Source organism: Solea senegalensis, linkage group LG11 (genome assembly GCF_019176455.1).
Source record: "Solea senegalensis isolate Sse05_10M linkage group LG11, IFAPA_SoseM_1, whole genome shotgun sequence".
In the NCBI taxonomy this organism is placed as follows: domain Eukaryota; kingdom Metazoa; phylum Chordata; class Actinopteri; order Pleuronectiformes; family Soleidae; genus Solea; species Solea senegalensis.
In genome coordinates this window covers 16,190,476-16,262,564 of record NC_058031.1, presented here as the reverse complement: position 1 = coordinate 16,262,564, position 72,089 = coordinate 16,190,476, and the positions used below count along the sequence as shown (strand labels likewise).

At 40.9% G+C, this 72,089-nt stretch overlaps 1 protein-coding gene across 2 annotated transcripts; it reads right to left on the bottom strand.

Annotated features, from left to right (window-relative positions):
• Nucleotides 1–17,652: 17,652 nt before the first annotated feature.
• Nucleotides 17,653–63,201, bottom strand: ajap1 (adherens junctions associated protein 1). Of its 2 annotated transcripts, none has more exons than XM_044039316.1 (6): nt 62,656–63,201; nt 39,645–40,408; nt 25,135–25,222; nt 24,749–24,991; nt 23,700–23,833; nt 17,653–22,856 (listed from the first exon to the last, which is right to left on the bottom strand). In XM_044039316.1, the coding sequence occupies exons 1-5, from the start codon at nt 62,682–62,684 to the stop codon at nt 23,761–23,763; spliced, it is 1,197 nt and encodes a 398-aa protein (XP_043895251.1). In that variant the 5' UTR covers nt 62,685–63,201; the 3' UTR covers nt 17,653–22,856; nt 23,700–23,760. The 2 variants fall into 2 exon arrangements, with proteins under 2 accessions (XP_043895251.1, XP_043895252.1); XM_044039317.1 differs by lacking the exon at nt 17,653–22,856 and adding an exon at nt 22,960–22,980.
• Between the last annotated feature and the right edge of the window lie 8,888 nt (nt 63,202–72,089).

The window sequence follows — 72,089 nt, the reverse complement described above, 5'->3', positions numbered from 1 at the left end:
GTGGGTCAAATTAGGATGCAAATTAAGACCAAACATAACTCAATAAATTGAGTTTTCTAACAACAGCACATTGGGCTACACGCTATAGGTCTGAATGACATGTGTGTTTATCACCTCTCTGGACATTCAATGAAACTGTCTCCCCCTGGGACATTTTATGGACATTATTTACATGCTTTTACATTTTCGAGCGCCAATACACGTCTTTGTCGAAAGGAGCCTGATGCTGACAAAGTGGTTCGTCAAACGAACACTGATTGTTTTTGCATTGGTTTCCCTTTTCTTTGACTTCCTGATGCTGCACGGCCAAAAGTGTGTGGACACCTCAGCATTGCACACATGAAAGCTGCAAATCACTCAAGTTGATTGTTGAGTAATATAATGTAATATAATATAATGTAAAATTCATAACAATGGCCTATTAAATTAATAATAATCAAAACAATCACCTAAAAACTATATACATTATCTTAATAGAGCCATGTAAAATACCTGAAGGAATGTGGGAATGCTTCAACAGCATTGCTTTTCTCTTTTTTATTCAAAGTTGAGTTTGTAGCAGTGATCGTTGTGAAGTTTGACATTTTTACTAAAAATTGAGATGGATTACCTCACAGTGATCGTTACTGTGCTATTTGGAGCTGCTTTTGATGATGAGAGAGTAAATTTGGCTGTGATTACGTGCCTATTAGTTTCCTCTGTAATGGCTGCCCTGGGGATTAGCGGACAGCGTGTCAGGCTGTGTTTAACTGTAATAACCCTTCATTTTGGCTCTGCGGCTGAGACTTCTGCTTCCTACAATCTGCATTTAGTCTTTATCAATTCCATTATAATGAAAAAGAGACAGCTAGAGGGCACAACTGTTGAAAGCAGATAAGGGCATCAAAAATGAACTGTCAAGGATTTGATTTGTAGTCTACGTCTATCCGTCTGTCTTATCATCTAGCTGTACCTACTGGTCTACCTGTCCGTCTCGCTGCCTTAATATATGATACTACGTTGGGAGTGTATGTTGTGTTCACTCCCTTTAATGCAAAGATTGTGCATAAACTGTCACATTTGCTCACAGTCAACGGACTACTTTATGTTAATGTACACATAGGGACAATGCGGGGTTACGGGCATCACAGCACTCTGCCTAGGACACGCTGGCATGTGAGTTGTATGTTTTGTCTGAAGACTTGCACACTATGGGACTTTGGGAATAAGATGCCATATTACGTAAACTTCCCCTGATATCATGAAATTGTGTTAAGAAATCAGATCACCAAAATCCAAAATACAAATGTATTCCATTTAGTTAGATTGTGAGGCGTTGGTTGGCAGAGTTGTATTATTTGGCTTGAGCATGTAAGAGAAAATGCGTAGGATAAGGACTAACTTGTTTCTGGCAGACTTAACTTTAGTATACTTGTGGTGACGTTCTTCTGAACTATTTTGTATCCAACGGAAAATAGTGATTATTTTCAGTTTAGATTATTTAGTTTTTTTGTTTGTTTGTTTGTTTGGGGAAAACACACTCACACATGCTTTTATTTGCCCCCGGAGCTAAGAAAGTTGGTGAGAGTTTGTGAGAGCAATAGGGTCAAATCAGGGTCAGTGTGTGGATGTCAGAGGTCATAACGAAGAATTAACTGTTGTGCATGAATAACGGATTAACATGTTTACACTGCTCAGAGATTAAAGTTGTATGAAATGACACAAACTCTGCTGCGAGATGTGAACTATCCTGACCATGACATAACAGACAGAGATCGCTGCAAAGGACATGTTATTCTAAGATTTGATATTGTTTTTTTTCTTGCAAGAGGTGTGTGTGTGTGCAGGGTTTTTCCTCTCACAGTCTGAAAGCATGATTAGGTGAATTGGTCACTCTCAATTGACCCGTAGGTGTGATTGTGAGAGTGGATGGTTGTTTGTTTCTATATGTGTCCCTGTGATGGACTAGTGACCTGTCCAGGGTGTGACCCCACCTATCGCCCCATGTCAGCTGATATTAGCACCCACAGGAGAAAATGGACGGATGGATGGAGTCTTGTGTGTCAGATCCAAGAGTTTCCCAACCATTCCTTTAAATAGTACGCTATATATCATCAGACGAGGTTTACACTCAGCATTATGCCACACTAACCCATGGACTATTTCCGGACACTGTTAATAACTTCATTAAAGGTGTTTGCATCAAGGTTGACCTAAATAATCCAGATGATTAATAGGTGGACACATAGGCACAGTGTAATCACACCACACAGCGCCTGTGTTCAAATGGCTGCCCCCCCGTGAAAATATGTCCACTAACACATCCACCCCCAACCTTCACCTCTGCCTTCGTTGTAGACTTATTTCATCCACCCCTTCTCATCCTTCCCACTCGCTCCTAAAGTGCTATTCTAGGAGCAAGGTAACAATCAACATGGCCAAGATCGTTAGCCTCAGCTTTCCCCGTGGGCCAGACACAGAAAATAACTTTCCCTTTCCCTGGCATCTGCAGATACTGGGGTAAATGAAGACATACAGCCCCCAGGTCCACCGGCCCGCTCAAGGTAACCTCTGCTGTCAGCACACATTTTCTAATGCCGCCTGTCGAGCAGAGGGTGGGAGCACGGAGAGAACAGAAAATAATATGCCACTGAGGTAATATGCCTCGTTTGATATATTAATAAATATCTCGGCGCAATCCCATTTCATTTTCATGAGTAAATTCACAAAGGAGAAATCCACTATACTATCACATATTTCTCCTGCAGCGGAAATCCCAGCTCCTCCTCCACAAACAGATCTCACGCTGTTCAGCCTTATTTTATCTTGTCACACCGTTCGTTGAATTTACAAGTTTTGCAACATCTGAAAGCGAAATGTCTGGATTAGAGACATTCTAATATATGAAAAAGTTAGTAGTATGTACAATACTAAAAGAATATAAGCTTAACTGCTGTTGCTGCAGTTCCCTGTATGTTTACTGTGTATTTGTCTATGATTATTTCCCCTGTGAGCACCTGGGGTCGTATGAAACATCTCATTCTGAGGTGTAAACAGAAGAATGGCAATGCAGGTTGAATTGAGTTGAATTGTTTTCAATTATGACCTTTTGTTATGCTGGGTTTTCTCTTCACCTTGGTTAGAAGCGACCATCTAAATCGTTTGTAGTCCATGTCCATGTAACAGTGATTGAGTGTAGTGATAGAAAACTGAGGCACAGATGTGTTGACATTTTGTGGCTGCTATCTGATGTCCTTATTTTGAAATATCAAACTACCATGCATCTTGTGGCAGGAATTTAATTTTAAAGGTTTTCAGAATGTTTTTTTTTGTATATATTAAGTTTTCCAAAGCAATCCAAATAACCTAGTCACCTAGATGACTTGTGGACAAAACAAATATGTCGTCTGTATTTTGATAGTAACCTTTGTCTAATTCTTCAAACGGCAACATTTGAAAACTATAAAGCAATGACAATTCTGTTCTGATGTAGGACCAGAGAGACACTCGGCGTCCTCTGGTGTATTCTGTAGTACAAACTGGGAAAAGATGCCACAACAAGATGAATGTCGACATATCAAAGCAGGACTTCACACAGGGCCGGCTTTATCTATGTCTCTTGCTGACATTTGTCCAAAAAGTACAAATGTACAGTGTCCAACAGGACTTCAAGGCTCCAGCTAAAACAAGTGAGCAGGAGACATAAGTCTGCTTTTTTATGTTTTCTCTATTCTCTTATCTCAGGAAAAATGAATCCCTGTCATGAGATGTTTTTTTTCTTCTTTAATGGGCCACATCAAACGATCCAATAGGCCACATACAGTCCAAAGGCCAGACTTTTCCCAACCGTGAGCTAAATTAAGTTTGAATTTCCACTGTGGAAAAAGCTTATTGAAGCCAGAAGACAAGTGAAATAAATGATATCAATCAATTCACAAACCTTTTATTTCCCTTTTCTGTTTAAAGTGGTCTCATGTTATCTTGTAGTAATGTTAATCTGTTGACAAAGTGAGTGTGTCCTTGGGGAGGCTGAGTAGGTCAGCCACAGCGAGAGCGGAGAACATTATGTATTGTACTCCTAGGCAGAAGGCTGGACTCTCTGGCTGAAGGGGATATTTTCAACGTGCACTCAGTGTGATAATTGACTTCACCTAAAACCTGTGGTGACCCGAACTGGGTCTTTATCAAAGCCACTAAAAGAAAAAGGAAAGAACAGAGAGTAGAGGAGAACAGAGCAACCTATATAATTACTTACTTTACTGAAAGTCTCTGGACAAACATCTTCTCAACACCCAAAACATGAAGAAAAAAAACAGGTTTGTCACACGCAGTCCAATACAACCAGGAATGAATATATTCATACAGTACAGGAAATGTAGCTCGTATAGACAGATGCTAGTTTGCTTCAGCACCATGGACAGCTGCTTTGGAGAGACTTGTAACCAGTGTTTTTTTAAAGATCAATAATCCCAGTCTGGATATATTAACTGCAGCTTTTGGGCTTGGTCAGCAAAAATGTGTCTCTCTACAGTGAGTAAAACCAAACACTTCAAATATAATTTACAGATGATTTCCTTATGCAACAGCTCCTCACATCCATGGCCTCCATATAAACCCTCTCACAGTGGGAATGTGCTTTAATACGGCCCTCTGAGACCCAATTTAAACAGGACGGATGCACAGGATATCCCCTGATTTGCGATAACAAGAGGAGCTTTGTGATTTTAATCCTGCAATGTGTTCCAAAATCTGGGAACAAAAAGTACACTGTTTTCTAGAAGGAAAAGGCTGATTATGAGAGGATACAATAGACATTTGATAATGTTCTGTGTGTCATTCTTATCTCCTCTGTCATTAAAACAGAGGCAGTAATTAAATATAAAACGTGGAGTTAGTCCAGCGATGAGTGATATGAGTGCATTGTAAAATGTATCAGCATTACCAATAAGCTCTTTCAAAGGCTCTCTTTGTTGAGGAGTGTGGAGTCTCCCAGTGGCCTCAATACCATGAGCAGAAATCCACATTTTTGACCCGGATACTCCAGTAACCTGGTTCCTGGAAGAAGCGTGCAATAATAAATTAACCCGAGTAAATTCATCGCCGTTCAAGGGAAACATGGTTTACCCTATTTTGGAGTTGCAACTGTTGCAGAAGAGCAGTGTTTAACTGTGCTGTGTATTTTATTGCCTGTCTTACACACTCCCAGAATTTTACGAGTGTCACGTCAAAAGAAGGAAAACAATATATGGGGCTTGAATAACATAAGAGACTGGCTGTCAACTCACCCGAATGTGAATAATAAGCAGTTTACACTGAAGTCAAGCCAAATGAGGGAACATGACTGTGGGGAAAAAAAAAACAGCTGATGTCAGGGGATTGTCGCCAAGTTTAATTTAAAAGATTTAAAGCCCTTCAACACAGTGGAGTTCATGGTTTCGACCAAAGTCCCTGTCCTCTGGTGGTGAGATTAGAAGAATCTTCTTTTTCACAGCTCTCCACCACACATCTGCCTTCAAGCATCCAATGCACCAAATTACACACGATTATCCTTTGGTCTATCAATAAATATTGATAAACAGTACTCACTATTCACTATTGTCATAGTCTGTACTATAGCTACAGCCTCTTGACTGAGATCCTGAGTTAGTTATGGATTGATGGATTTTTCTGAGATTACATATTTCACAAGGTCATAATGAATGTAGAATTATCACAAAAGCAGTTGAATGCCTCCACTGATCAATGTCATTTCTGTCTACACATTTAATAGCACTTTAATTTGTTGAAAAAAAGAAGAAGGTTTATTTAAGTAAGTGCAAAAGCACCATAGAATTTGATAACACCATTCTCTCTGAAGCTTTTTAGTATTTAGCCTCTGGATAGGTCAGGTTTATTATAATCAACATTCATTGGTGGGACTATTTTTATGCTATACGCGTGTCATTTCGTACATCACACCAGCCCATCACTGTCATGATGATGTGATGAAGTGCTTTCTCTTTATATAACCCATGTTATAACCCTGTGTACTTTGAAGAGAGAGTCTCTATGCATTTTTAAGACTCCCGCATCAGAGATGGAGGCACTGTACCTGTTTTTCAAAGCCGGTGTGGCAGTCAAGATGGCAGAGTGAGGCTAAATGGAAGATTACACACAAGTCATATATTTCCCCTTCTTTATATCCCTTTGGTTTTTTTTTCTGCGCATCACTGTCTTTCTCTCGTCTGTCTATCTGTCTTTCTTCCCATCCTTTCCCCTACATTGTCTCCCCTCTTCTATCTTGCTCATTCTCACCCTCCTCTCTCCGTGTCTGACAGCAGTTGGGCTCCTTTGGGAGGTAATTAGGAAAAACTCAACAGGAACACACACACCAGCCACTGAAAACAAGGCGTCAGAACTTTCTACTCTACCATCTTGCATTACAAGAGCTGGGAGTCAGAGGAGGATGAAGGAGGGACTGCTAGGACAGCTTTAGGGAATATGGTTAGCAGAATAGCACTTTGGTAGAGCCAAACCTTTATGTGCTGAGGTACCTGATGCAAGTTTTACATTTTTCTTCACCTGTTCCTCTTCGTCTCCTAGTGAATACAACATGTAGAATAAATGCACTTGATGGTTGATTTCTGCTTCTTTTCACTCACTGTAGTGAGTGTGCCCAGAGTGGCAATTACCTAAAGAAATTTCAATTGTGCTGATGACAACTTCACCGTTTCATACGTCATACGGAGCTGAATGGTGTGAAACAACGTTTATTGAGAACTTCATTTTATGTATCTAAAATCCTTCAATCAGATTGTATTTGTATAATCCACTCTCACAAATTACAATTCGCCTCATAAGGCTTAAAATCGTATAGCCTCGAATTTCTGATGGTTTTATTACATTTCTTTTCTTGACAGTCTAATACAGTATATTGTCACACTCAATTTTTTTCATTTTGGGAGAGACAATCCTTTTGAATACTCAAATATGAAAAAGCATGATATCAATATGACTTATATTGTTGCGTTTGTAATATTGTCTTGGTGCCTACAGTATTTTTAGTAGTTTTCCCCGCTAAGAATGTGTGTCTAAACTTTTCATTACTTCTCAACCTCATGACTGTCATATTAAAATCATCTCAAGGAAGCCGCAGTGTCACAAGCAGAACATGAAATTGTGAATTCATCACATCGTATGCACAAATTAAAAGTCTCACATAAAAGAACAGCCGTGCTAGTGCCCGTGTGAGACTCTACAAAGCAGTCAAATGTGTGAAAAGTCAGTGAATCACCAAAGAGACTATGAGTTTCATGCTTGGTGGACAATAAATGCACTGCATCTGTCCATGTTCCTCTCTTTGTGACTCCATGACAACTGTTTGAGAAGGGAAATGAGTTGGTAATATCTCTTTAACAAAAAAGACCTTATATATTCTGTGTATCATAACAGACAACACAGCAGCAGCATGAGATAGTAAATATAGACTACATGACTGCATTCACATGTTACCTGATGTGTGGAAGAGAATCGAAAAAGGTATCTATGATATACAAAGAGACTGGAAACATTGGATGACAGTTTTTTTGTTTGTTTTTTTTCAAACAAACTTAGAGTCTACATCATCTAGGCTGAATCCATCATAGGTGTATGTTTCACTGGCTGCTGAAGACAGATCGATGCTTATGCTGAAGCACCACAAGGATGAATGGATTGCTTTTTCTATGGTGTGGAGAAAAGGGATAGATGGTTAGACGGTGCCACAGCATCAAGGGAAGGGCTGAGGATGGATGACTCACCTTCTCTGTCTTTTGTGGACATTAGGAAAGAAAAGAAAAACAAAAAACACATTTGGTTAGTTTCCAAAAGAGTGACTCAAAGACAAGTGATGACAGCTACTGTATTTGCGACGCAGGCTTTGTACCAAAAAAATGGCCTCGGGCCCCACACTCTGTTGCCAGTTAAGTCTTTGAAAATGACTCCCTGTTCTTAGCTTGCTTTCTGATTAGTGCTGGATGGAACATCCTTAAAAGACTACTGCGATTAAAGAAGTGCATCAGAGAGAGATCAAGAAAGGGATACAATGCAACATGACAGGCAGCCCTGCAACAGTCATGTATAACTTAAACATTCTGAGAGCATTTGCTTCATTTGATTATGAATAGTTTGTTACATGTCTGGATGTTTCAGTTGCTCGCTTAAATCTATTTTTTATCCAGATCTAGTATCAGAGCAAGAAGTCGTCGCGCCCTGACCTCCTTATGTGCAGCTGTTTCATCATCATCAATTTTCAGCATGTACAATCTCAGATTTGACTCCTTCAGAGGCCTCTTCATTTGGAGATTTTCTGAGCATTTCCAACTGGTCGCAGACCCCACAGTGGACCTATTCACTCGGGGGGGGATTATGCTCTGTATCCCACCTGGACTGGGAATATCACAGTATATGCCAGGGGAAGCTGTGGAGCAGGACATCAGGAGTTACCCTTCTTATCATACTGCTACTGCAACAGAGGAAAAAGGATGATTTGATTGACATGTAAATATCAGTATCTAATTTAAAGGATAAATAACTTTGTATGGCCAAGGCTATGAAGTAATATTTGTAATATTTTAGGAAATATATTTTTGCAATATTTTTATAGAAGTACTATCAGGGCAAAATAACTTGGCTTTTGATAAAAATAGGAAACGTTAGTCTAGTTTTGACCAAACGAAACATGAATAGCTGCTGAAATATGAAAAGGCATGAGGATGGTCCTTTAGTATGTGTGCACATTCAGCATTCCCTTTCAATTCAGGGTGAGATCAGAGAGATGTTTTGAATGATTTATGGTGAGATCTTACATTTGCATTGAGTTGCTGTTAGTTGAGATGCAGACAGTCAGGGTTGCAGACATGCTGTATACAGCTCTCTTTTGCATGATAAAAGCTGCCTCCGGCCACAATGTGGATGGGAGTGACATCTCTCCAGTGGCACCAGTGCACTACAGATGCCTCTTAGATGTATTAAATAATACAAAACTTAATGTTTTCCACTTAAATTCTTGGAAAAAGCAGTTGGTTGCATAAAACAGCAGTCGCCACTTCCGCTTGACGCAGGTTTCGGTGACACAGCACCTTCTGTGGGTGAAGCAGTGGGTGTTTATGTTCTCTGTGGTACTTACATGGCCTCTGTGGTTCATAGCAATGAAATTACAATGTGTTTGATATGAGTACAGGAGCGTGAAGCTGATACACCTCCGCTGGTAGTCATTTGTATATTATGCACTGGAGGCCGCTTCAGTGGATCCAAGCTGCTGGTGGGAAAGCTCCAAATCATTAAGTTATTTAATAGTTCATTGAGTCTCTACAGTTGGGTGGTGATTAAACAATATTCGATCAATGTGAGGAGAAAGGGAGGCAGTGGATGACATTAAGTCGATGAGATGTTTCTTAATCCCGGCAAACTGCTGAGATCAACTGATTGGAAATTAGTGTGAAAACTTGCTGAAATGATTTTGAAAAGCTCAAAGTTTGCACCAAGACTGGAGCTGGACCAACTAAGGATGGTCCTGATCTGTATGGGTTCAAATCAGGTCTGTAGTACATGTAGTTTATACAAACACTGTGTCCACATTGGCACAGTGATGTAAGAGATGTCCACTGAAAATATACAATAGATTTACCATATGGTGGGTATGTAATATTCATATTATTTTTACACTGTTTTCCTCCTTTTAATGAATGAATCTAGATAGACACACAGTAATTCCTGTCACCTAAAGTGCCCTTTTAGCCACTGAACTAATTGTAGTTATGTTCAAGTGTACTAAACATTCACAATTTTGTGCAACCATTAGATGTGTTTTACTATTGGCATTTGTTAGATGGCAAAACATCACGAATAAGGTTTGATGATATCACATTTACCCACAATAAGTGGACCATGAAGGTTTGACATCTGCACATCATTGGTGAGACTACAAACTGCCTGCAGAGCAAAGGTCAAGCACCCATGTCCAATAGATGAGTGAAAAGGCATTTATTGAATTATGGCTATGTTGTAGATCAAAAAAAAACACTCATTGTAGTTGTTCCTCAGTCAATAAGGCCGTCCAGATAGTAAGTTAAAAAAACAAAAACAAAAACAGAGCCGCATCTGAAGCCGCACAGCACAGTGAGATCCTGCCTCACTGGTGCTTTAGGAGACTGTGACAAAGGAGTTTGAGAAAAGGGTCTGATTCTCTGCGGGGCAGGCGGCTGCTGTATTGATCATAAACAGGGCAGTGCCATGAAAACGGTTAAAAGGTCAAGCCGGCGGCACATTGTCTGCAAAATATGAAAATCACTAACTTATCTGTGATTATAATCACACTGTGCCACCTTGTCTGTTGCCTGCTGGCAAATAGCATCTGGTTGGGGATATGTCAGATGCAACAAATTAATCTCACAATGAAACAGGATACATGTTGAAATAATAATGATCGGGGACATGCTGTGGAGACTTGTGTTGTTTGACACTTTCATGTAGTCATATTTTACAACAAAGCTCTATAAAACATGAGCGTCATTGATTATAAAGATGCCTCGTAACTGAGCAACATGACACAAAGAACAGCATCGAAAGTCCTAACATCTCTACACTCTCACAGAGTTTTAAAAATGTCTTGCATCAAAGTGATGATGTTTTGACCCTCTCAAATTTTATCTGGGGTCAATTGGAAAAACTGACACTGAGCATGATGATGATGATGATGATGGAGAAAAAAAAGAACAGATACAATAGGTACAGTGGATGCCCGGGCCCTTAAATGGACCTGCCAAGTTTGTTAGCGAGGAACAAGGTTGTGTTGATTTTAAAAGTTGATCCAACAGAATCAGACGGCAGGCATTGTCTTCTGCTTGAATACAATTAACTAATCACACACAAAAACTCCTTTAATTGAAATCCAAACATGAGTTTCGCTTTTCTGCCTCTTTGATCTTCTACTTTCTGGTTGAAGAAGAACTCAGCCAGGGAGAAAGAAGTCATCTATCAGCTGAAAACAAAACAAGTTGCAGATGGTGGGCAGTGATTCTACGATAGATGGAGCTCTCTCTCTCTCTCTCTCTCTCTCTCTCTCTCTCTCTCTCTCTCTCTCTCTCTCTCTCTCTCTCTCTCTCTCTCTCTCCCTCTCTCTCTGTCGGACCCATTCCCCCCCCTACTCCCTGTATTGTTAGACTCTTGACCTGCTGGTCTTCTATTCAGAGTCACTGGGCTGAGAGAAGGTAATCAAAGTCCTGTGTGTGGAAAAGGGACATCAGGCAATGGGCAAAGTGAGCCATACCCTGGAGATAGATGAGAAAAGATGGATCCTGGCTATCCTGAACTCAATCTGTGTTCGTTCAAAGGGAGAGAATGAAGTGGTGGGGAGGACTAGAGAGAAGCAGTGGGGAGGCGTACTCGGAGAGAGAATAGGATTTCACCTCAGGGCACCCCGCCTCTCCAGATGCTGCTGCTGAACTCTTTTAATAAACATTTAACATCCGTCGAGGAGAAAAATCAATACCCACAGGAGGTGAATTCTCCGTATTCTCACAAGTTGCTGCTAACTGCTGATAGGTTGTGTGAGCAAACTTTTGGTGTTTTATGGCAGTTGGCATCCATAAGGTTAAATTACTGCCCCCTCCATGCACAGGTCAGTACGGTGTATATATAAGTACAGATATCCATAGTGATGTGCCTTATGCAATCAGAAGAGCGACGGCACTTTTGAGTTTCCATGTTTATGCATCATCAAAGGTGACTCAACTCTTCTGGCAGCCAAATTGGACACCTGACAACAGTTATTGCCTCAGGCACTGACTGCTGATTGAATTGTTCAACTGGCATTTAGAAACAGAAGTCAAACAAATAACATAATTAAGTGTGTCAGAAATAAATGACAGGCTCAAGCTTTAAATACTGGTTACACATTTATAGATAACTTCATCTTTTTCAGGCATCCTTCCAAACCAAAAAGTAAAAATGATTGTGTGCAACATATTTATTAGATGAATAGCACTCAAGACATTTGGCTCAATACTGTTTGAATTTTTTTTTTTTCTGTTCATACTTAGAAACATTCAACTGGATTGTCTGCCTTTGATCTGAACTGTGGGAGGAGTTAAAGACCACAGGGGGAGGGGGGGGGTCTCTGATGTAATCTCCTTTGAAATAACTTCACTCATGCACTTCAGCAAAATGGCAGTAATGCAACGCAACTGCTGTACACGCAAGCTGTGTTCAGCACGCATTATCAATGATCGTTAAAAAGAAAACAGAATGACGACGGCAACATATGTTAAGACTCTGGATGCTCGTATTCGGTACTACGTCAGAGACTGGGAGACAGAAGTCAGGCAGAAGCTAAGAGCTGCCAAAGTGGAGCTTTTCACAATGTCTGATGAACCGTATGAAAGAAACGAGGTGAAGACTAAAATTGAGACACTGAGCGCAGTCCTTGATCTGCTCCAGGGAAAAAGAAAATATGAAGCCCCTACAATTACAGAGCAGAGGGAGGAAATAGCTCAACTCACCATAAGGCTGCAAGATGCCCAAGACAGAATTGATGAGGTTGTCAGCAGCCTGTTTGCACACAAAAAGATCATCAAGGACCTCAAGGGGCAGCTTCATGGAGATAATGCAAAGCTAATCAACACTGAAAGACATGCAGAGAGTATGACGCAGGAGCTCTACCATCAGCTGCAAGAGGCCCATGTCATCAACATGGATCTCATGTCAAAGCTGAAGAATGCCCAGGAACCACTGCAACAGTTGAACACACAAGACATCCAGACTGCAAACAAATACATGGATGCATGTACAGACACAGAGGACATGGTAATTGATGACGACCAGGGGCTTGAACTTTCCAGCACAGAGGCCGAATCCCCCTGCCAGTGGTTCTCCACTCCAGAGTTTCCAAAGGAGAGGTCACAGAAGGAAGAGGAGGAGGAAGAGGAAGAGGAGGAGGAGGAGGAAGTTTTTTGCCTCAAGATTAGTGAGTTACATGGAATCTTTGTTAGTGAGATCAAAGAAGACATCAAGGCTATGCTGAAGAGCCAGGAAGCACACAATGCCAAACTCCAGGCTGCTTTGAATGTGGTTGATAAGCAGCTGATGGCCCAAAATCTCGACTCCAACAAAGTCCAAGAGTGTGCAGTGGCAACTGAGGGGTAGAATAGCAATCACAATACATGAATGAGAAGAGCTGGCATGGTGGGAAGTGGAGTACAAGTGAAAATGGTGGAGGGGCAAACACCCAGCTCAAAATTGCTTCCATGTAAAAGGACCTGCCACAGTCGCTCCCTTTCTGGCGGAGATCCTCGCGCTCCTCAGACCAGGAAATTATGTTTGTATTCAATATGTAATCAAGATCATGTGTCCTTATGTACAACGGGGCGCACAAACTAATAAAACACTACTTCCTGCATTTACTGTAAGATGCTTGCTTTACAACCGGTAGCATTTTCATTGTCACACCGTCTTTTATTCATTTGTTTGAAAATGCCAGATAGATAGAATACGCCAGCTCGACAACACAAAGAGTATGTGATGAAGCTATCCTATCAGCCGGAGTGTCGGCGGTTATTGCATCCGTTCCGCATCCGTGAGCTCTCTTCTTAAAGCCGGCCTGGATGCTCTTGGAAAAGCCCATTTACAAGGAATTGAATCACTCTCTGGAACAGTCCGGCCCAACGAGGATAAAAAGAAAATACCTGAACTTGTTTCATTTCAGCTGGGCATATACTGGTCCATTGTGTCATAGGCAGGTGATGTTTAAAAGGCCACAGCAGAGACAAGGAAAGTGAGCTTGTGACTGTTTCAGCAACATTTTCGATGTGTAGTCAAAACAAGCATTTATATTCCTGGACTTGATATCCAGTGTGGACGTGCAGAGGCTGATCTAAGTTTAGCCATGCAAATGTGGGGATTAAAACTCCAGGCTAGGCTGGAGAGCGGGGAAGTGATTGCTCCTAAATTAGTCTTTCCGAGGGAAATGCTTTCACAGGCATATGTGTGCCCGCACACCCGTCAGTGTGCTCAAACTTAGACCCAATTTCCCACTGCTGACAACATGTAATGTAAAATCACTGCAACCAAGTGTTTGATGTGAAGAATAAACTGTGCATCTACAGACTTGCCATGTTTCCATGACAAGTCACCCAGCATGCTGAGTGATGTGCCTGTGGAGCTGACAAAACATCGTCATTCTGGAGAAGTCGCTCATCCACTTCAGCATCAATCAGCCAGAGGCACAAAAATCCCCCCCCCCAAAAAAAAGAGCCATTTTGGGTCTGTTCATTGATGTCTCTCCCTCAAAGGTGAATCATTTGTTCCAAACCCAGACACTCTCTAATTGGATTGTAAATCTTTGGTGACGATTAATCATGCAATGTGCTTCAGAGGTGCTAATGAGGAGCTATTTTAGCTCCATGACATCACCACAAATCACCCCTGGCAACTCCACGCTTCAGGTTGAAGTCTTTCTTCCAGTTGCGAGAGGATCTAAATAGTCATTCCTTTATGATTTCCTGCAGACACTGTTAAACAAAAAAGTGAAAGTCCTGAAAGATTCAAGCTGTGCTATCTCTCGATTTCTCACACTCTCTCCCTCTCTCTCTGGTTTGTCTCACCCTTTGGTTTCTTGCAGCTCCTCCAAGTGACAGACATAAAGTTTGACTGTCACCCATTTTCAGACTCAACAATTTTTGTAAGGCTTATATTTCTGCGAGTGATAAAGCACCAGTTAGAACCCAGCATTATTGCATCCAGTAACGACTCCACTTTATTATGTATTGCCATTCAATATATTGTGACACTCAGGGACTAAACACATGCATTACCTGCACAAGGGCTCAGCTCCTTTTTCATGATGCACAAACATTTTTTATACTCTGATAAAGAAGGGCTTTTGCCAGGATGTGATGTGAGACTTCTACGATGGCAGATGTCATCCTCCTGTTATTGCTTTCCATGAAAGTACAACTGAGACTCCTGGCCTGCCACTCTCAGGTAATGCTATGATTATGCTTTGTCATTTAATTATCTCTTTCCAATTTGGTCCGAAAGAAACTGGGGAACAACTTCCGCTCTCCACAACTCTGAGACCTGGATAGACACAATCAATCAACTGTATCAGAATCACAACTTTGGGAAGGATAGCTTGTAAGTCTTAGCGCTTCCATTTCTTGTCTTAGCTGATCCACTCCACACAGGACAACCAAAGAGCTAATCATGTTTGACTGCACTATCAGTGTTGGTGGAGGCACAATCTTTGAAAGGTGCAGGTCTGCAGCAAGAATTAATCTCACCGTACTAAAGTATCTCCCTGGCAGCGTGTACCGTCCAGCTCATTGATCAGAGCAGTCTGAGCAGGGCTGGATAATTTTGTTTAATGTATGAGGAGTGAAGGGGGCTACAGGCTTGTCACAGTCAGTGTGGACCGATCCAACTGTCCTCGTGTTAATGCAGCCTGGCAGGCCTCTCCGCCGGTGGATGGAGTCGAGCTTGATGGAGCACAGGGGGAGGATTCTTTCTGCTCATGCCGACTCCTCAAAAAGGAGAACAGAACTTCCCAAAGATACCAAAAACAAGAGACTGCCTGAGAGAGAACGCAAAACCGAGAAAGACCGAAAGGCTTGCTGGCTTGTCGGCAGAGGTGGAAAGAAGAAGGCTAAAGGAGGGGAATGGTGATGCTGGCCACAGCGTTGCCAGGTTCTCCCATCCTGACAAGTCTAGCGTGGCTGTGAAACATCGGGAGACGAACATGACCCCAAACTCTAGCTTTCCTGATTTAAACATCAAACTACACGTTTGTGTTTGTTCTACAAGTTCTTACATTAAAGTCCACAGGGCCTTGCATTTTTCAACACATTCCCTTCATGGTCTCTCCACTTCCCTTCATGGACCTGGAACACTGTTGTGAAGAGACTGCTAAACTATGTGGGGTTTTGCTCTCAAAGCTTTAATCAATGCTATTATTAATGGTTGACTGCTCTGGATGGGAAGAAAAGCTGGCTGAGAAGACATTTCACACCTTAATCAGCTAGAAAAATGGTTATTGCACTGGCGCTCTCTACAAAGATGTCACTGCTCGTTTTGGAGCTTTTTACTCAGACAGACTATGGCGCCAGATTTGTTTTTGTCAGTTATTACAGGCAACAGTGACAGAAACACGCATTATTTCAAGTGCTTCACATTTTTCTAAATGGCAGATGTTCGAATGTCAGTAGCCCCCCAATTTATTATGATGTGACACAATTACAAATACAAATTGGAAGAATCTGAGCAATACTTATGTTGTGCTTTATCTTACTGAGCCACATGTATAGAGAAAAAGAACATGGCAGTTTCCCATAATTACATTTATTGAATAACTATATGGAGATTAATTACCTTGGGAAATCAATTCACATATGGTTTATTTTCATGTGTGTTTTTTTGCACACATACAGTTGATCTTTTATACAACTGTGCCCTACCTTTCATGATGTGGCCTTTTCCCCGTATTCATTTTTTGATTAATATAATGCTATTTCCGAATATGGTCGACAAATCTAACAGATTATTGACATGCTTATGATAAACTGGTCTAAGGATTTCTTTTTTCATTAATCTGAACAGGAATTTTTAAAGATAGTTACTTTTTTTTAATTAGTCAGCTCATTCTGTAAAAATATTCAGAGGCTGAAATAGAAGAGGCATACCATTTCATCGTTCAAATTATTTTTCCAATACTGATATTAGGTTTTCGTAAAAAAAAAGTCCTCTTGTAGTTACGGTTCACATTGTTGGTGTAGAACAGCACCTTGAACCCATTATCACATCAGTAAATGTTGACAGATGATGGTGCTCCTTTTAGAACAGGAGTTATACGTTAGCAGCAAAGTATTCATAAATAAAACTAAACACGATCATTATTATAGCAGCTATTATAACTTTAGGGTGAATTAAAACAAACAGGTGCAGAGCTTATAGCATATTCAAATCTTTTATTTTGTGCTGTTTGCCCTGATCAGTCGCTGCACATTTCCCCAGCATCACTCCAACAAACTCCCTGTAGCACAAGCCCATGTTGTTTTACATTTTATTAATAGCAACATCAGAGTACTAAATGTACAGAGGACGAATCCAATGAGAATCGCATTTACAGTGCTTGCAAATACAGAGCTTAGTAGTACAAGAGTAACCAAATCAAAGTCACCTGGAAATCGAAACGTTTACCAATAACTACAAAAGGAAGAAATGTGGTTCATAGGACACAAAATAAAAGTTATACAACATTTAGCCGTCACAGAGACAGACTGGAGTCCTTTTTGTGGTGTGTGTCTGTGTGTGTGTGTGTGTGTGTCTGTGTGTATTTGTATATACTATAGTCATAGGTCTTACAAAAGATAACAGAGGTACTCATTGATATATTTAACACAAATATAAAAAGTTTAAGAGTCACAAAGTACAAACTCTTCATTTTTATGGCGACAACGCAACTCAAATCAGGTTCCTTCATTGTTGGTACGAATTGTGATTGTAAGTCAGCTTCAACTAACAACAGTGTTCACATGTGAAATAACACTTCCCCACCCCCTTAAAATTAAAAATGTGTGCATGATATTGTCTCTAGTCAAACAAAACCCACTGATAAATATTTTCTGTTACACCAAATGTATGTGTCACTCATTTGTCTTTGTACCCTTTTTGCAAATCAAACGTCACTGCAGAAGATTGGTGTCAGGCGGCTAGTGTCCATCTCGCAGAGGGGATCATGGGGGAATGCTGCAAACCACGTTTTGTTTTTCCATTGTTCAAGTCTTTTGACTGTGTCGGTAAGCACTGACAGTGACAGCACCTTAACTCTTGTGAATAGAAAAGTAAAAACATGACCCAAGAGGAGAGTCGGAGCCCTCCACTTTAGATACATTAAGCGCACAGTATGTGATGACGTGGAGGAGCTACAGTTTTTGAATCCAAATAGATTCAAAATATAAGATACAACTCAGTCTGTGAAGATAAACGTTGTCCTCTCCTCTGAGTTGAACTTTTCTTGGTCACACTGTATCATTTTTCTTCCTGCTGAGTCTCTCCTTGCTATTTAAGCAACCTGATATAGACTTTTAATATAATAACACCACCATAAGTGCCCACCGTGTTACCATATACGTACCAGCTGTAAAACGTGTTTTCCTGGTTAATCAGGCACCCAAAGGCCATGATTAAACTAGGTCAAAACACCGATTCCTCTCCCCTGGCATGTGAATGCTTGCAATGAGATGGAAAAAAAACAAACCTTGGCCTTGGAGATGTTCAGCAAGCGTCTAATTCAAACAACACATGTGTCGATAAGTTCCACTCTGTATGTCTGACATGTAAACAGGAATCACAGTCCCTGCAAATGAGTGCACGGCGCATCATCCTTCATCTTGACAGGAAAAGCCTTGCTGATTGATAGCTTGTTTGTGCTGAAGGGAGCGAAGGTTTCATAGGCTGCAGAAGAGACAGAAACAGCAGACGCAAAAAAAAAAGATTCATTCTTTGTGAAAAAGGCATATCAAGTCTTTGGTGTCTTTTGAAGACTTTCCGACAAGATTCTCCCGGTCTCTCCTGCCCTCTCCTGTGCTGCTCTCAAATAATAATTCCTGAACCAAATCTGACCAGCAAAGTGGAATCATTTTCCCCCCCTCTGAGCCATGATACACCCCACTTGCCAGCTATCCTGAAATATAAACTGAAAAGGCAAGAAAGCAGTAAGGCATTCCCTTACGTCAGTTTGATTTTAGACAGAGGTAAAAGTAAAAAGGCTGATATGCGCCGATGCCTCCAAATATTTCTCATAGCCGCAAGTTACGATGTTCTTTAGTCTAAATGTCCATCAGGAACGAAAGGTGAATTGGCAGCTGCCAGCCAAAGGCATGTCCGCCTTAATGAGAAACGTTTAACAATGCAAATAAGGCTGAATGACGTAAAATCCTTGCAATCTTTTTCACCCACAAAATATTAAATTCAACGTTTCCTTTAGTTCAGTCCCTCACAATGATAACCAGTTTGATACAAAACCCCAGGTGGTTCATGTTATATTTTACAGTTATTGTTGCCCAGTGTTACTCAACATGACAGTCACAAGTACCTTATTTGAATAAACACTACAGAAAGTATGTGAGTGCAATAGAGAACTGAAGTGGGAACAGATCTCCCACAGGCTACACTATTAAAGCTCAAGGATAAGTCTGGTTTAGTGCAACTTGGGTCTTGTTTTAACACTATAACACAATACTTCTCCTTTCATTAGTTATTAATGTGCACTACACAAGTTAATTGCCGAAAGCTTGGAACTGGGCAACATCACTACAAGGAAGTCTGACAAGGCAAGAATAATGAGCTGAGAAAATGAGGGTAAACAGTAAAATCATTACACTTAGTCTCTGTTATACACATCCATCCATCCAGTTTACACACTGGAAGGATCAAGTTAGACTCACCACACGTGTGTGTTTGTGCACAGCTGTGCGCTTGTGTTTCACCCTGTCAGACTTCATTTTAGCCACGAGCCTCTGACTCCACCGTGTCTGTGCTGCGTGCGCGTGCAATTCCAATACACTGATGTCCTGATTACCGTGTTTGTCGCCTCAGTTTAGCGTGTAAGCATGACAGGCACGGGCTCAGCTCATGCAATTACAGCCACAAAGAAACAGATAGTTCAGCATCTGGCCTACTGCTGATAGCATGTCTAAAAATAACGCCAAGTTGAAATAAACCAAAATGATCCGTTAAAGGCCTACGATGAAAATAAGTCAATGGCTTCCCACGTCACTGTGTTTTGAAAATAGGTCAATTCAGCAGTCGCTTTACGATGGGAAATGTAAATAAAAGGGGAACTTCACACACGCTCTCCTTTCATGTGTCTGTCTGTAGACGTCTTGTCCTGGTTATATTAGATGCTTATAAATGGTAACATTAGTCTTCACAGTCATTACAGTAAAGTATGTCAAATGTCATACATTGTCTGGGGCGGTTGTATCAAATATGAGAAATATGACAAATGAACACAGCGCGGTGTGGATCAAGTTTTGTCATTTTTCTTGGCAGCTGCTGGATTCCCACTTTGTAATATTCACGTGATATTATATTAGAGTTGATGTAGAAATGATGTTCAAGAACAGCGAGTCATTGGTTTCCCAGGCAACCACAGATACAGCAGAGCCCGCGGTTTGCTCAAGACACCATTTTGAACCATTCGCCGCTGTTCCTCTCACACAGACCACCTGAAAAATCACAATCCAGTCTCTATTGCAGTGTCTACTGTAGTATTATACTGGTTAGCTAAATATATAATACAAGAACTGCTTGAAAGTGCAGGTAGGAAGCTTGGCACAAGGTTAGTTTTGTGTTTTGAAAGAAATACCGTAGTTGCACATGTAAACAAAGACATTGTCCCCGACCTAGCTTAGAACCTTCCCAAAAATGGGACAGGTCTCGAAAAATAGAACACGCCTGTACACAAATAGAAGCAAATATATATATAAAATACATTTACACGTGTATAATATACAGTAAGTTTTTTTTGTAACCCTCTGACTAGTGAGATAACACTCCATTCAAAAAAATATAAGTTATGTCAAAGAAGCAACTCTGTCGCCTGACACGCGCGTGAGGCTGAACTGGTATGGGTCATTCATGGGAGCGGTTTTCATGTTGAGAATGGGCAAAAGCCGGAGTTTTGCACCACAGTGTTTATCGCGGGCCATCGTGGCACCTCCTGAATGGCTCACATTTACTGTGTGGATGGTGATCTCACATGTTCTTCTCAGGAAGCGAGAGACAAGCCCATAAGACCTAACTAATCTATTTCCTGGAGATCCGCGTCGACACGTAATAAAACCCACCTTTTTCAAATCTGTACATATTGCTGTCTGCAGCCAAAAACATTTGCAATTACAGTATTGTATTTGTGCTTTGTACAAACCCACAGCACAAGAAATGGTAGATTGAGCAGTGGCTTCCTCAAAAGCTTCATAGCACATGGGTAATCCCTCTTTTAGAGATTGAAGTTGATAAAATTAGTGGTGCTAGAAAACTCTCAGCAGAGCTTAACTGTCCTTCTTGACCACAGAGTCCACTCACCTTGACTTAAGAGATAGTTTAAACCAATTTGGCAGCAGCTGACTGGCGCATCTTAATCCCCTTGCTTCCACAATGTACCGATGGAGTGTTTTCAGTTTTCCGAAAGAACTAAATTAAACTTTCTCACAGGTATGCTTTGTACCTCTGCTCCGCTTCTTTCGGCACAAATAATTTATTTGTGCACTGGCTGTGATAGCTGAAAGTCTGATATGCTTCTGATATTCTGGTATTGTTGTCAAGTATCGCGTGGATCTGACTCTGAAGAGAGTCAACTCACCGTTCACCACACACTCAGGGAGGGAATTCGCTCCTGCTTACATCCTGTATTTCAAACACACAACGTGGATGTGGATCATTTTAAATCCTGATGGGCTGTCCTTCCTGCAGCACCTTCTGCAGAAGCTTCCCTTTTTGATATCAGTTGAAAAGCTCGGAGATCATTTTACGTACCGTCTTTGATAAATTGGGTCATGTCCTTCTTGACTTTGTAACTATAAATCCGACTTTAATGTTTCAAAAATAATTTGTCAAAACTGAACCAATGTGGGAGTCGGGAAGGGATATTAATGTACTGTCTGCGGAGGGATTAGTTTTTTCAATCTCTTTCCTATTCATGCAAATTATCACATGAATGTGAAGCGCAAATTGAATCTATTCCACTCTTTTAGTCTTGCAGCTCAGATATGAATCATAAAAAGTCATTAGGATTCATCCCAAACAGCTGCTGTGGCTATAACCAATAGATTTGGGTGCAAAGGAGCTAGACAGACCTGAGGCAGTGTGAATGTCCTGCCCAGCTCCATGCAGTCTGTTGTGCAGTCAGTACATGGATTTGCTGTATCGGGATTCAGTGAAGCTGTGAGCCTGCATCACAGAAACCTTTTGTATGTCTTTCTATGAACTGTGGTCAGGTTCTAACCGTACACAATGAGCAGTGGAAGCAGGCATTGGATTGGCACAGGTGTTTTCAGATGGATTTCTTTGTTATAATCTGGGCGTGGGGGGTGGAAAGAGAATTTATTAACTGTGTTGAGTTCCAAGTGCTCTGGACCTCGACTGTTTGGGCTGCGGCAGACTATACTGTGTAAAAAAATAGACGTAGCAATTTGTTCCTAAAATGAGACCTGTAGAAACGATTATTTAAAATCAACTGTTCAGTAAAGCATATACCGTTGCTTTTCTTTTCTTTTTTCCTCCTCCTTCTCATTTACCCTCTTCTTTCCAACAATATCTTTATAAATACCTTTAAGACTCTTTTGCAACACATTTCTTAAACTATTTGAAAACATGTTCAAATACATTTTGTAGCATTTTTTTGTTAACTTTAAACTTTCTTTAAAAAAAACAAAAAAAAAATGCAACTGGAATCAATACAGGGTTAATATACGCTCTTTGTTAAGTCCATCAATTGTTGTTGAAATGTCTTTCTATCCAGGTTGTGGCACATAGTGGCATTATTGGCACATTGTTCATGAATACAGTTCATCTTCCACCCACAGCAGTTCCCTAGGTTCCTTTTCCAAATGTCCCGTGTTTTTATTTTTTTTCCTCGAGACATCTGTGATAACCACAGTCTTGCCCCACACATCCTGTAAATATTCCTACATGTAACCTATATCTAAGTGACTGTATGTTCCTGGAAATATGGATTGGCAGCGGTGTGGCTGCTCTGCTCGTCAGCTTTAGAAAAATAAATATCTTCACCTGTGTCCAAAGAGAGATTACACTACTTAACAAAAGAAGCTGTTTCTTGTGTGTCTCTTGTTTCCAGTTGGATCCTGTGGAGATGCAGAGAACAAAAATCATAATTATCCCTCAATGTCGGCTCAAAAGGAAACAAAACCCACAACCCAGACAGGATTTTCAAAGCTAACCTACTTTGTACTGGTATCCACATTTGGCCTGAAAAACATGCAACACAGTGTCTTTCTTGAATTGGAGGAAAGGACTTAAAAAATGGATGGAAACGTGGACTTTTAAGATCTGTTTTATCTGTCTGTTGAGATAATGAGGGATCTTGTGACTTTAAAGACAACAGCAATGGGAGCATGGCGTGGACGACTGTGCTGACTACGACTAATGTGTGTCCAGAGAATGGAGAGACACTGTCCTCACTGTACACAACCTGCAGGCAATTTACTCCTTTTACAATCTGGGTCAATAGCAGACGTTACACTTCCCCCCAGGCTTCTAGTGACAATGTGGGGATGGAGCATGTGCTAAACTTCCATGCTTTGAATTTCAAATGCCTGCCATTCCAGCATATATTAACTGTGCATGAAAATGTGCCACAAGTGAAGTGACCCCTTTACTCCTAGAAAATCAATATTCTCTTGGTAAGAGAGTGGAATATCGTAACTAGTAATGAAAATATCTCAGATATGAGGAGTGGAATCATTTATACTGATAATACTGCACATCAATAGTCTCTTATCTTAACAATAGCCCCCTGATCTTTTTTTTTTTTTTTCGTCACTGCACAGAAAATGAAAAGGTGCATAATTGAGTTGCAAATAAGCATATGCCAAGTTCCCTTCTATTCCCAAAGTATCACCAAGGGATTAAGGGAGGCTAGAGTTCAGATAGTGATTTGCAAGAGGACAAAGTGGCACAGTACCCACCAGAGCATGATTCCAGAGAGTCTCTCTCCACCCACACCAAGTGAACAAGGCCTTCAGCACGTCAACAGGAGATCTCAAACCATTTCTCGGACACAAAGGCCACAGGAATCAGCTGTCGCTCAGTGGGGGAGGGTCTGGAATGTCAACACGCAAAAAAGTTAGAAACGTGAGTCTGTGATTATGGTGATATTGTGATATGATCACGGTTGTATCATTGGTCACAACGATACAGAGAGAGAGAGCGATGAAGGTAATCAGCTCCACTTCTTTAAGATAAAAATGAACTTTGACAAATACCAGTTCTCGGGATGAGACATGTTTGAAAACAGCAGGCAAATTTCCGGAGGAGAGTTTTTCCTGCTGTGTTCTCACATGAGCTCACTTGGACATTAACTGCAGATTATGTATACATGATACCCTGTGACTTCTGTAGACATTTGTGCTCAGTGCAGGCCTGAAAGCAGCTTATGTGTGATAATGCTAGCTGCTGGCCCCACAGCTTAGATCACTGTTACTGTTTTCCACTCGGACAGTAAACATCCTACTAATCTTATAAATATAAAATGACACCTTAAACGGCTCGATTAGTGTGTTGTGCACCGAGAGCGACATGATCACATCCTCAGTGTGTGTAATTAAAACTGTAGTGCGTAACTTATAAGAGCACAGGTCTGTTACATTCACACAAGGCTGATTAAGTCTTTCAGCTCAGCGTGCACACAGGAAGTCATTTGTTTTATGTACAGACAGACGGCGGCTACAGCACCACTGCTCTAATAAACAGGTTGGGGTGTGAATGGAAACACCAGCGAGTGTCAATGAAAAGTTCCAGAAGGGAATCCTGCTGCTCTAAGTTACCTGATCTGTCAGCAGTTTGACAAGGTAAACACGTATTGACTCCACCCTGCTGTGCTGCCACTATATGCACGCAAACTCTCCTCTGAAGGCCGAGCTGCTGTTAGACTACCAACTTGACAATGACATTTTATAGATGGATGTTGACACGATCAAGGGATGGATCAGTATGGATTAATCCTGAGCCAACACACCTGTTTCCATTGTAAGCTGTCTTGTAGACGGGCGTCTGCTGAATCATCTCATCAGTGTAGATGGGCACAGCAGTCCGGACGCACTCATGTGAGCACTGCAGGCTGTCATTGTAGGCAGTGAATATGTCCACCTTGCTGGGCACCCGGGCCGGGGTGAAGTCTGTCAGATTTTGGCAGCTCTCTTCCTGCTGGTGGATCTTGCGCTGATGGCTATTGTGGCGACCATTTCCAGACTGTGCACAGCTACAAAAACACGCACCAAAGACAAGAAGCAAACATAAAATCATACCGTGTATCTTCGGTCGTCCATGGGGATTCATACCACGGAGTTAGTACTGTACAGTTAATATGTCGTTATGGGTAAAATGTAAGGGAATCTTTCCTACCAGTTCTTAAGGACGAGTGTTGTGATCAAGGCTGCGATGACCATAATAAGAGACACAGTGATTGTGATAATCTGGTGAACTGCCAAACCTGCAGGAATAAACACAGAGTAGTGTTAGAGTCATGTGTGAAATACTTTTTTTACTAGTTAGAAGTTCAATTGCAACTTAATGCTTAGTTATGACCAAAGATGACTGCGGTCAGTCTTGGCTGCCTGAGATATGATAGCAGACTAGTCTTTGAATGTGCTCATATTCCTAAACCAGGTGTCTTGCTGACATATCATGCTTCTGCATTTATTTGTTGTCATTTTTGATTTTGTAATTGAAAAAGAAAGGCTTTTTCAGAGTTACATCAGCTTGGACTATACGTGGGCATTTGTAAGACACAGACAGAGCCACACAAAGGATTACAACCATTCTTTGCAAACCCACCTCACGCCACATAAGGGTCAAGGGCGACTCACTTAAAAAAGTATTAGACAGTATTGATGACATTATCATCTGCTGGCATTCATAATGTAAGACTAATATGAATTATTCCATTATAGTACAGCCAAGTGTAATGGACGACTAAGTTTGTGCCCATGTTTCTCTAAGTGCTTGTAAAACTTATTATTCTTATGTCATTACAAAAAAGACAAAAGCCTAAATTCCCAAAGTATGATTGATTGAGTTTTAATCAAATTATTTCTTTTCATAAAAAGTCCAAACTCTTAAAACAGCAAGTGCCATTTCACCTATCACAATCCTTTCTTAAGCTGAATGAATCTGCAGTCCCCCGTATACTCATAGCCTTTTATAACCTTTACTCAGCCTAACTGTCTCTATATTGTATAACCTCTGTAGATTTTTCCCTAAGGCTTTCTTTGAAATGTTAGGTGAGAACAAATTATTTATCATCGTGTAAATATTTGACTAAAAGATGAGGCAGTCTTGTGGATTTGAAGAGGGTGAATAACTATTTTAAGATAGCGTGGGTTTTTATTCAGACTTAAGAGTCAGTCTCTTTAAAATACCAACATGAAGTAGCACTTGTCAAAAGGCATTTCTTTGAATGACAATACCAAGTGCTGATCATCAAATGCTAGAAAATATATTGAGGTCCCTGTGAACTATCATATTGTATGTGAATACAACCTAAAGTCTGTGAACTGTAATTTATATCATTGTCTTCAAATCAGAAGTGATAGCAACGAGTATATCATCCAAGTGCATAAACAGAAATGTGAGGTCCCGTAGCGTAGAATCCATAAGGCATACACAGAAGCTCAAATAGGTACCAAACCATGCATGCCTTGAACACAACCCTCATTTTAGTGTATCAACCTGCACTTACAGATAATGGTGACTTGTGCTTATACACTCACTACAAATGTGACATTAAACCTTGCACAATTTCCAGAACCTTGTTTTATTGCTTTGGTGTGAAAATCACTTTCAAACTGATTCAAGTTCAAAAAGATCCAGAAACTGTTCCTACATATATTGAGAACCTCGGATAAAAGCAATTGTTTTTCAGGCTAAAGCTTAAGCTGCATTAATTGAGGTTTTGGTCACTTTAAGGCTGAGCAACAACCTGACACTAAACTGAATGTCTGTCAGATAATCTTTTTTTTTGGCTCTGGATTTGTCTCCGCCGTCCCCTGAGAAAACTACGTGGCTCTTTAGCTGATAAATGCTCCACTGTGTCCAACTGCTTGTCACTAACCTTCTCTGTCTGCTGTTTGGTGTCAGACAGGCAGCAAACAGGGACTTCATCATTAGGTTCTTTTTTTCCTATAAAGGCTTCTGAAATAATCTTGATAATGTTGGGTCAGAAAAACCAAAATAACAAAGATAAGAACGATAAAAACTTCTCCATGGAACAAAGATGACATGCTTTGTGGTGGTAATGTGCAAATATGTTACTACGGGCAGCCTTAGCTCCTTTGTTTGTGCTCTGCTTTCCATCTGAACCACAGTTACCAGCTAACCTCTCCAGCCAGAACTTATCCACAGATCTTCTGCCTTTAAAGCATAAACCCACCAACTGTTACACTTGGTCCTGTTAGCGTAACTGTTAAAGGAATACTTCACCAATTTACATATAGCTTTGTATTACCAGGATAAGAATTTTTGAAATTTAGTGCTTCCCAACCTCAGTTTCCAAGTCGCAAAATATCTTCTTCTTTTTTAGCTACGTGCCCACAAGTGACACTTGGTCCGAGCCTTGGTCCAAGGCTTGAAACTGCAAGGGGGACGGGACCTCATTCCCACAATGTAAACAGTGTCCGCCATCTTTGCTAACAGTTATGCTAACTGGACCAAGTGTCACTGGTGGTCATGTAACAAAGAAAAGAAAGAAGATATTTCTCTACTCAGGAGAAACTGAGGTTGGGAAGCACAATTTTTCAAAAATACTACTCCTATTTTAGTAATACAAAGCTAAATGCAAATCGGCAGTATTCCTTTGACATCTGTGATACACTGGACTGGTGAAGCTCAGCTAACTGTTGTCTGCCGCCTTTGAAGATCATTGCTGTGAAAAGCACAGCAGGGGCACTGATCAATAAATACGACTGGATCCTCTGTATTTTATTTACAATGAGAATACATTATTTTTGCATTTCAAGAACGGTATTACCAATCCACGCGTCTGGAATTGCAGTCAAACTAATTTAATAAAATATACATCGATTCATTTCCACATGCTTTTATGAAATCGTAAGGTTTCTGGTTTGCGTAAGCTCTCTTCATAGAACACATTTTCTAGAATCGTTGAACAAAGTCTTGTGCTTATTCACTGCTTCTGCACCGGCATACAGATATGAATGCGGACCAAATGTTCAAACCCCCCCACCCTTTGTTCTGTATGACTAACATACAAAAAGCATTGTTCTTATTTCAACTCCTAGGACTCCCCTGTGTGCTGATCTCTCACTTTTGCCAGAGAGGAGTAATCCACAAACAAAACTGTGCTCTACATGTCTAACATGAGGATTAGTGCAAATCTATTGCACTGTACTGAGTGGTCCATGCACTGCTTGTGTGTGGGTGAGTGATAGAGTGTGAGAGTGACTAGGACACAATGACACAATGCAGCAGGTGAAAAAAGAAAAAAAAAAAACGAAAAGAAAAGCCTTCATGATGAAAATGCCCATGTGGGCCTTATACATCTCACCTCTCCATCAGTCAGCTGCTGAGCTGCTGATCTCAGCCAATTTATCTCTGGTAATGCTTAAAAGGAAGTGCCTCTCAGTCATTTTGGAAAAACACAGTCCCTCGTCTGCTTGCAGCTGCCTGGACGGCCTCTTCTTGGATAACAAACATCTGTGGGCAGGGCCTTGCAAGAGGCAGGCAGGTCAGCCTTGGATTAATGATATCTCTGGCAGGCTCAGGGAAGTCTTACCTCCCCAGTGAAGTCGGAGTCTGTTGCCACAGCTTAGGCCCATTAACTGATTCGACGAGCCATTTGCATTTCCCTCCTATCCTCTCTCAATCCTCCATCTCCCTCTCTTGTCAGTCTTCAGCTCACATCAGGGCTGTTAAGTTGAAAATATTCACTTTTAAGTTATCATCAGTCTCACTTCGGGCATAATCGAGCCTGCCCCTGACCTTGATCAATAGCTGAAGACTCTGCCGAGACTTGTTTAATTTTGCATTACTGTCAAAGTGAAAGGGGGATATTCTCAGTCAGTAGGTTTTAAATTTGAAGCTGCGCTTTGTCCTCAAACACCACACATAATTAAATCTCATTATGGGAAGACAGTGTCCAGGACGTTGAGATGACACTAACCAATTTACACACTGTGAGCACTACTACTGTGCATAGTACTGTACATACTGTATATACAGTACTTGTTATTGCATCACATTTTATGTAATTCAATTTATTCTGCAACCACTGCCTTTGCACTACTGGTTAGATACTAACTGCATTCTGTGACATGTGCAATGACAATACAATCTAATCTAATCTAAACTGTGAGGAACTTGGGGTTGTGAAGACTAGAAAAAACTATTTATAAATATCCAGTACAGTTCTTTAATGAAATTAATTAATGACTAAGACCTGAAACACAAACACCATTATGAACTCATTTTCAGGGCTTTATGTTTAAAGGTGCAATGAGAAAAGGGCAGATAATGACATGGTTGACAAATCTGAGTGCAGTGGCCACTTCTATTTTCATCTTTAACAGCCAGTTGGAGGAAAGGAATTTTGGCCCGTCTATCTAAAACTCATTGTGTGCTGGCAGCCAGGTTGTAAAAAATCACCTTTGGCAGTCACCTTGCTTTAGAGATACCCGCTTAGGTTTTGTTTGGCCTAAACCCTGCCAAACAAAAAGAGGCCGAGAGGGAGCTAGATAAAGAGGGGGACGGAACAGAAAAAAGGAAGTGACAGGATGGGATATGGAGAGAGGCGGGGCAGCTACCATGTGACCTCTGTGGCAGCAGAATTAGAAACCACATCAGTGCACCCAGCAGGGAATAAATGAGATTTTTTTCACCCTCCTGTCCATTGAAGTTTGTTGAACTTATCACAGAAAAGCACAGCAGTTGGATAAAATCTCCTCTTGCTATCTACTCGTAATAAAAGATTCTCTATTAGACACAAAAACCTCAGCGTGGGTTTAATAAATATGTGCGGCAGCTAAAGCTTGACTTGAAACACATTAAAAGCTCCTCTGTAAGGTTTTACTGCTGTTGCATCAAATGATCTTAGTGTTATCAGACAGAGCAGATTTAAAACGACGGAATTAATCTGTTGTAATATGAAACAGTAGGCAGCTGTTTTTAGTGTGCAAGCACCAGTAATCCCACTGGATGCAACCTGCTTGAACAGCGGGCAACTGATCATAGCACAGAATTTAGCAGCTACATAACTGGATATGTCCCTCCAGTGTCCCTCAAACACCACACTTAAAGAAATGCAAATATTACACTGTATGGCTGGATGTGTATATCACATACAATTCATTTTGCAGTAAACATGGTGATCGTATTTCAACGACGTGTTTGGATCTTAATGACTTTATACTTCATTTACATAGCACCCTTTTTAAAAACAGAGACAACAAAGTGCTTTCACAGACCAGATTAATGAGAGCCAAACCAAAGTGACAATGATCAGGGTGTGACCTTTCGACTGTTTGGGTTCTTGAGTTATCTGGTTAAAGTTGAATGATGTCCATGAAATCATTGGCAAAAGATCTGGAGGGGCAAATCATTAAAATCATCTAGAATAAGAACCGCATCATACTGAAATAAAACCGGAAAATGTAAATGATTCAAATTAAAACTACACGGTTGATGTAGTGGTTTGACCTAGTCGGAACAAGTGCCTTTCTGCCTGGACTTAGTATGTTCCCCCTGTGTGTGTGTGTGGGTTTTCTCTTAGGCAAACTGGACACTCTAAATTGACCGTAGGTGTGGGAGTGAATGGTTGTTTGTCTCTATGTGGTGGACTGGCGTGCTGTCCTGGGTGCACCCCACCTATGTCAGCTGGCATTGGCACCAGCGACCCTCATGTGGAGGATAAAGTGGTGAACGAGTGAGTAAACCATCCTCCTCTGCCTGACATGCGAGGGTTGATGAAGTTGTGTTTTTACATGGGGGTGGTCACTTCAACAAAAGGACTACAGTCTCCAGGCGAATGGGTTTCTGTGATCATAAAAAAAAAATCTAATTCATTAAAAGTAATAAAAACATGACATAAGAATGATTTATTATTTAAGAACCTGCTGTTTAAAAGGCATAAGCTGGAAATAAAAATGAGAGTGCAAGCGGTTGCCAAGTAATCCAAATCAAATTTTCTTGATTGGTGGACAAGGGGTGTAATGGTGAGAGTATGGTGGGTCTGAAGAGGGAAGGAGGAGGTTTATCAAATGACAACTGTGGCCAGATATAGAAGCCGAATGTGGAGGGAGAGGAGGCGACTGAAATGAGCCATCCCGTGTTTTTTCCACAACTTGTTAGAAGGCTACAAAGGTCATTGAAATCCTTTTTGAATGGAGGATGGGAGTGAGTGCAGCAGCCCAGAGAGTTTTTCCAGGATGATCTGAATTGTGGCACCAGGAAAACAGTGTGTGGTAGCACTGAAGAAAGAAATGTTTCATATTATGGAGTCCCCCAACATTAGAGTATTTGCCGGGGATGGAGTTTAGGATTAGTGGGGTGAGATGATGGACAACCCTCATCCGAGCTGCAAGCCACGGTGAGTGGTGGAAGCTTCAGCCTCATAATAATACCATAATATTGTTCTTCTGCCCCTGAGAGATAACGAAAAACTATCTAATGATGCCGCTCTGGGTTCAAACGTGAACTTCCATAACTTCTTACAGCTCACCTTATTTCTACTTGTGTAGTAATTCATGCTAAGTTCATAAATTACTAGTACCGGACACTGATGCTGTATTTATCTCTGTACCTGGTTCATTTTAAAGGTTTAAAATGATTGACCATTAATTTGTCTGAAATATGGACATTTGAAAGTATACTGCAGTAGTGTCAGACGTCCAACTACATTTCATAAATAAAACTAGAGAAACTAAATGAAGACGTGCATCTTTCAGAGGCTGTGAGAGGAGCTGTTTCAAATTAGGATTAAACATCAGCAGTAGTTTGAGCTCTGACTGCCACACAAGATAACGTTAATATCCATTTTAACACTTTCAGTGAAAGGACAACAGGCCTTTATTTTAATGGCATTTTGACTTGTCCCACTGAGCTGTGTGAGGCAGCATACATCACACTGGGTATAATAATGGAAAACAAAAATGAATTTCAGCCATCATTAATTTTATTATTCCCCCGCGCTTGTATCTACCATGATTGATCACGTGACAAATGCCGTTTATTCCAGTGTTGAATAATTTGAATTACATAATAATAATTAAAAATAATAAAAGAAAATAATTATCATTTGGAATAAATCTCTTTCAGTATACACATGCCATTCATGACCTATAAATAAATATATTTATAAATTACAAACGTTATTAAATGTTGTACACAATCGTCCTTGCCATGCAATAATTTACTGTTTGTTTATATGGTTTGTTCCCGTGCTGATTTCCTCAACTGTCTGTTTGCAATTTGCACATTTACAGAGTGAATTATTTGACAGCGCCCCCCCAATATAATAATGCAATGACATGTGATGAGGAAAAGGGAATCATTTTCATGCTCACATACATCTATTATTGTGTTTTTGTTGGAAGAGTCTTGTGTGTGTGTGTGTTCTTTGTATTTGTCATCTCTTAGGGACCATGTCAGGACCAGTAGTGCTCATGGAGACCAAAAACCGGTCCTAATGAGGCGGAACCTCATTTCTGAGGAACTGGTTCAGTTAAGGGCCACGATTCGGGCTCTGAATTGTGGATTGTGTGTGAATTTAGGTTCAGGTCAGATTAACTGGTTATGGTTGAAGTTAATGGAAGTCAATGCAGTGTCCTAAGAAGAATAGCCGTGCAAGCCTCTGTGTGTGTGTGTGTGTGTGTGTGTGTGTGTGTGTGTGTGTGTGTGTGTGTGTGTGTGTGTGTGTGTGTGTGTGTGTGTGTGTGTGTGTGTGTGTGTGTGTGTGTGTGTATATACACTGGACCATATGTAGCTAAAATCCTTATCACACATCCATTTCAAAGAGCCATTTAGGGCTAATGGTGTCTCCACCCACTCACTGTTGGCTTAAAAGCTTCTGGAAAATGTGGGAAAGGCCCCTCATTAGTAAGACAGAGTTACAGCTTACAGAGGTTGAGCCACTTTCCTTCCCACACACCCTAAAGCAGATTTCTACAGGCCCATTAATATACACTACTGCACTCCCTGACCCGTCCAAGACCATCTCCACAATCAGCAGACACCTGACCAGGCCATGTGGGGTGGAAGACTGCCGTCAAAGGCTGCTGATCGTTCGGAATTGCCAATTAATGCCGGTGTCAAGGTGTCAATCTGGGTTGATTTCCACTGAGTAACTGAACAGTCTAAAACACTTATTGAAAAAAGAGGCTGCTGAGAGCGGGTGAGAGGAGAGTGGGACAGAGAAAGGGTGTGGGTGGGGGAGTTGAAGAGGGACGGATCAAAAATGATTGCCTTTTCTCTCAGTGTCAAAGGCATCACTGCATTAATCAGCCAGACTGGATGGCAGATGCTAAACCGGCCAAGAAGCCAGAAGATATTGCCTCAGTGTTGGTATTCCTTATGGGCTGTTTTCACACCTGCACTTTTTAATCTGGTTTAATTGGGTCAATTTCTTTTTTGGGTGATTCATTTAGACAGTAATATCACAGGGATGTAGAGCAAAACAAACACGCTGCTGTGAGGTGGAGGTGGTCCACGAACGTTCTTTAAATTTATGATGGGAACGTAATCTGACCTCCATCCAACACAACAACCAGATGTATGTATATGCATCTTTGCATTCTAGTGATGCAACTTGGTTGGGTTGCATTTATACTTGCAGGAAATGAATCCAGGCAAAGACAAACTCATCACATTTGAACCAAAATTCACTGCGACTGTGCTCGTTCACAGTAGCAGCTTAAATCCTGTTAACTACAATTTCCAGGTGGTGTGGAAAGGCATCGCTGCTGAGGCAGTTTCAATCAAGCATCCTGATTCATCCTGATTCATCCTGATTTTTTTAAGCAAAGCTTGGCTGAATTTTCTAGCAGGGGAATGAACTTTGAAACACATCTTCCCTCTCAAGTAGCACAATGAAATATTTCAACAACAACACTGCTCCCAAAAGCTAAATGGTTTAAAAAGGGGTCATGTTAAAACGCTGACTAATAGAGCCGTCTCCTGTATTCCAAATCTGTCTCCGTCAACATCTGCACTTCTCTTCCTGTAGGCAGATGTCTCAAGCCATGAAGAAAGAACTGAGCAGCAGAGAAAAAGAGAGTGAAACAGCATCTGCTCAGTCTGGCCCCTTCATCTCCTCTTGGCGGGCATTTCTATATATCAGGGAAAAGGGGTTTGACTCTGCATGCCTGTCACCGGGCATCAGCATTTAAGCCCAGATTTAATGCTCAAGAAAAGGAGATTCATTTTTACCCACTTTATTGAGAGTCAATACAGTGAGAAGCAGCAAATTTATTGGATTACCATGGTAACCGCTGGGAAAAAAGTGGTTTCTCTCTGTCTCTTTGTGTGTGTCTCTTGCTGCTGAAGAGGCTGTACGCCTCTACAGGTCTACCACAGGTCAACATGCTGCAGAACAATGTTCACTTTTTTTTTTTAAATAGATGTGTGAGACACTTAACATACATTTCACATGTGCTCACTCTGCTCCACGGTGAATGTCAACCTATGCATTTAATTAACCCTCCATTCCCTTCACAAACTCCAAGATGCCAAGTGAACTGCAATGCTTCCGCACTGGATGTCATATTTTATTCTAAACACCTGCTAATTGTGTTCATTTACATGGAGCTGCGTGACAGATACTAAAGGCCCACTGTGTCTTTCAGAAACACATGATCTCCTCTCCTCAAACAAACCTGTAGCATTTAACCCTGTGATTCACAGGGCGTCTAACAAGACCCAAGTTATCAGTCGTGGCTTTACTCGCTGCAGTTTTAATCATCTCATATCCTTAATGGAGCTGACAGCTCCATCTGCGTAGAGTGGAGGGGGGGTCACAGTTACCAGCGGCACAATCACCGAGAACAATCAGCGAGCATCTGGAGCCATCGCAGCCATAGCCTCGTCTCCACCCCCCCCCGTCCTCCCCCTCCTCCCCCTCCTCATGCATCTCCTCTGTGGCGGCCAGAGCGTTGTGACTGACATCAACAGAAGCTCGGACTAACTTGGCCGGTAAATCACAGACACTTTAGGCCGCCTGCGATACATTTTTGCATTAAAATAGAGATAAAATATAACAATCATGCAAAGGCATTTTAACCCACTATGTGCCACGATATTCCCTTTATACTGGGATCCAGTCGTTGGATTTTGCACTGCAACCAGGAGTTGTTTCTTTTGTTGTTCTGCACTTTCACTGCGAGCAGTGAGTGGGAGTTAAGACACATAGCTTACAGGCAACACATGTAACACAGACAAGCTGTGATTTTCTCTCTTTGTCACTATTGAGCTGCTTTCCAACTAAACCACAGTGGTCGGCAAATGTCACAGTTATCACAGAAGAAAACGTGCCAACAGCTCGACCAAGCCACAAGCAGCCATTACACTTGAAGAAGAAGTCAGTGGCTCTTTCCTGCACAGCGACAGAGCACAGCACGCATCTATTTATGGATCGTTCAATCTTAGTTGGATCTTCATTGGGTCATTTTGACCTTTCATTTAAAATAAATACAAGGTCACGTTGGTCATATTTTCTGCCAGAGTGAAGATGTTTTGTTTGTCATGGAAAAGCAAATACATTATCAGTGATAAAAATATCTGATTATCAATCCAACAGCACATGGCTCGTATCACTTGTGTATGTGTGAGTGTGTTTTGCAGAGGCAAAATCGGACTTAATGTTAGGAGACACTTCTTTTTAGGAGACGTGGGACTTTGACAGCTTGTCCAGTGTGCTCTGAAGCTTGCCTTTCCACGTTTCCTTTCCATCTCCCTGTTGAAAGTGGTGCAACAGGCTGTCAAAGATGCATCGTGACTTGGCGCATTAACGATTATTCTGGATCACAGTGGAACTGGAGCCTTAATTCAAAATACTACTATGAATTGCAATGTAAAAAAATGACATTTTGGAATACTTTCCTCCTCTCTTCCTCTCCTCTTTTCTGCCTCCTTACACAAACAACCACTTGTCCATGTCTGACAGTGATGTGCACACACAGACACACACAGCATGAGCTGATTATGGTCCTGATACACACGTGCCATATGGGGCTGTGACAAAGTACACTAATGGCCTGCATTTGTGCTGGTTGCCTACAGTATTCATGAGTCATGGCAAATTAATTTATTCAGCCCATTTGTTGCTGGGGTGAATGCTTATACTGTAATCTCTAAAAAGTTATGAGAAGAATGACTTGCAATGAATTATACAATTCCTGACCTGCAGTGACTAAGGCATTGAGGGAAAAAAATGTTTAAACATATATTTGAATTTGTATGTATGAGGAAACATGAGATATTCACTTCAGATTCCGCATTTGGCTTAATGTGAGGGAGTCATAATAATCACTATAATAGTCATAGGCCTGACAAGATGAACAGAATACAGAAAACAAGCAGAAAGTCAGATGAAGCCAGTGCGATTTGTGTTATGTGCCGATTGATTTAGTCAATCACTAATTGTAAATTCAAATGTTTGTCATTTGCAGATATGGCTGGTTAAACAATGACAACACATTCATTAGAGCTTTAACTTGATGTGCATTTTCATTATTTTTGACATTTCAGGAAAAAAAAAAAAGGGCAATTAACTACATTCATAGCGTAGCCTTTAATACAGACATTGTTTGTGGAAGCTTTCATTTCTAAGTCACTTCTTTGAGATTTCAATTAGCTGTGAGTGTTTTGGATAGTGGCTGGGTTCATTTTCCCATGAGGTTTATTACAACCTCAGTCTGGATGACAACAATGGAAAAAAAAAAAGGTTTCAAGAGAAGCAGACGCATGTGGTTACTGAGAATAACCTGTTAGTGAAGAATTACAGCAGTAGTTAACTTGGCTGTTGCAAAGCTCAATAGAGCGTGTTCAAGGTCACGCTGGGCACAGATCACCCACTGCTCCCGGGGGTTGCACCATGCCCTGTTTAAATGCTCGTGTTGGAACGTGTCAGCGCTGTCATGAAAATACGAGTTACATCATTCACCTGAAATAGGTTTACGTGGCACAGTAAGTGGAAGTGCCTTGAGGGTAACATGCTGCAACAATGGCAAGGGAAACCGTACGCGGTCGCCACCGAATAGCTGGCTACAGAATGCACAGAATTAATATCTCGTCACTGTGCAGATTCAGGAACTAAGCATCTGTGTGTGTGCACAAAAGCAAACATACATAATGCATGCACACTCTTTGCACTGTTATGCATTTTTCAGTGTGATACATCTCAATTACCCTGACATTGTGTGCATGAGCACCAACCTCGTAGTCGAGGGAAGAAAAGAAAAAAACTCAGCAGAACCAGAGCCACCTGTGTGTTAAGCACTGACATATTTCGTTATGAATCTATTACACAATTTAGACGTTGAACTCATTTGGTCACAATGAGTACAATTCTGCTTATTGAAATCATGTTTAACAATTTTAAGTGTGCGACTCTGTGAGTCTGGCTTGCGTTTTGACGATGGCTGCGTCCGCGACATACGTAGCATGACATCGAACAATGCGACACCAGCGAAATGAATGCGACACTTTTTTTTTTCTGCTTGGTTTGTGGCTGTTTGTCTCAACAAGAAATCAAGATTTGTATCAGGATAAACACCAGTCGCAAGAGAGGGACATTTTTCTGTCATCCAATTAGCAGAACTATAGGCCCTTTTTCCACCTCTGGGCCCAGCTCGCCTCGTAGTATCGCTTCAGCTCGCTTGGAACCTCACCAGGGCAGGTACCAGTTATTATTGCTAGTAACGCAAAATAACCGTGCCGAGGCGCTAGTGGAAACAGGCCATAACTATCGGGACCATACCGTACCATTTTACTCTGGTACCCCAAGGGAAGGGTGCTGAGAATGGAACGGTTAGGGCTGGTTATTTTGGCACCATTCCTGTTGGTAACACACACAAAACGTGCGTTTTGTGTGTGTTACGTGCACCAGCACCAGACCAAACCCTTCCACTCGGTGGAAACATGACTTAGGTTTGCATTAATCAGACGAAGATTAAATATAAACACTCTCAAAGACAAAGCAGCAGAGATGAGAGTCAGGGACAGAGACAAAGTGGAGCACCTCTCCTCCAGTAATTGTTTCTTTTCATCAACTCTGCGCCGTTGCTGTGGTAATTACATCTTGCCTGGAGGTCAGTCCGAGGCAGACATCAGTTAATGTGTTGTGAGGGCAAAAGAAAACTTTGAAAAGCTTTGAAAAGCTATTGTGCTCATCTGCCCTGACAGGACACAGCCTGCTTAGTGACTGCTTATTTTTGCCTCCGCATCCGCTTCCACTTAGAAAGTGGTGAGTGAATTCTTCCAGGACTCAGTGCCATCATTATGACTCACAGGTGGCTTCACACTCACCGCCCATTCAACATATAATGAAGAAATCACAACAACGCTGACAAGACAATTACACACTGTCATTTCAATTTCACATTCAATGTGTGCACGTCAGTCAGAGTCGAACACACTGTAGGTTTATATGACTAATATTGAAACCAACTTTTTTCAGCACAGTAACTTACTTTATACACTGAGATAATAGTAAATGCAACACGGATTGGTTTGGGAGTGGTCCAGGAGCTCGTGCTGCTCATATGTATTATCTGAAGAGTGGAATTAGGGTATTCCACATTTATTATGCGGAATACATTTACTTTGCATGTGTAACCACCAAACAGTTTGTATCGGGAGTGAAAATCTCTGACAATTCTGTCACTATAGTGGAGCAGGATTGAACACTCCTCCATATACATTCTAAGATTTCTCAGCACTTTAACATATTTTTCACTTTAATTGAAAAGGAGGCGGCCAAGGACTTTTGATCACACTTACTGTTCGCTGCCTAATTTTATGACATTTATATTAATGTTCCAAATGGGAAAGCTTCAATTAGCATGGCGCCTGTTCAGAAGTTGTTAAACATGACTTATGTTTTACGACTACCTCTATGGCCCATTTAAAAAGCCACGTCCCTCGCGGACTTAATGAAATGGTAAATCTAATATGCCTGGCTCTGAGCTCTGTGTGTCCACAGCTCAGAGGGACTGTACATAAAAATCCCATATGCCCACATACAGTATTTCAGACCACACCTGGGTCAAGGACGTTGTCTATGAACCAGCTAATATTTCCCCTAGTTGCAAAATCATATGAATGAATAGTAGACTATTACTCTGGATCATTCATCCCTGACTGTGGTGGAAATGTGAAAATATTATCAGACGAAACAAGTGAGAGAAAAGTTATCATTATAAATTATTGAAGTGCATGTTTGTATTTGGTCTGGACATTAGGATTAACCCCAGTATTGAACTGGCATTCGTCATGCTGCCTCCACAACACATACAGCAATTTGCCAAACTGTGTCTTTTCACCTTCCTCTACAAATGATAAACTTATAACAAAGTACACCCTGGACAGGTCATCAATCCATCGCAGGGCCATCACACAGAGACAAATTTACTTGACCATTTACTTTTACATTCACATCCTACGGTCAATTTAAAGTGGCCAATTCATCTCTTTATGATTTATGGACTACGGGAGGAAACAGGAGTACACAAAACCCAGGGAGCACACGCACTACTCCACCGTGTAGCCAAAACAACTTTATCTATTAAAGACGTGGAATGGTGCCCTGAGGAAAAACACCCACTAAAAGACATTAAGGCACTCATTTCTTACACCTTCTCACTCATATTGAAATGGAAAGTCACAATACTTTGTTCTCTGTTTCTTACCTGGTGTATCCCCATATGGCTTTGGTGGTTTTACAGTCTCCGAGCTGATCGGGGCCTTGGTGGTGCTCGCCCTCTTGGGCTCTGGTGTGGTAACTACAGAGAACGTCCTTTTGGAGGACCTGGTTGTCGTGCTAGTCGTTGTGGCCACTGTGGTAGATGAGACCCGCGGGAACAGCGTTACATTTGGCTCCTCTTTGTTGTCCCCATCTATGTTATCTGGACCTGTGGGTCCCCAGTCAATAAATCCAGCCACAGTGGTAGTCCGGCCCTCCTGAGACTTGTCGTAGCTGTCAGATTTGAGCTGCCTTCTGGCTCTAAGTAACAACCTTACTGTGTCTACTCCTCTGCTCCTGCTGGATAAAGCTTCTGGAACTTCTGCTATAAGAGCCAAAGGACCACCTGTCTGCATGTGAGAGTATCTCAACTGGCATTCCTTACACGTTGCTTTTCCTTTATGTGCTGGACTCCGATGCTGCTGTCCCTTGACTTTTGACCCAATCCCTGCCCTGTAGTCTTTGGGTAGAGAGGCAGGGCTGAAAAGTCGGTGGGCCAATGGGCTCACTGTTCTCCAGTGTAGCTTATTGGGCGTGTCCCACAGGGGCTGCAAGCGAGGCCGTGAGCGAGGCACCGGCTTGGGCGTGAGTTTGATCCCCAGACCTTGACTGAGTGGACTGCACACTGAGAAGTCCAGAGTGAGATGGGTCATGGCCAGCAGGATCCACACTCGGTGTCCCACACAGCTGCCTGGCCTCAGAGCAGATGGACTGCAGAGGAAGGAGAGTAAATGAGAGAAACCGCTTTAGATTCAAGCACATATCAGTGACATATTCAAACCATTCAAATCAGATTCCCTTCCACCTCCACGTCCTATTATCAAGATTCACATCTGTATTCATCATCCACTTGCAAAGTCCAACACCACAACTTCTTGAACTAGCGTTTAATGAAGCTTGGATAATAATTATATTCACAGAGGGCCTTGTTGAATTGCAGGATGAAGGTCAGACAATGTAAATGTTCAAACACATGGAAGGGATTATGGACGTGCACTTTTTTGCTCTGAGCTGTCAAAATCAGTCAGGACTTATCCTTGATGTCACACATTCAAATCAATCCAGGGATGATTACACTGACACACAGGATCAGGTCTGGTTTAGCTGCTCATCATGTTCTGCATTATCCACCACTGACACAAAGTCATCAGATTCAAAAAGGGCAATTTGATTATGTCATGCAATGATTAGGAAGGTATTATGTTAGGCCAGCAGAAGGCACAGCATGACAGGTAAGAAGTCCACCTCCTCTTCTATGCCATTCATTACTTCTCATTGTAACTGTAGAAACGCCTGGTCAGGAACAAGATGGCACATTGGCACCCTGCAGTAGACTGATTTCACAGACAACCTTCAGGGACAAAGCTACACATTGATTCCCAGGGGAGAAAGCTCATTATGGGCTATCTTTCATCTCTGCTGTCCTTGGCTAATTTAAGCCCACACAGAGAGCTCGTTTTGGATGCAACACAGAGGGGATGATGGATGGAAATGTGTGAATGGGTTCATCGACAGTCGGAGGCATGATATCTATCGATCACATTATCTCCAGGTTGTGTTTTAACAACTCTATCATATATCTAACATATCATCGAGCTGTACTGCCGTGGAAAACACGACAAAACCATAGCTTGAGTTGGGAATGTGCTTTTTGTTAGACCTGCAACGATGCAGTTCGAACTTATTTTTTACTGACTCGCAGTTTGATACGCGGTTCGATTTATTCATCTGTTTTGGTGAGGGGGGTACGAAGGAAAAAAAGAGAGATTTTGGAAACAAAAACTGGATTTTTTTTTTTTTTTTTTAAACTAAATAAATATAACAAACAATGTACAACATAAATAATGGCTAGAGCTTTTTATTTCCACACTGAATTACATCAATTATTGTTCAAAATAAAATCTCCTGCACACTCTGAGGGAACAGACTTCCAGTCTGTGCTGCAAATCAGAAAAGAAACGACAAAAAAAGAAAAAAACAAAACAACATTTATCTTTCCTTTAACAAATCATTTAATTAAACTCCACTGTGGATATGATTTAAGCTTAGGAAACAAACTTGTAAACATTGGACACATAAACCACAAAATAACTAAACAAATGAACAATTCTTGTCTTTAGAGAACCAAACGTGTTGCATTGCAGAGTTGATTCAATGAAGATGAAGATTCTTTCTTCAGAAACACCATCATGTCTAGTGAGAGGATTGCTCTCTGTGTGATGTGCCTGCCGGGCCTCGAGCACACTGAGCTAATACTTGAACCCCTCATTCTCCACCACCACAGACAGGCACATGAGTGCCATGAAAAACCCGGTCCGAATAAGCCGGTAACTTCATGTGAAATAATAATGTATATAATTAATTACTTGGTTGTATGAAACACTTGCACACGGACAACCTGAACTCCAAAGAGCTTTAAACTCTTTCTAGGTTTCTAGGTTTTGAAGCAGAAGATCAGTCTCTTTATCCAAAGTATCAGGTGCTGAAAACTTTAAAAAAGCTTTATTTCACAGTTCATTATCACAAGAACTCTTTTAATTCATGCAAATCTATACGAATGTTCCGGCAACAGCACAAAGACTTTGATACATCAGCTAATCTGATTAATTATAATTCCTCTGCACAGGAATTTGAAATCCTTTTTTTCAGATTTTTACTGTATTTGCCAAATCTGAGTCAAACATACATTTAACATACAAATAAATGTATGGCTGTTATTGCTTGATTCTGCCTGATGGTATATTAGGATTCGTGGGATGCATAATAGTTGATTTTAAACAAACTGTGAGAACAGTTTTATGTTTATTGCACAGCACTGACTTTGATGAAATTGTGAACATCATTTGAAATTTGCACAACAGCTAAAGGACGATAGACTCCAGCTTTTAAAATCCATGATTTTCATAATTCAGCCCCGAATTAATCTGACTTGCACACAACCAGCAATAATGATTTCCAAAAGTTTATCAACTAAGTCATAAGTGGTGATTAATGTGCTCATGAGAGCACAGTGATAGTCAGTGCTGTGCTGATAGTTAAGAAACATATGGGTCATAATTTGTCTTGTGAGTGTTAATTACAGCCCTGACCTTAGACTGAAGTCCCGCCAGCGCACTACAAGTGACTTATTCTTTATTCCCCAGACCCCAGCCCTGAAAACATACAAGCAGTCCCATTTTTGAGAGTCAATTTATCCTGTGCAACAAAGGTGTACGGATGAATAAATCCACAGGCCATTGACGTGGAATAAAGGAGGGCGCAGACTTTATTTCGAAAATGACTGTGTTAGCGCAATTACCGTAAAACTGTGAACTGAGGTAACGTGTTCACAAAAGAAAACTTTCTGAACACATCATAGTCGGAAGCTTTGGTGCTGAAGGACACCAAATAAAAAAGTAAAACTTCCACTTTTTGCCCAGTAAGCAGTGTTATAAATGGTTTTATGGGAGCTTTTACTGCTGCATCAACTTATTCTTTAGTGTCATAATTAGGACCAAAGCTCTCAAATAGCTAACCATTAAAAAATGAGGAATGTGTCCAACCCTGATACAACAGTTGGCCAGCACGGGGCCCATTTTCTATTGTAACAGCTTCAGGTTCACTCTTTAGACCGAACATTATCAGTTTCATAAACCTTAACCAAGCCAACTGCTCTTATTTTTTACGGTAACTTTCCCTTTTCCTCTGTTAACCTTCTCTGAACAGACTTTTTTTATCATGTTGTAATTTTGTATGGCGACTGTATTGTTCTTAATGACCTTCCAAGGCGCAACAACATAAATATTTTAATCACTTACTGGAGAATAAATGGCCACGAAAGGTGATCAGTTAACTTGGCATTTAAATGATGTACTTATTGTACAATAATGCTTCATAAACGGGAAAGTTGACTAGATGATGATGATGTACAACTATTTTTACAGGTCTTGGAACATTCACATTATTTATTGTGATGAATATTTATCATTCAGCTTGCACACATACACACTGTATACACTGTGTCATGTACACACAACACTGATGGTGTGTAGCATGTACGCATTAGGATGTTAACAAGCTGATATTTAACCGATAACGAATGAAAAATTGCATCTAACACATTTAATTATTTGCGTTAACAACATTATTTAAAAATAATTACTGACTGTGTCATTTAACTCTAAATAAATACTGAAATCATTTGAATACTTAGAACCTTGCAGCCAGTAAAATATACTTTAGTGCTGCATTTATGCCGAGCGAGGAAGTAGAGATATGTATCTTTAAATACATTATACAGTCGGTGAGGAAATCAGGCTCATAAAATCAATCCAAAGGTGTTGTAGGTGCAGAGAGATTGTTTTCTAGTCACAGTAGTGGATAGATGGTAACATGGCAACATACAATGTAGTAAATATTCTTAGCAGAATGGTTATAAGAGACATCCCATATTTAATGTATTTCATATTACCAGTTGCTCACCATTATCTCTTGGCTCTGGCCTGGGCAAGATGCTCGTCCAGTCCAGAGTTTTCTATCTTGGCTACACAGAACTCGCCTGCTGTTAGTCTGCTCTGTTTTTATTCTGTTTTGAAACTAAGAAGTGCAACACCAACTGTTCTCTACATGATCAATGATCATATAATATTATACATATACATATATATTAAATCTATAATCCAAACATGCATGTTCATCTGCTGGTGCAGGGCACTGTACAATACATTTTGACTTGTACTGCATGGAAAAATCTCGCATGTATTGTACTGCACATGCTGTATTACTGCCAATGACACTAAACCTGCAGCATCATAATTTAAGAATTATGTCTATAATACAGGTTGACGTCCCATATAATGGGAATATAATTTGGAAGTACAGTATCCTGCACAGATGGCAGATAAAGTTTAGTGTTCACAGTGCTTTCTGCTGGGAGTGTGTGTCCAGTTTCCCTTTTTCCTGAGCACATGCCGTATCGTACCATTGATACTGACTTCAGAATATACTGTAGTTGAACCCTGAGAATATGGCAGGGAAGCCCTTTAGTGGAGTTTGTGACTTCTGATCCTAAGCTCAAACTACCCCCTCCTCACATTCTTATCACCACAAAGCACTGTGGTTGTACATTCCGTCCCAGTGGGGGAACTAAGACAGGCTAATGGATATTCATGGAAATAACACATTGAGCTGAAAACCAGTGGAGAACATTACAGTTGACAACCTGCGCTCTATTTGACAACTCTCACCGATCCCGGGCCTGAGGTTCCATATGTCAAGCCCATTCTGGAGACAGACATGGTATGAATGGTTTTATACGTATTGAGCCTTTAATTAGTATGTCTTTTTTTCCTTGGAGGACTCGGGTTTGAAGGTCAGCTAAAGACTAGCTGTTATCAAGTATAACAGACCGATGAAGGAGGCAGCCTGGGCTTCTGCTCCCCGAAACACACACAAAACAGAATCACACAGTAAGTGTGTGTGTGTGTGTGTGTATTGTATTTGTCACTTATTTAGGATGTTTTCTGTCATAAACACTGACCTTGTCAGGACCAGTAATCCTCATGGAGACAAAAACCTGGTCCTAATCAGGCAGAACCTCATTTCTAAAGAACTGGTTAAGTTAAGGGCCAATATTTTAATTGTGGTTAAGGTTAGGCATAAACTGGTTATGGTTAAGGGAGAGGATGATGGAGGGTCTGGTCTGGTAACCTGACACTGGGAGTAGCTGAGTGGAAAATCCCCAGTGCTAACAAGGTGCAACGACTCATCAACGACTGGCATTTATAAAAGGGGGAGGGGTCTGGGACAACACGCGTCGTAGTGGCTGGACATGAGGTTGATGTAAGAGGATACCGGTGATGTAACGGAAGGGTAAGAAAGCCATAGGCAAAATAGCAAATTGCAGCAAGTGGTGTTTGACCAGAGAGGCAGGTGATGTATAAGATACCCATATACACAGTTCTAGGGGTTTAGTTACACTAGCTGCACAAAGCTAGTGTGTGTGTGTGTGTGTGTGTGTGTGTGTTTGTGCGTGCAGTCCAGAGTTCTGCTTTCCAAAAAAATCTAGCAATGTAGACTCTCAACGGAAACTCAGTGATGTAACAGTACATGTAAGATGTGATATTTCTGAGTAATATATTTGGATTATGTTTCTCAGTCCAAATGTGAAAAAGCACCGGAGGAGGATTCAGTAAGCTTGACTTCTCTCCCTCCCTCTCTCCCCTCTCTCTCTCTCTCTCTCCCCTGGTTCCAGTTAAAGCTGTACTATATTCAGCAAATCTACTTCCAACTTATTCGGCAGCTTTCTACAAATGCCACTGTCAGGGGGGTTAGGATTATTCCTTGACAGGCTCTCCAGTTTAATCACACGAACTTCATGCTCCAGAACCACAGTGTGTAGTACATAATTAGGGTTTTTCCATTTTGTTAAAATATTGACATGTTACTGAAGCTCTGATTTACACGGCTCAATTGCTTTTGAGACTTGGCCGTGAATAAATAACACGCTGCAATTATGTGTACAGCATGACCATGGCCAAAGAAGGCTGTCAAAAATGTACAGACTTGCAGATGATAGAACAATTCTAAAAATAAGATTGACCAAGCAGAACTGAGCATTATGGCAGTAGACGTACAGTGTAATGCTGAAAACAAGAGGACGTTCTTTTTCCATACTTACTGTCGCTTTCCTCTGCAAAACTCATGCTGTGCTGTGGAAAAAATGTAATCCATACTTAACAGCGTTTACCTGCCCTTGAATTGGAAACCTCATATAACCAACACAAAGCCATCAAAAGACCAAAATGAATGAAAAGTAGGCTTTGAAGTTAGTGAAAGAGATTCACAGAATATTCCTGAAGGGTGAGGAGGGTTAACAGAAAAAGGCCAATCATAAAGACTCTTGTGTCGTACAGATAAAAGTTGAGATGTGTGTTGTCTATACATGTCAGATTGTTGACATGTGGAGTGCTACTGTGGTTGTTGTACTGCCGGATTCCAGCCTTGCTCATACTTTCATGATGTGTGAATTCAGCCAGAGCAGCAGTTGGGGGTTCTTGTTGTCAGCAGCACAATGACTAAAGCACTCCAGTTGACACAATCACCACTGCCCTCCCATATTCTTCAGCGACAGAAAGACGGTTGTCGAAAAATGGGCCGTTGCAGGATCGCTGTGTCTGCGCTACATGAATTTATGTGAGCTTTGCTTGATCAAATGCCTCCAACCCAAAGAGACCATGAAATAGTTTGAGTCAGACGGCGTCAGGAGTTACACTCTGACTCTGAAGATGACCCAGGCCTTATTCATAATTTAGTCATAGTTTACAGTCAACAGTCTTGTGTGTGCAGCATCGCTTTGGACTGAAACAGTAAAATGCTATCGTTTCCATTTCAGCTCAGTTAATGACTCACAGTGTTGCCAGATGGAAAATACAGAAATATTGTACCGTGACTTTAAAATAATCATATTTTGACAAAAACTATCGCACACACTGGAAAAAAAACGCCCTTATAACAGGGTGGTTTCGTCATTTGAATTGCTTGGGCCACACGGTGGGTGTAGTGGTTAGCGCTCCTGCCTTTGCAGCAAGGAGAATTATTTAATATCAGGTAAAGTATACATGGCTGATTTAGCTGATACTGTTCAGATTAGCTTTCCCCTCTGACTAATTATTTGCTTGAAGAGTATGTTTGATTTCAGTTAACTCGGGTTAACTACAGCTCTGATTGTATCTTCTAGAATGGGAAGCACATCACATACATGTATGTAAGCCAACATGTCAGGCATCTTGAAAAAGATAAGCAAGTGCCCTGATGAATCTGCTCTTCCCTCAGAAAACATCAAAGAAGTGGAGCGCTGTGTCGGCCATTATGCGCTGCAATTGTGCAATTCATGTGCCAGTGGAGCGCAGATACGCAGTGAAACAAAGGGCAGAATATAGTCTTTCTGAACGAGGTCAACTTAAAAGGCTCTTCTGAAGCTTTTTCGAAACGCTTCACAGAGCCTCAGTGTTTTAGTCATCATAATATGTCACGCGTACAGTACAATTTGGCACTTAACAATACATTAAGGCTGCAATAAGCACAAGGGAATTAAGAAAAGTCTGAATTTAGAGCCAGTATCCATTATTGTAGTGTATATGGATTACTACCACGGGAGTACAAGCAGATGATGAAAGATTGTCTGACTCCTTGAACTCGTGTTCGACCCAGCAGAACAAAATTATCTCCACAGCTAATCAGATATTGCACCTATTAATTGTCTTCTGCACTGTATCTCTGGCCCACTTCTGGTGTCATCATCACACTGTGATCACTTGTGTGAAGTAGGTCTTAATTAGAACTTCTTGGGAGTTTTCAGAAGTGAAGCCTCAGCAGATGCGCTTCCCACCTGAGGGAGGTGAAGAAGGCAGGCTCCCTTCAATCCACGCGCCCTGCGTCTCCAGGCTGCCATAAACAGACATTTTATCAGCATGGTCTCCACAGCCCTGCCACTCAGCACACACTATTTTCCAGCCAACACAGCATTTGAAAGGTGCCTTGTCGAAGGTGACTCCACCTCCACTGAAAAGCTGCATGTGATGTGATGCTATCTGCCAGGCAGGTTTTAGACTGAATCAGTGGTTGACCTTTTTTGTTGTTCAACGTCTCCGTGGGGGTTTTTTCCTGCCCTGGGAAATATGTGTCAACGTTGCCTTTAGTTAGCAATTTCAGAGTCCAAAACAGCTAACCAGCGGTTTTGTTCAGTATAGCACCAGCAGTTGAAGTATTCGCATGCTGAACTGTGGTATCAATGTCTCGCCCCCACACACTGCTATAAACGGCACTTGGTATAAAATAAAATAGATCCACTGGGGAAAAGGTTCGCCAACTACAGTTCACGAACTTTCGAGCTGCAGTGGGTGGTTTTCTCTGGTGGGTCCAAACAGACACAGCAAGAAGTTAAAATGAGACTTTTACACTTTTGCATTTACAGGCAGAATTCGTCTAAATGAGAAACTTATTTCCACTGTTTTGACTGGAATAACTTTCATGCAATAAATACTGGATGAACTCAGACAATTACAGCTTGTTTAAAAGAGGCCGTTACTAAATGTGCATGCTTGTTGAGTAGGCATACAAAAGTATTCATTTGCCAACTAATAAAGTGACTTGTATACTTATATATTATGTAGTTTGATCTAAACGGGGGGATAATCAATCAAGTGATATATTTGGTGGTAGAAGTATTGTACTGTGTGCGGTCTACACACTCCCAAAGTTCAGCCATTGACAGAGGCAGGAGTTCAGTAAATAAGTGATACTCCACTTGTACTGTAGTGTTTTGTTGTTGCCAGTGGCCGTGTTGAATATTTCCTTTGAGGACATTGGAGCTTTTCCTGAAAAGCCCTTTCAGGAACAAAGTCACCTACCTGTGACCTCTGATGCTTTTGTGTTGAACCACTTTCAGATACTGACATTTAACCAGACACTTGACCTTACAGATCAACACAACTGATTCTACTGACAGCTATCCACAAAAAGAAGAGAACCTAATCATGGTTTAGACCAAGGCAGTGTTTAGAGTGAAGTCTTAATTCAGATTTAGTAAACCCACACTTTTCTAGCTCTTTTATTCCAGGAAAATCTGTACTATTCTGATGTGATGGGAAAGATGCTAAACGGTTGAAAATTTAAAGGGGCTTTATGTATGTAAGATATGCAACTAGAGTTTGAATTCGGGACTGCAATTCAAATTAGGGAGTGTTGCCCTCACTCCCAAAATCAAATACTGAATCAAATGCAAATACAATGATTGAATTCCAATGTGATGATGTATGATGGCCATTTAATCACTTACTACAATAAATGTCTCACATGTAGCACCTTTAATTACTAAATACTACATATGTATAGAGAGAGTGAAGCTCTGATAGGACAAGATGTTCATCTTTGCTTTGATAGAGTCTGCACAGATACATGTGTCTTGTTGCATACATTCATCACTGCATGAAGTGTGTATTCATAGCAAATGCATCTGTAAATCATGACATTGCTTTTCTCAAAGGCCTGCAGGGGAATGAGTGAGTCGTATGTTATTTCTTTTTTTACAATCATGCGTGCACATTGCGATACTACTGCTGTTAAGTAGCTCCACTCTCCATGTTGCTAGAGTGAACAACTTTAAAGGATTATGGATTGAGAATACACCAAAGACATGAAGTATGCTGCATGGCGAGAGCTCATACAATGCGTCTCCATTCATTCCACCTTCCCTGATTCTGCCAGCCCTAAGCACAGCCGGTTCACACTGGGGAGAAGACGCTTAAAATAGAGATGGTGGGGATATGGAGTGCACATTTGCATTACCCTAAGAGAGTGACAAAGATGGAGAAAGAAGAGAAGAGAACAGGGAAGAAGCTGTGTGACCGTCTTCCCCCTCTGGGCTGTAAAAACTCTCTGATAACATCCAGGCCATGGAACAAGGACACTTCTCCTTTCAGATGACTCGCTGTGAGGGCAGGGCACACAGGAGAGCAGATAGGACCTAACCGGCAAAGCAAGCTGCATGTGACTGCTTCATTCTACATACATGTGCATAAGAAATAAACGTGTGTATACAATATACAATATACAATATACTATATATAGGTTTTCCTTTGCCACTGACACAGAGAAATCCTCTTTGCTAAAAGAGCAATTTGACTTAATGATGAGCTGGAAACTTCAGGCAAAACCTTATCTATTCTGTCTTCATTCTTCATTCTCTGGAGCCTCTTTAGAGCAAATCCATTCGATTGTCCTTTAAACACGTACACGTAAAAATGAAAGATACAACTTTACTCGAATTCAATTGCTGTCCTACAAGATTGTTCTTCTCCATTTTAAAATGTTTTAACCCTCCGCATGAAACAATATACATATTCATATTTACATTTGAAATGAATCAACCTCACAAGATAACACTGACTGATATGTGCAGGATACACAACCAAGAACCTCTGGTTTCACTGCGCTTCCGTGTTATCTTTCATCCACACACAACTCTTTGCACATCGAAATGCTTTTGAGTTTCACAGTTCTCCATCGACTTCATTTTGGCAGTCTAGACACTGACGCTGCATCTTTCCCTGTACAACAGTGTTACACGCACCTTCCAAGCGGTGACCTAAAATTGTTCAGTCTCCACTGATTTGAATGGTGGATCAAAGGTAAAGATTATCAAACGTGGAAACACTGCACTGGACTTGTCACTTGTCTCACAACACACTCTTCTGTTCTGCGTTGTGTGCAAATGCTTTGTTTTCTGACTGGCCCGGTTTATGAACATGACTCAGCTCAGGAAAAAAAAAAAAAAACTGAAAGGAAAACTCCTTTACTGGCGATAGGAAAGAGTCAGTGGCCCCTTTTTTTTGCAGGTTTAGGCATGTTTAAAAACCCTGCATACGCCCACCATTTACCATAAAAGCTTTGTCTTGGTGTATCAACAGAAATGATTGTATGACATCATGCAGTGTCACACTGTGATGACAGTGTGAAGCTGTCAGTAATGTCGCAGTGCACCTGTGCATAAGCATCACAAGTGCATCTTCAAGTCTTGGTGAGCTTGAAGACTAAACCGACCTCTAAGTGAACATCAGCCACAGCCTTGGTCTGCATGTACTCGCATCACTCCCGCTTTTTTTTCTTTTGCAATGGCCTTAATATACTGGTAATTGCCTCGCTTTCCTATAGAAAACATAAATTCACACCACCGCTAATAAATGACTCCGTGTCCTCTGGGATTAGTGTGGGAAAACATTTATTTCTTTGGCCTCAGTTGCAGCATATTGAGAAAATGAGGCCAGGATAACAGTCCTTCTCTGTCCTTCCCACTTCCATTAATTCCAGCATGTAGCTTGAGGAGTGTCTGACCCAGAATAATTACTGTTTTCAAGAGGAGGTCAGCAGAGACGTAGTGTAAAGCCGGGACAGACTCAAGCAGGAATGTGATAAACAACTAAAGTTAACAACCACTACAAAGCAAATGTATCAAAAATATCAGCCTGGAATATTTTTTCAAGGCAGATAAAATGACACTTGTTAAAAGTATTCTATTTTACAAATACATATTTTAAATAGATATTTTACTTTTAGAATAGACATGTAATGTCTATGTCAGTTTGAAATACTGTTGTTGGTCTGAATGACCACAATTTCTTTTGTGCTTCTCAAGGGTTAGAAAGGGAGACCAGCATGTTCACATGTCAGGAATTAAAATCTTGTCAGTCTCCCCCAAAAAACTAAAAGCACTGCCTGTGTCAGACAAGAAATGTGACATTAAGCGAAATAGGATGAGTTATCAGTGGTGATAAGTAACTAAAAGTTACTTGAGTATCATGTTAAGGTACCTGTGGTGCTAGAGTAACTCCAAGTTATGCTACTTTAAAGTTCATATCCACCACATTTAAATATAAATAGTAGATTCTGACTGCACTTCATTTCTGACACTTTTGGCAAATAGTCACTTTTAAGTGTAGTCAGATGCTTTTTAGTTGTTAAGAGCTCCATCACATAGTTGTCGGTCATGATTTAGTGAATCTTCAAATCACTGCCAAAGATGTCAAGTAAAACAAAATAAAACCACACCAGTGCTTTTAAATTCATTTGGGACTGGAGTATTGGAAATAGTACTAATAATAATCAGAATACTTCAATCAACTTTATCACGCATCAATATTCCTGGTCATTCTGACAGTATGCCATGTTTTCTATTTGTCTATAAACTGCTTTTTGTAAAACACTGTCTCAGGTCGTGATAACTGACCGATGACTAAGACTGATGGGATACAAGGTAAAAGAGTTTCAACCTTTAAATGTCTAGGGTATGAGTTTGAAAGCAATAACAATGACAAAGCCTCTAAAGCATGTTCTATTCTTTTCTATAAGTCAGGGTTATAACAAAATAAAATTGGAGCGGCATCATATGAGCATTATGTGTTCATGTGAGCAGCATCAGACATTTGCACAAAGCAATACACGGCAGCATTGTTTTGACTTTAGAGCTCCAGACACCACGTGACTCAGTTGGTTTACAACCTCTGCCGTGACAGGAAGAGCTTCAGCTTCAGATTAATAGTGGCAATGCCGGTTTCAAGCCATCAGAGTTTACTGCACACTTTAAATTCACGGAGATTGAGCAATATATCTGCTCTATCTCTGAATATATCTGACCCTTACATTGCCCCAGGGTGTTAGTATTCCGTGTGTGGAAATAGCCAGAGTGGACATTATTCCAGACCTGCAGTATCCGACATCTTCAACTTTCTGATAAACTTTACAGCATCCTACTCTGGAGAACACTCAACATTGTGATAAAAACATGGACAAAACCCTCACATTTAAAGTTAGGTAGAACTGGATTCTGCACCTGCTATGAAATGATCAGTACACATGCAGAATCTGTTGCCTGTGGCCGCCAATTACTCCGTCTTTTCTGCTGATATGTGTTTTATGGCCGTTATATGGCAGTGATCCAACTCTGCTGTCCCTCGAGCCGGTAAAATGCTCTCCCGTTTACTGTGGCACAACAGCTATCCACCATTTTCACTTTTCTTTGATACAGCCTGTGATAAGACAAGCTGCCTGTTATATATGTTATATATATATATATATATATATATATATATATATATATATGATAGGTCTATGGATTTTGAACAGCATGGCTTCCTGCCAAAATGGCGTTGTTTTGGTTTTGAGTGTTGCATGACAAGACTGTGTGACGTCAGCTACCGGACAGCACATTGGAACACACTAATGGTCTTTTCACGCATGTGACAAGCATTTGCTTGGTTTTAAGTTTGCAGTGTTGCTCTATGGTCTATTTGCATGGGTGTGTCAAAAGCAGGTGTGGCTCTCATGGTACACAGTTCTTGCAAAGAGCAAAAATCTCAAAGAGAGTGAGGGAGTGTGGAAAAGGTTTCCGTTCCAACAAGCTTCACAAACACATAACCAGACTGTTCTCTCTCCTTTCATCGTAACATACTCAACATTAAACACTTATAGTATAGTATAAGCTACAGTTCTACTGAGTGTTACTCAGACTCAAACTCAAACCAAGCATTCGGTTGGATGGTCAGGTTGGTTAGGCTGGTCTGATACATGGGTCCAACATCTGAGCAGCTTTTGTGTGGGTTACCATTAGAAATCTAGACATTAAGTGTCATCACAAGCCTGCTGATGATCGTTTCACCTTTCAAACACAGTAAAGTAGATGCATAGCCTGTTTTTTTTCATTCAGCATTCATCATTTTGACTTACACTGTTGTTAATTAAAAGATATTCATTTACTCTATCATTTGCCATTGTAAGATCACTAACAATGGCAAAATGCAGTCACTAGCACCGAAACTAAACTACTGTACATTACAGATCATACTGACCAAAGAAATGCTTGACCTGAACCCACCAGGGTGACAAAGACGCAATTAGCACCAATTTGACATCTGATTGCTTCAAGTTCACATGGATTACAATGTGTCAAAATGTGTCTGGCCATGATTCGTATAATCAACCCTTCAGGAAGCTTCACATAATACATATTTTTTCAGTCATTCTTCTCTGGCTGATTGAAGAGGCTTCATGGATAACCTAAATCTGCTCGTGATCTTAGACTAAAAGTTTGTTTATGGCCACACTGATAAATGACAAATGAGTCACGAGGGAAAAGAATCCAGAAGGAGGCCATAAAACACCAAAGAAATGTAGTACAATAAAGAAAACAATAATAATGTTTTGCCCAAGCTACTAACCATTTAGCTACCATCTGCACTCTCCAGGCAAGTCTGACCTCTGTTCAGTACTGTCTGACTTTGCTGGGGTCTAGACGTCTGTGGTCCACTCAGTTATTGCTCATAAAGCTAAACTGACCCTGAACCTGCAGTAACAGAATGGAACTTGACGGCTCACAACCGTATAACCCGTACAGGTTAAGTTCAGTTCAGTTCAAGTGTACCCCTAAAGTCCTCTACTGTTTACATTACAACCCCACAAGTAATTGCTCATCCACTCATAACCCCTCCACAGTCTAACACTTTGATCCGCGAAACATCCCATTAAGATCAAAAGTAACTGTCCGACATGACTCAGGTGTCTCTTGAGAGATCAGACTAAATTGACTGGAATCATCTCCACTTGCTCAAGATGGTAAGATCCACTTTAAGGACAGAACTTGTGCATATAGTAGAAAAGACACACCCAAGTGTCATTTAAGAAAATAACCCAGCCAGTTCCAAAGGCTGAACTCCTCAGAGAAATGCCGTGTGCATTTGAAAAATATGACAGGGCTGCCTTTCCAGTCCAATAAACTCAATAAACTGTTAATGATAAAGCAAATTGAAAATGTCAGAAAGTATACAAAATGCTGAAAGCAATTCTCTGTAACCTCGATGAATGGTGCTGCATATTGGATATTTATGAATTATGAGGCTACATGGCTTCTTCCTTTATTCCATTTAAACCTCATTTTAACTGGCACCTTGCCCACAGTCGTGGACACAATAGAATCTGTAATGACAGTCAAAGCAAACTTTAGCACATTGTTAAAGTCGCGCTTCACATTTTGCCAAACTCAAAAGTGAATTATTCACTGAGGGAAATAGCAGCCTAATTCATCACACCTGTCTGCAGGCCTTAATGTTTGTTAATAAGGTTTTGTGTTTGAAAGAAAAATGACAGCACACTTCTATTATCAAACACTGATGCCCTCACACAGTCACATCAGCACCATAATTCTTACAAACAGCATCGTATTATGGCAGAAGTTTAAAAAGGGACCATTAGCAAAGACCACTATTGTTATTTTAATCCAGTCCCTTTTTTTCAAACCTGTCTCGCACCATTGTGCATTACAACAGCCTATTACTATTGAGGTCCAAGTGTCTGAAAATGACACTGATTTTTGATTCAAATCTGCTTAACATCATGTTCATGGTTTTTGTAATCCAGTTTATAATTCATTAGCATTGTTTATACATATGTATCAAGATAAGTGAGTCAATCTCTCGATGTTCTTATTCTTGCAGGCCTCGGCTTCTCCGGACCAAGCATAATTGTTCTACCTTTTAAAAAAGCTTCAATGGTTTTCTAAAAGAGCTGGGCAGCCAACGTTTTTGATAAGATTACTCAAACTGAACTGGGTTCAGGGAGATTATTGCACATTGATCGTATATGATATCAACATTTAGCTATGGGATTCAATTGTTTGTGTGTGTGCATTTAGGGGTGCAACTAAAAGTCAACATTGTCCATAAAATCTTTTTCAAGCTATGGACCTGAACAACATTTTTCTATAGAGAAAGTCTATCTAGTATTTTACGCTTTTGTGCAGACAGTGTGAAATGTGATGACAAACCCACTCACTCTGTTAGCTCTACTAACTTCACGCCTTAGCTAACAGCTCAATCTGCACACTTGTTGTTTTGTTGTTTGGTGTAGACATGACACGTTTCAGGTGGTTTGGTGTTGTGAACTTCCACTGGGAAGGTCAGTTTAGCTCGGTTGCGTCCTCCACTGTCACAGCAAACAGTATCACTCAGTACGTTTGCATACACAGTTTAATCAACCCAAGGCCGCAGTCCAACTGAGTTAGGCAATCAGAACTCTTGCAGAGTCCGAGTATACATGCGGATGAGAAACTCGATTTGGTGTGGCGCTGTATCTCTATAAGCGTGTTGTTTGTTCTTTTCCACCAACAGTACTTCCAGGTCAAAGACCAGGGAGGAAATTTTGGTACATGCAGAGAACTCCAAGTCCGACTCCAGTCTGACTAAGTGCATACATTCAGGAGCAATCAGACTAATCGGACTAATGTGTTTGCATGACATTAAAGAAACCAAATTATTATTTTAGTCCGACTAAAGTCAGATAAAATGCATGTAAATGACTGACTGTTGAGGGTATGGATGCCGGCCAAGCTGTGCTAACAGTGCCATCTGTTGGACAATTCTGTAATTACTTCATGCAGTCGGAGACACCTCTAGGCTGTATATTTTGAACTCAAACAGGGTTGGAAGGTGATCTGATTAGTCCATTAATAATTTCAATAATTGATGACGAGCCGACTATCAGAATGGTCGGTAGTTGCAACCTAAACTTCAGTGTTTCTTAATTTCTTAATTTCAATGTTTCTTAATTTCTTAATTTTACTGTGTACAGTAGCTATTATTTGTTTCACTATAACGGGAGCTGTGATGCCTCTAAGTCTCTGTTTGCTGCCTGTTGACTCTGCCTTTATTTGAAGTGAAAGGGGCTGTGTACTCAAGCTTTCAGACTGAGAGACAGGGTAAATATAACTCAGCACGTAAACACGTACACACACATGCACACTCAGGCATGCAAATGCCTCTGTGATGGCAATCTGTATTACCAAAGGTACACAGGAAGCAAATCTTGCATTCCCACTATGTTGTGTTGCTAATTTGTTGATTACAGTTGATAATTCCTCCGAGATCCTGCAACAGCGAAGTGACACGTCCCTAATATCAACTGAATGTGATGCACAGAGACTCGCCAGGTGGTTACAAGCCCTGCTCTCATTTAACAACAAAACACTAAGTACTGACATGTCACCCGCTACTCTGCTTCTGTGAAAAATATGCATTGTAGTTATTGCACATCATTACATGTTTCTCCTCACAAGTGTAGGTACACCGAGGAGCCACATCATTAAAACAGTAACTGGTTTTACTGTGGTTGCTGATTTTTTAATTAGTCAACCAATAGAGAATAAATTAAAGCTTATAACGGTTTTAAATGACAGATGGTTACGGATAAACAGGACACATACAATAGTGTGCTGAACCATTATAGGTCCAGTGTATAAGAATTGGTGTCATCTAATAGTGGCACTCCAAAACGTAACAAATGGAGGACTCCTCCGCAGTGGCCTTTGTGGAACAGACGAGATGTAAACACTCTCTCCACTCTCACACCCTCTCTGCCATTTCCTCTGTCTTTGTCTTTAGTTTATGTGTGCAAAGCCATTCTTTGCTGCAAATAATTCTATGGCTCCCATGGATCATATATTCAGTTTCTGCCAATAAACCTTCCTAAATGTTACTTACTGGACCTTGAAAAGCAGTTGCACATCTCATATATAACATTCACTTAAAGCTAAATATTCAGAGGTCAAGGACTTTGGTGCAACATGGATGCATGAGCCTGTGATTGTGGGTGCTGCTATTTTCAGTATATTTGTAGATACACATTCTTCCAGTGTGCCACTGTGCACTTTAAGTGAAATGGTTTAATTCATTTCCCCCCTCGAAACATTCCATCGTAAATCAAAATGCACCATTTGGAATAATCTCTACACATTGGTTGTGTCCCCTCAGAATATCAGCTGCTTATATTTGTGTTGTTGAAGAGGAGGAGAGGCTGTGAGGAGTAGTAGGAGTTAAGCTCTCCTTACCAGATATCCAGCATAAGAGAGATAAATACCACAGCTGATTCTCCATAGAGTCCACGGAGTTATGGATTGCTTCTGTGGCACAGGCCTCTGGGAGGCAAATATGCTGTTGAATCCTGCAAATGTTTTTGGCAGTGCGCACGCACACACACACACACACAGTCTCCATGCCTCTGAGGCTGCAGCAGCTGTTGGTATACAGTCATATAGTGTAAGCCACTTTGTTGCATTGCTAAGGTCAACATATCATTCACCTAAGAAGCAACAAAAGAAAGAAGTGGTGGAGTGTGTATTATGCATATGGATCTAGGGTCCAAGAAGCAACAGCCATGGGTGCTGCATCATCCCATTAATAACATCCACTGCACAGTGTCCTCCACCATATTGTGCATGACCTACCCACTCAGAAAGATATGCTGGGTGGAAAAGAGCCTGGGAAACTGCATTATGTTCCAATCAACACAGGCCCTTGCTGTCAAAAGTTTTTACTTCACCTCGTGCCACATACATCAATAACGTTTCTACTGTTTGTAAATTTATAAGTATTTTAGGAGAAAGGTCCCTGCTGGGTGATGCGATCCCTCCCCCCCCTTCATTTCTCTCCGCCTCCCATGTCTGGAAAAGGCCAGTTAGTGGAAAGGGCCATGACAGATAAATCTGATCCTTTGTAGAGGCAGTATTGATCCAACAAAAGCTCACTACATGAATCAAGTATGAGCTCTGTGCTGTTGGTTCCATGTGCATCAGTGCAGTAGAAGCACACACTGTTGAAGTCCAAACGGAATGAGCTTATCATTAAACTCATTTGGCTTGAGGGAGCTAAAGAGGGAACTTTGACTTGAATTTTGTGAGATCTGAATCTGGGAATATAAGATTAGGAAGGAAGAACTCAATCAGAGTTTTGTTTTGTTTCTTTACACTGTATGCCCTTCCTGACTGGGGTCACTTTAGAGTGTCCCGATAACAATTGAACAGTGTATGGCTTTTTTTTTTTTTCCAGTTCTGTCATTTTCTGCAGTTGTGTATATAAATGGGAAAATGAAATGAAAGCAGTTAGGGTCCAATTCTGCCTACATCACCTCCCCATTAATTACGATGACAGTGAACAGGTAAGTAATTTATGGTTGACCGCTGTCTGTGGCACCAGCTGCCGCCTCTCTTTTTTGCTCATCATTCTCTCTGTGTGGTATTTTCAGCCCGGTCAGATGAACCAGTATCCATGTCTGTTTTGTCTCTTCATACTCCCTTTACACACGTGCTTTGGTCCGTCTGGATTCAACAGTCTGCTGAGCACAGGGTATTTATGACACACATGCACAAACGCACACACACAAACATATACATCTCAAGAGAGTAGGATCTCAGAGAAGCAACACAGCCTATTTCTCTGCAAATTAGGTTAATCACCCTCCAGAGAGGCCAAGTTAATAACCCTCATCGAGGCTATTAAGATGGCACCTAAATCACAGGAATCTCTGAATATCTGATGGCCCATCACACAGCAGAGGCACTTCTGGCATTCATGATAGCGCTCGCTTTAATGATGACGACTGGTCATGTTCACCCCAAGCAGCTCCAGACGAATGATGTTGTGCGGGCGCAATTGTTTCTCTCCACGGGCAACACCTCAGCGTAGAGTATGATATATTAGAAATGCTGCTTCATTAAGCCAGTGATCATATTCAGAAGACTAATACTTTTCTTTTTACATGGGGCCAACACACAGAAGAACATTATTCCTTGGTATATCCATAATAGGAGGATGCAATTCCCAAATGCACAAATGATCAAAGACCCCTCCTCTCTCTCGTCATGGCAGTATTTTAAATTCCCTCTCTAACAATCAAATTTATTACAAGAAGTTATCCAAGCCAGAAAAAGCAAGACGTATGAAGGAACAGCCACCTGTCCCTAACAGTCCTGTGGTAAGCAAGTGGAAACTGGCGAATAAAGCCCTTCTGAAAGGCAACTGGTGTCTCTGTCAGCACAATTTTGCAGCAGTATCGTGCCGAGGCCTGATAGCCTCTCCAGTGTCTCAGTGGAATGAGAGCTCACCATGGGGAACATAAGCCTGGAGATGCCGAGCATCGGTAGAGATGAATCCCTGATGGTGAAGTCTCCACTGAAACCCTCTTTGGCTCAACCTGGTTAGAGTTGTGGGCCATAATGGCTCGCTCGTATCACGGATCAAATTCAAATTTATCCTGAGTGAGATGCAAATGAAATACGAAATATTTAATTGGCAGAGCCAGTGTACAGAGGCTGACGACAGAGCACTTTTTCTTTTTTTTAAAAGCACAGAGAACTGAACCACACACACACACACTCATGCATACATGATTCGAGCCATTGAACAATCCAGTGTTACTGGTGATTCAAGAAAAAGATTAAGATCTTTGATATTGTATTCCTTCCAAAAGCTCCACAGTAACTAAATAATACAACGGGCTTAGTCAGAGAGCAGTGTTGGGTAATTGGTGCTAAAACCATGGGTCAAGATTTGAAATTTGACCTCTTTGTGTAAGTAATTTATAAAGCAAAACTGCAGTAGATAATTATATTCCAGCTTTGTACCATTTCTTTACACAGATTATTCTTTCTGGGGCTTTGACTGTTGTTCACACAAGATGAACTAGTTAAAGAGCTCACACTGGTTTGTGAGAGGTTGTGTCGTGAATATTTTTACTTAATGAATTCATTATTTGAACTAAATTGCAGCCCAGCGTAACGCAAGAGAGAATAAATCAGAATAATCAGAATAAGGGATACCTCTATATATTACAATGTGATAGGGACATCCTACATGAAACTATCAAATTGATTTCCATTGTTCAGCATTAGTAAAACCTCACACATTTGATGATTGATGTATTGTACGTAATCATTTGATCATGATTTGCGATTAACGTCAGTGATCACACAGAATTATTACCATGAGTTGTCTTTATGAGACATAATATAAGACTTTATCAATAAAAAACACTGGCCGTCTTTGAATGTAAGCACATTTTTAATATCTATTGATAAGTTATCTATCCATCAGTTGCTGTTTCATTCACACACACATGTGCAGGAGCTGTTCCTCGTCAGTTCTTGTCTTTCTCACGTTCACTGCTCATTTTTCTCTCTTTTTGTGTTTTTTTTTTTTATATATTCTAACTCAACCCATCGTGAACAAAAGAAATTTACCTTAGCATAGACCCTGCCCTCTTTTCATCGTTGTCTGTGCCACATGATAATAAGAATCTGAAACATGCTGGATAATAAAGTAAAAAAAAGACACTTTTCAGTCCATAGCGCCTCCTACTCATCCCCGTTTGACATCCCACATCATTAAATGACAGGCAGACTCATCAGTGTGTGTCTGACTGCTGCAGGTAGAGACAAAAGCTAAATGCATTTAATTATAACTTGCTCTTACATGCACAGCCATCACACAGCGAGGTCAGCCCCAAACTACACAGCGAGTGTCGTGCATAATAAAACATATGGACGCAAACGGGCAGAAAGAAGAGCGAGCAGTGGGAAATCGATCCTGCAGGTGAAAGAATCTCACCACTGGCGGGGTGTGTCATGACACAGTGTGACTTTTCTATGATATGCCAAATGAATGGGCTCAGTTTCCTTTCTTTTGTTTGCAGACTTCCTGGATAAGTCAGAGTAAATAGAGTGGTCTCCATCCTGTTTCATTTTGGGTGGTGGGGAGATGAAGCCAATATCCATGTCTTCTTCTTTGGTTGCGTTACTATTTTATTGTGGTGTGAGAGCAGCAGGGAGGGAAAGGAGTGGCCAAGTGTGAGTGGATTTTGTTGAGTGGGGTTTTAAAGATTAGCCCTCACCTCCATCTAAACACTCTGGATGACATGCTGCCTTTAAAGTTGGATTGCATACATTTACTCCCATAATTTATGGTTGTGGGGGTATTATGGGAGCAGATTTATTAATGAGTTATAAATCCTTCTCTTTTTTCTTACTTACTTTAATCTGTGGAGTTTTTTGTGTGAGTGTGCACGAGAGTGCGTGCATGTATTTGTCATCACAAGTGTGGAGGAGCTGATAGACCTAACCTTGAGCCTATGCGTGTGCGTGTTTGTGCGTGCGTGTGTCTCAGATATACAGAGAGAGAGAGAGACCGTGTGTGTAGCTTAAGCTGTACTATTGGCGACCCCCAGCGTGCAGGATGAGAAGTTTTTGATCGTTTCTCTCTTTTTATTCAAAACAAATCAGTCATTATAACGCCTCCACCTGAACAGTGTCTGGTGCCATCACCAAAACAACAGAACATGATGTATTTCAGTTCATTTTGGTACCAACCTTTATATTTTATCCCTTCACCCTCTTTATCTCTTTTTTTCCATTCAGACCCTCCGATAGAAATGATCTAATCGCCAGTTCCTGCGGTCTCATAACTTGCAGTGGCGTATATTTAATTTTTTTTAACATGTTTTTTTTTTTATTATTCTATATAAATTAAATATAATATAAATACATGTCTACACCTTACCTCACAGGCGTCTGGCAAACAACATGCAAAACTATCCAAATGTCTTACCTGCGCACCACACTCCGTTTTATCCACATTTTTCTCGACTGCAAAATCCGTCTCAGTCCGCCTGGTGCCCTCCCATTTACACGGGTTTCCACCAAAAGTCGACAATCGCTGGTTAAATGACCAAAAGCACTCAAGTGACGGACCGTACTCCAGCTGTCATCAACGCAAACATCATTTACGCCGTATCCTTCGTCGTTGCGCACATCAAATTCCTCCAACCGCGCCGCCAGATCCCCGTGCAGATGCCACAGCAATAGTCAGCTCTCTTTCAAGTTGCTTGTCAATTGTTCTACTGACGCTGATCTTCCTCGCGAGCGGTTAAGAAAGGTGAGGGGTGCGCGCGTGCAGGAGGATAGGTGAGCGGGAAACCTCAAACTTTACCTCCGCGCTTATCTGTCACTTGTTTCTTTCCTCCTCACCACGCCGGTGGTGACGGAGCTGTGAGATGCGCAAAACAGAAAAAGACTCGTAGTTGGCATCCTGGCGCTGAAATGACCGCGCTCCTTCCCCTACATCACTGAAAAAGCTCGTCCAAATAAGAAAGGAAAAAAGAAAAAAAAAAAAAGGGGTTAGAAGATGATGAAGATGTTCCGTCCTCTGAAGCACAGAGGAGACAACTCACGGACGGCAGGGGGTCCTCGTTGTCTGCTCACATTTCTGGAGGTGCTGGAGAGCGCAGTGGGGTGAGATGAAGTCAAAATTTTAAAAAGAGCTGCAACTGAAAAAGAAGCCGAGAGCGATGAGGGAGAATCCTGCTGTCTGACAGTTGTTCCAGAGGAGTTGTAGAGAAAGCGAGACAGAGAGACAGAGAGAGAGACAGAGAGCAAAGAGGCTGTGGTTACAGAGAGGAGAAGAGAGGAGAGGAGGCTGCTCCGTCTCCCCCTGCTGCTCCTCTTCTCTCAGACTGACGAACGACCTGCCCGCTGAGCCCCACGCGGCCGTGACGTCATTTTAAAACCAAGTAAATATCCATTTCTTGCCGAAGTGACTCTCGCGCCTGATTGCCAGCTCTGGTTGGAGGATGTGGGTGCTGTCCAGTGCAGCGGCGGAAGAGTGAAACTGCACAGACGCAGCTGGTCATAGACATCATGACAGATGTAAAGTCATCAGACAGTGTGATCAGAGATGATCGTCTGCATACTTTTAATGTAACAAGTGGTTCTTTCACTGCCTTTATTACCATCACTTTGCACCGGTCTGATCATTCTCCCCTGACCTCTAGTACTGGCAAGACATTTTCATCCACAGAACCTCTGATCACTGGATGTTTTCTCTTTTTCAGGCCATTCTCTGAAAAACTTAGACATGGTTGTGTGTGACAATAGATCAACAGTAGATCAGCAGTTAATGAAGTACTCAGCCCGTCTGCCATGAAACAACCACGCCACGTTCACTGAAATCACTTTTCCTCCTCAGGCTGAAGCTCAGTTTGAACTTCAGCATTTGTAACACGATTTACTTTCTTTTTACTTGGTATCAAAATAATAAGTTGCATGACTTTTCATAAGACTATATTAACCCATGTCTTTTCTAATCTTGATGAGAGAGAAAGACAGAGCACATTTCATTACAGTTCATACCCGTTCACACACTAATGGCACAGCCATCGGGAGCAATTTGGGGTCTTGCCCAGGGAATCTGGGATTCAATCCCTGACCTTTTCGGTTGGAAGACAACCCACTCTACCACTCGTATTAAATCACATCTGTTACTGAGGAAAACAAATTTGGCCCAAATTAAAAACAATATAAATAAATAAAAAATAAATCACACACTGGAAACTTTAGCAGGTGAATGATGAGGACAGGTGAATGATGAGGACAGGGGAATGAAGAGGACAGGAATGAAGAGGATAGGGGATTTAATGACGAGGACAGGGGAATGATGAGGACAGGTGAATTGGCGTTAATTAAGGTCCCTGAGTGAGTGACGTTTGTGACCTTTGACCCATTATGACTGATACATCATGTGTTTACACATTTAATTTGTAAAGGTTTAGCTCTAATTAAAAACAGTTAATGTGAGATTTGTGTCCACTTGTCCTTTTTGTACTACGACACTATAAAGAACCCCAGTACATACAACAAGCTACTATTTTACTTTAACTTGTGTAGTTTTTTACATCAATACTTTAACTTGTACTTGGGTAAAATGTTATGGTGCTTTTACTTGAGTAGACTATTTCTTTACTCTTTCAACCCCTGACTGTAATATAACAACACTGATCTTGACCATATCGATATGTCTAAATGCATTTCATTCTTGATAAGATGTGTCCAGAAAAACTTGGCGAGTGAGTGTTTTTGTCCATATGTTGTCAACACTACACGATGAATCCTCTTTAAAAGGCCTGACTTGTTCCCCATTATGTCAAATTTGGATTCATTAAGCCATTTGACAAACACAAATTTGCTAAATAATATTCCACCCACCCCGTAAACATTTAAGTGGAAACCGCTTAGACCAATTATTATTTTAATTATCGCTATTATATAGCTGATACTGGCAGATAATTGCAGTGGCATTAGCAATGGCTGAGAGAACAAAGCAAGAGAATATGAAAGTAGTGAATTGGTCGGGTCTTTGGCAAAAATATAAAGTGCACAACAAGAGTTAATTAAAATGAATGAAAGGAACAAAGTATTTCAAAATACACACTTCATTTAATCAGTGAAGTCATTCAATTATTTCAATATTCATCCCGATAACTTGGGTTGATTTGATTTGGCACAATAAAGGAGTTCATTGTGCATCGCAGTCATTGTCATCTTCTATAAAGAGCACCCGCCCCATTTTTAAGAGAATTTGTAACCTAGTTTACAGTATATTTATAGATGGATTTGTAGTGATGTCAGAATTCAGAAAAAAAAGGTAGACATCAGGATCAGCTTCAGATCAGTGATAAACTCCCTAAGAGGAGCTTGACTGTGTTTCCTTGTGGTGTTTACCTGCGGAACGCTGAAGTGAAGGGGGGTTTGGGGGCTTAAATTTACCATCTTTCCCATTTGACATGAACGTGGCATTAAACTGTCATCCTGGAGGCTTTTCTCACACTCGTACAAGACGTCAGTAGTGCTCATAATCCCATTACATTAAAATCAGTGTGCTGATGTGTTTGCAGAGGGAGATGGGCGGATGTATTACTTATGACAACAGCAAATATTGCGTGAGAAAAAGAGAGATTGTTTTACTCCTCAGGGTCAGAGTGTCAAAACAAGGACTATATCACACCTGCTTTACTCTGGGAGACTGCTGTAGCCCTTTCCAGGGAAAAACATGCACAGAAAACACAAGTTGCTAAGATTCCTACTATTCCTGTGTTTCAGTGCAGTCCAGCTCACCATATGGTGTACAATGGTCACCCGTCGTCTGAATGCTATATTTTTAAACTAACATGATATATTTTGTTGATTAGTGTATTTACGTTTGCCAAATATTCTCCGCCCATCCATATGTCTAACGCTTTCTCCTCCTGCGGGGGGCGCTGTGCCAATCTCAACTGATAATAGGATGATAGGCGGGGTCACACCCTGGACAGGTCGCCAGTCCATCACAGGGACATATTTACACTGTTCACTCTCACATTCGCACCTACAGTCAATTTAGAGTGTCCAATTTACCTAATCCCCAAAACTGCATGTTTTTGGACTGTGGGAGAAAACCCACGCACACACGGTGAGAACATGCAAACTCTTTTGCAGAATGACCCTTGCTGCAAAGGCAAGAGTGCTAACCACCACGCCAACCGTGTGGCCCACAAACATTCTCCAACGCACTTTAAATCCGCAGAGATCCATGTTTGTGTTCAAGGAGAGTACTCAGACTGAGTCAAGACGGTTTCATTACGACTTAAGACAACGACTCCCATGATCACATGCTGCTTGCCGACATCATCAAACTATGTCTTTTTGTTTTACATGTCGTATGTTCAAGTAGCGTGATATCATACCAGTGCAACTTACTGTACTCTGCCAGTAAAGTCAACATGGAAGACAAAAGTGACACGCTGGCATTGTTAGTTAAAAGGAAACACACACAGCTTCTCTCTGTCGTAATGTGGGGACTATTTACTAATGGTATGTTTTAGGTTTTTCCCATTCCATTCCTATTTCTTGGAGGTAAAGATTCTCTGTCAACTAATTAAGAGTGTCTAGCTCCACACAACACGCTGGTGCCAAAAAGTGGGATAGTACAGATCTGTTATTTTGGGAAACTCTCACAACTTTTGGCAATTGAAACGCAATTAATTCCAAGTCCCGCACGGTAAAGACAAGGCTTAAGAGTCTTCAAAATTGAGCCTTCTCTTCGCCTCAGGTGTGCTGGAGTAGCTGTCAGGCTTTGGCTCACACCCTGCCTTGATCGGTGTGTAGCTGTGAACACGCTCGTCTCCCAGTCAGATGAATTACAGCTGTTTGTAAATCTGATTGCTCCATACATGAAGAGACAACTTTCCACACACACCAATTGTTGCCACTAAGCACACTTCTGTCAAACACCATCATTACTGCATTAGGGTGTATGTATACATGCTGATCTAAATGGAGTCTCCTCTGTCTGAGGAGACTGTCACTGACAGCAGATGGAAACTGTCATTGCACACTTTTGCTTCCGTCTCCTTCCTTCTCATTCACACGTCCTCTCCCACTCTCACAGTTTTGCATGTTGTCTTCCCGCGTTGCGCGTTTCCCAGTACGTACTCGTCCTCACGTGTTTTATTTCTGTCGCTTCAGGCAGGCAAGCGACGCGAGCGCGATACAGTGTGAACGGACTTATTCTGCCTTTAGAGGCAGTCACAGGTTGTCATGCATGTCTGAGACTGCGGGTGGCTTTGGCTTTCATGGACCTAAACGCAGCACACTAAACATCTGTTGTGTAAGCCATTAACACCCTGCCGCGAGAGTGCGAATTAAAAGCAAGAGGGATTTGTGCATTGCTGTGTGTCTGCTAAGCTGGACTGAGTCACCCTGAGCAGAAGTTGTGTTTATACACTTCACATGTGTGGGGTTGAACTCTGTGCTGCACAGTGAGTCTAAGGCTGGGCTCTAGACTTTAAACTGCTGGTCTCAGTGAGTATTATTGTACAGTTTTCTCTTACATATGTTGAATCCTCATCCTCATCAATATCCTGATGTATGATTTTTAGCTTTAATGTAGATAGTGCACATTAAAGATTCTATATCATAAATATGGAAATGTGCAGTTTTTAATTAGATAGATAGATAGATAGATAGACAGACAGACAGACAGACAGACAGACAGACAGATAGATAATAAATTAAACAAAATAAAATAAACAAAAAACTGTTCCTAAAATAATTCAAATTATAGATACATATATATATACACATATATACGTATATATATATATATACGTATATATGTGGTTGTCTGGTGCCCCTCCAGTAGATGGCGCTCACACTTGAACTGTATGCGCACACTAGACGTAAAGTTCACTAAAACCGCTCAGGCTGAAAGGAACAATGAGATCTACCCACATAAATTCTGCGATTCTGCTAAGTCTGTTTGCATTATTCTTGGATGCCCTGGGGTCTGATGAAAAGTGTGTGTGGACTTTGTTTGGTATAGTTTCCCTAAAAGAGACATATATTTATTTCCTGTAAAGGTAAATAACATCCATAGAATAGATATCGCCATGACGGTGAACAGGAAACAAGCATACAGGGGGGGAAACTCCACATACACCGTCCACATACAATAACCGGCGAGGTTTGTGATTGCCAAGTAATTAAACGAGCGCAGCAATACAGACTGTATTAGACCGGACAGAAATACAATACAGATCATTCTGCTAAATTTTATTTATTTAGTCAACAGTAACTTTAATAAATACAAATGTAATTTCACCGCTTAATGTCATTACTATTGATGAAGTACTTCTCCTTAAATCTAATAAAGCGGAGTCTGAGACAGACGAAAGAAAAGGAAGAAAAAGCAGAGGCATGCACCGCACAGATAATAAATACTGAATGGACACATACACATACATTAAGTCTGATATAATACTGCAGCTCTACAGCACCATTATGATAGCCATGGCTCAATACTGCTGTATTTTTCAGTCCAATACAATACTGATGTGTGTATACGTATATATGTACATATTTATATGTATATATATATGTATATGTATATATATATAAATATATATATATACATATACATACCTCTTTTAACAACAAATCCATTAATATGACATATATGTGGATACAGAAGTCACTTAATCCAGTGATTTGGCAGCTTATCATGTTTGATTACACAGAAGGTGTCTACTGTTTATACATGCACAGACCCGTTTAAGCCATAATACCACTCAGCAGTGTTAAAAAAAAAAGGTAAGATAAGAAATAAATTATTAAGTTATAATAACTAATGGAAGCGGCGCCGTAAAAGAAAGAAATGAGGGTCTTTTTATTTGATCGATCATCAGCAGGTTGAAAAGGTAGCGCATAGTTCACCGGGAAAACAAAAAGAATGAAGCAAAATACTTTGTTTATAGGTGCGACAGTCCGTGATGGTCCCTTGCAAAAGTTGAGAAGCACCGACTTAGAGAATTTATTCTCCGGTTTCCAACTTTAAAGTGATTGCAGGTGGAAGTTTCAAACTGAAATTCACAAGCAACAGATGAAATATATTGCCATGGCAGGAAAATGGAAAGTTGTTAGATTTCTCTTCATGCTGCTGCTGTGTAACGCGGTGCCAATCACATCGGTATAAGCTGGCAGGTGTGTTTCCCTCAAGCTCAAAAATAATGTGGGTAAAATTGTTACCGATCACTGGTGTCTATTCTCTATGTTCATTTTAAGATCATAAAAAAAAACCAGGAATCTTCAGTAGATTTACTGTTGTGTTGTTCTGCTAAACAAATGTAGAACACGTTTCATGTAGGTTTGTAGGTCACCAGACACTTGGTGGTCAGAGATGGAGTAATGACATCTAAAGCTATTTTGAGAATAAACTATAAATGCACTTACATTGATGTTATACTTAATCTTAAAATGTCAGCTGCTATTTGTCCTTTAAAAAGTTATTTCATACAATTTCACTGCTGTTTTGGGTCAAATGACCACAATCCTGTTGATGTAATTAGCTTCATATGAATTCTGTGTAAGATTAACACTTCAGTTGATAAAAAAAAAATAAACTAAAGTCAGCCGAAAAGTCTCTTGTATGTTCTATTGTTTCTTGTGGAGGTTAACTTGCGTCATTTCTTAGCATTTTACCGCTTACTGTGCAATTTCTCCATGGTGCTGATGAAAACAGATACGTCAAGAAAATGCTTGGGTGCTTGTGTTTCAGGTGACCTTTTGTAGTTTCCATTACATTTTTTTTTTTTTGTAACTGTATTATTCCATAGAAGGTGTCACGCTAAATAATGCCCATTTCTCACATTTCTGTTGAGTGGCACACATCTCCAGCGTTACACAATTATAATGTCATTTACACAATGGTAATTTTAGATGACAGAGTGCTCAACTCGACACTCGACGTTGTGCTCTCGTTCAATCATACATTTACCACGGTAACCATAAAGCATGTCATCGTAATCTGGCATGTTCACAACATCTCGTGCGTCAAAAATATGGAGGATGGGACTGAAAAACTCCCAGATGTGTTTCTATGGCAACATCATTTGAATTAGTGTTTCAGTGGCAGCCATGATGAACAGTCTAACTTTCTTTCTTTATTGCTTTATGTCTTTAAATAAAAAGAAATATGTGAAGAGGAAAGTTGTGTTTCAGTATTAGTTCTGACATAAGGAAATAAAATAAAAGGGCCATGAGAATGTCCTTTCTGTCACCCATGTCCATTCCATCCTTAACACTGAGCTTTGAATGGACAGGTATTTACAGAAGCCATCATATTATCCTTTAGTTCTTCAGATCCTGAGTATTAATGGGTAGGCTGAGCACTGCAGAGTGGAGAGCATGAGCTCATCTAGGGTCAGGGTTGACTCCCTGCTAATGACTCAGGGAACTGAGAGATCTGTGCACTCCACTTTTTCATCCACCGAGTCTTCTGTCTGTGCACAAAACACATAACTGCTGGAACTGGTAATTGGTAAATAACACAAAAAACAGCCTTCTACAATTATTTCAAATGATACGAGTCATTAGTACATTGCTGCGTTTCCATTAAATGGTCTTTGAAAGAAGAATAAATGGAGCTGACTGACTGTCTATTTGGGGAAAATACTTCACGTTAAATATTTCTGTTTAATATTCCGCCCAGACATATCTCTTGACTCCATTCTGTCACTTTGATTCATTGCTTTCTTCACATCATGAAATCATCAAATCAGATTTGCCTAAACTGTACCAGACCGAACCAAGACAAACGACATGAAACACAATTCACATTGTTTTAGCAATTCTCCAACCCAAATAAGTACGTCAGATGAGAGAAGGTGGCACTGAGGAGATGAGAAGAGCTTTCAGGAGAATGAAGGACAACTTTGATTTGTGTTAAAGAACTTTAAACTGTGATTGGGAAGCTGTGGAGGTCAGCATTACACCTCTTAGTGTGCAGCCTGCCGAAACTTATCGGAAGAAGAAGAAGAAGAACTACGTCAGTCGATTGTCTCAATCCTCTGATACACACTTTTCCCTAATAAGGCAACAGGGGATTCACCACTGATTCAATTAGAAAGATACATAGATGTTTGTGTTTTGCTGACTTCAAAAGATGAGCGAGCGTACCTATTTTGCAGGGATGCACTCACAGTGAAAAAAGGGCAATCTCAAGCATCATTACAGGAGGCAACGATGAATGCTGTTCATCAGTTTGATGAGAACCATCAAAGAGAAGATTACTGACCAGGGCTGAATTGGTGATCCTTAGCTGGCCGGGTCCTGTCACACCAACTCCATCTGCTTCTTGATGCTGTCCTTACATCACAGCTGAAGGTCCTGCGTTTATGAATGGCCCTGTGATGCCTTTATCATGTGACTCAGTGGACCAACTATCTGATGTGGACTCTTGTCTGGCTACAGCTGCTGCCGTTTTCTCCTTATGAAATAAGGCTCCCGGTGGTTCATGGTCTCCTGAAAGCATTGCCGTCCCTTCACTGACAACATTTTTATTCAAGAGCAGCAGGTCCCTGACATCTTAGACACAGTCGCTCCAGGCTTTTAGTCCTGGCCCTCTACTGAGAAAATAATAGCTCACATAGAGACAAATGACACTCACTTTGGGAGTCGTGCTCTGTCATTTTAACCTCCTTTTGTCAATTTAAAATAACTGTTTTTATATCATCTTCACAGTGGCTCCAGTCCATCAGAGTCATGCCATTAACCTCATTTACAATCTAAATGTCTTTTTGATATTAAATAGTTTTTAGTGATGGAATCCATCCCCGTAATCTGGGCAGCAGACATACAGCATGTGGTACAGTCCTTCCCTTGTAACTGTTTTCA

Coding starts and splice junctions, on each gene's coding strand:
- ajap1 (XM_044039316.1), bottom strand. CDS start 62,684: ATGTGGATAAAACGGAGTGTGGTGCGCAG. Junction 25,223..39,644: donor GCCATATGGGGATACACCAG/GTAAGAAACAGA, acceptor TTATTCCTGCAG/GTTTGGCAGTTCACCAGATT. Junction 23,834..24,748: donor ACAGCTTACAATGGAAACAG/GTGTGTTGGCTC, acceptor TTGACATTCCAG/ACCCTCCCCCACTGAGCGAC.